General features: G+C 43.7%; 1 protein-coding gene across 1 annotated transcript; it reads left to right on the top strand.

Annotated features, from left to right (window-relative positions):
* The first annotated feature begins 22,076 nt into the window (after positions 1-22,076).
* Positions 22,077-52,127, top strand: ISM1 (isthmin 1). The gene is made up of 6 exons (XM_083730492.1): positions 22,077-22,786; positions 40,577-40,816; positions 43,199-43,472; positions 44,512-44,655; positions 47,327-47,416; positions 49,185-52,127. The coding sequence occupies exons 1-6, from the start codon at positions 22,664-22,666 to the stop codon at positions 49,700-49,702; spliced, it is 1,389 nt and encodes a 462-aa protein (XP_083586618.1). The 5' UTR covers positions 22,077-22,663; the 3' UTR covers positions 49,703-52,127.
* The last annotated feature ends 19,962 nt before the right edge of the window (positions 52,128-72,089 follow it).

Below are 72,089 nucleotides of genomic sequence, written 5' to 3' on the forward strand. Positions count from 1 at the left end.
TGTTCATGACTGGACTTAACTGTCAGGGGTTCTTTATCTTTTTACATTCACAAAAGCATTTTACATTGGTTAATCACTCCAATTAAAAGAGCCACAAGTAAAACACACACACTCTTCCTAAATGGCTAGAACTGTTCTTGAAGCACAATGGTTTAAAAAGTAAGAAGGTAGTTTATGGTGGGATGCACACTTTGGGAAGCAGAAACTTGTTTTAAAATAATTGCAATGCTTCAGTTACCTGGCTCAACTTACAAATTTAAGTCCAGTTGCTTTCTGGATGGTTTATGATGAATGTTACATAGATCTCAAATAGCATTTATTCCCTAAGATTACTTTACGGATTTTTGCAGAAGGATTGGCCAGGTCTTTTGCAAGTGTTAAGATGCCAAATACCTTCTGATTTCTGTCCAGTTACATCAATTCATACCAGCTGGGAATGAAACTGTCCTACTGTATTCAGGTGGTAGATAACAGTTTTAAGACAATTGCAGGCTAAGCTGCATGACCCAGAAATGCTTACTAGGAAAAAGGCTTATAGAAGTCACAAATGAAGACTGCTTATGCAATGCACTTTTTGTAACAAACAAATAAAAAAGCGATAAAATAGTATTGTAATCAGTCTTAAATAACGCCAGATAGAAATGCAGTTTGGTAGAACTGTGGCTTGTTAGTTTTGGGCCTTTACATCTTTACCCCTTCTCTAGGGTTTTGGTACCCAGAAGGGAGGGGCAAAGCTTAAACCGGGAGGGTTAAGAGGTTTTCTCCAACGTTCTTAAAATGAGGTAGAGTCTTCACTAGAACTTAAAGATTACAATGACTTTACTTATTACTATCATGTTTCAGCAAGGTGTTTCTTTGTTAATTCCTGGTTTATCAGGAAGTTTCAGGGTAAACAAGTATTTTCCTGTTTGATCAGGTATGTCAGAACCTACAGCATAGTGAGTCCTGTATTTGGTGAGAGACATAAACCCCATTTCAAGAGATTACAAACTTGCCTTCGGAAAGGTCTGAACCCAGTAATCCTTTGTGTCTGCCAATCATGGCCAATCCCTGTCACTTCCAGTTTTATTGCAACAAAGCTGAGTAAGGAGCCTGACGATCTGGTCTTAAAACCATGTCAGCAGGTAAAGGTAAAAGGTGAAGGAAAAGGTACTTTCCCAGCATTCCTCACTGCTCTCCCCAACTATCCTGACCAATATTGGCCCAAAGTATAGCCTGCCACAGGGAGCTCCTGGCAACAGGGCATTCCTGGTGGTTGCATCCCAAACAGCAGAGTAGTCTCCCTAGAAAAACTCATCAGGCATCTACTTTAATGTTATTTCCGTTCCAGCTCAGTGTTATTATTGGGGGTTTTTTAATTTCCCCAGCTTGTTATATTGAACTATTTTTTATTTCTACTGAGGATTCTATTGCTGCATTGTGTATGTATCTCATCACCTTTTTCCAAGCTGGAAAACTGTTGACATTTTAATTTGCATTTACTGTCATCATGCCTCTTTTGTAAGCTGCCCTTGGAACTTGTTGGAAGGGTAGAGTATAAATTCCTAAAATAAGAAAGACATACGATAGGTGAAAATGAGCACACGTGGCTGGAGGCTGTGGGGAAAATATATGGAATTAGAGAGAGAAGTTTTGAATTCTAGAACCTTCCTAAGATGGAGAGGCACATACTGAGACTCTTTTGAAGGGATGTATATAAATCAAATAAATAAATACATTTAGGGTTAGAATCTCCCTTCAGACCTTTTTGCTGAAAGAGCAAACTTCAGGAATGAAGGATGTTGGTGATATGCAAGATTATGGGGTCAGGACTGACAGATGTAGCCCCTTGTTTGTGTCCTCACATGTTCAGCTGAAGTTGCATAATGGATACAAACAGTGGAAAGAACCGTGTTCTTCAAAAGGGGGTGGGGGAGAAAACCTACAAAAACTTGGATGTGTTATTAGTCAGTGCTATGATGTCCACATCTTGGCTTCAGACACTGACAAGCATGCCCAGAAATTTCCACCAGTGGAAAAAAGCCAAATCAGGAAGGAAGTATGGCCAAGCGACTTTTGGTTGCGAAAATAAGAAACTGCTGTTTGACTTGAGTGGATTTACTAGGAAAACTGGTCCAACCAGAATGAACCTTCTTCCAGGGGTGTTGCTGTGGGTCCTTTAAAAGACTTTGGGCACATGCAAATTTGCAAGTGTGTAGACACAGATTTAGACTGGTTTTCAGAGAGAAAGACACTCTATAAGCAACATTCAGTTTTTTAAAGGAGGCCAGGCATTGCAAAACACATTGCCCCTACTTTCTCCTAATCCACTTCCCATTCTGAAGATCTTGGATAACCTTCCCTTCTGGCTCCCTACAAATTAATATTTTCATTGACACCAGATGTCTGGGGGTCCACAATGGAGACTTAGGGACCAGTGACTTCTACCATGTGAGTAATGGGAAGAACAGACTGGAGGAATGAGGGTAACTCCACTCCAAAAAGAACGTCTGTGTCCAACTGTTGGGCTGTTGCCCAATCTTACGTGAAGGAATAATAAGAGAAAGGGTGCTTTTGAACATGTACAGAGTGCATTTCCCCTCAGCCCAGCAATCCAAGCCAGTCCTTGGATACCTCCGCATATGGATATGTCTTTTGCTGGGATGTGATGGGGGAGATGAAGGAATGCTCCCTTTCCACATATTTTCGCAAGGCTGTCCTCACGACACGGTCCCTTTCACACAGGCAGATGACAACAGCCAAGCTCGTTTGGCCTCTTAATTAGTTTTGCACACACCGCCGCGACTGCCTGCCAGCGGAGCGCTTTCTTGTTGGAAGCCCTTTATGGGACTGTCTGTCTCCCAAAGCGCTTCTCCCCCAGCTGCAGTTCTTGTGTTCCCCAGGCAGGAAAGGACTCTGCATCGCCTTTCATTGTGGGATCCACATCAGTTAGCATCCAGTCAGGAGGTCTGTTGGGGATGAAAAGAATATTGGATTGTGCGAGTTTCATTTCTTTCAAGAGAGGGAAATGTCTTTCTTTTCAAAGTGCTTCTACTTAGCTTTCGTTTCCTGTGCACAGACTAGCTTTGTCTTGAGCAGGATAATTAAGTTGTTGACCTTCCGCAGAGGTCAGACAGAGCTTCCTCTAGGAAAAAGATTTTTTTTAAAAATCCAAAAACTGTCAAGAATGGGGTTTGGGACTGTGCTCTAGATAGGTGACATTGTCATAATTTGCAATGAATGCATCTTTTTCTTAAGGCAATGTGAATGAGTCTCCAACAAGCCAGCTCGCAAATTGTGATACAGAGTTTTCATTTAGGATAAAATCCCACCAGGTTTTGGTTTGTTCCCCCCCCCCCTTCCCCCTGACAAGTCTCCTCTCATTGTAACATGATTAGGGGGCTTGCTTGAGAAGTGAGATTTTAATCTTCCACAATTCAATTGGCTGTTTGCAGGGCATTATATATATCTATATAGTCAAAGAATTGGCCAGAGCTGAAATGCTACTGCAAAGGTTTCAAACACTTTTCCTAAGTGGGAACTTTTCGATTTCTTGAATAATTAATCCCAACGCGTTGAAAATCAAAGTTACAACTGCACCTGAGAGCCAATGTATTGCACTTGATCTTTCTCAAGGGTGTGGTTTTTTTTTATAAAAAAAAATCCACTTAAAATCTTCAGCCATGATTTATCTTTTGGCATTTACTCTTTCCAAACAATAGCTTAGGGTATATATATTTATTTATTTTGACATTTTTATAGGCCATCCATTAACCAAGTTCACAAAACCATATCAAAATGACACTTTTTTCCCACTCAGCTCATGGCTACACTTTGTCCCACTCTTGTGAGTGGAAAATAAATAGTTTTTGGATGTGACTACAAGAAAATCAAATGATCATAAGAGGAGAAGAAACTGCCAGATGTGATAGGTGTTGCTGATTGCTAAATATCCAGGGAATGGGTGCATTGCAGACCCTAAATCTTTACTGGCAAGACAAAATTCTTCTAAGAATCCATCACACTAGGGTTATCCCATATCTGGAGCTTCGTTCTTCAGCCAGCACCTTATCCTTCATGATCTGTCGGTTGTGACCATTTTTTCTGAGGAAAGAACCTACCTGATGGCTCTAACATTGACACAAACTGGCCTTCATGCAAGCCCTTTTGATTTCACATAGGTTAAGGGTCACCAAACTTATTAAGCCTGTGGGCATGTTTGAATTTGTGAGCAAGTGGTGTGGGTATTGCCTCCTCTTTGCCGCCACATGAAAGTCCGAACATGTGTACACGCACACTTTGAATTATCCAAGAGATCTGTGTAAAAGTCATATACAGTAGAACTGTTATGAGCCTTGAAAAAGTGTATAGAGATGAGAGAGGAAGTGGGAAAGAAGGGCAGTCTTCCAACTTCCTCCTTCAGCCCAATGTACTTTTCAAGGGTGAAATAGGCAATAATTTGTTGCCCTCCCAACCTTTTGGACTCTTTACCACAGCCAGCATGGTCAAGTGGATGAGAGATGTCTAGTCCAAATGTTGGGATGTTAGGGGAAGTCCCTGCAGAGACTTGGGTGCTGTTGTATAAAAAAAGAATCAAACGCCAGGCAATTCTATGGCACGTTAGTTGTAAGAGTTCTCTGGGTTTTCAGTCAAACTTGGTCAAGCAGATGAAGGAGTTCTGTTTCCAATAAAGCTTTAAAATATTTCTGAATGACCCTCCATGTGCTTTCCTATTAAATGGCATTAAGATTCAAAAATCCAGCCAAATAGAGACCTTTTCAACATTCCACTATTTTATATTCTCCCACTCTTAAACCCACCACTGAATTCAAAAGGGAGGGGGAAATCCCTTTATATGTTACCAAACATCCTCTTGAGCCATCTATAATCCCAACGCAGCCCACAAAACGATTTAAGCAGTTCAAGCTGAGTGTTTTGGTATGTTCCTGGCAGGATTGCATGTTGTCAAAAGCACTCTTAAACAGGAACTCATCAAAAGTCAATATGAAGAGGATGGTGGAAAGATTTGGGTACAAATTAGAGAAGGAAAAGGGAGAAGTTAGTGATGAATTTTCATACAAAAAAAATTAATGCACTACTCAGTACTGGTGATTTAATTCACCAACTAAAATTGGAGAATGGTGGGGAAAAACAATATGTGTATACAAGTTGGACCTGCAACAAAATGTTGCTGCATGGAGATCTCCTGCTCTGAATAGTCCATTCTGTTTCCCCTCCCTCCTAGTTTTCATTTCCTCACAAACCCAGTCAGCCAACATTATGTGCCTACCAAGCATGCCTGGTCCTCCTCTGGCTGTTTGGAGGAAAAGCTCCCCTCTGCCTTTTTCTTTTAATGTTTTCTTATTCTTCTGCACTACTTGAGGCTCCTGCTAGCCTGCTGATACCTCCCTGGTGCATGGATGGTGCAATTTAAAGCTATGGTTTTCCCAGTAGTGATGTATGGAAGTGAGAGCTGGACCATAAAGAAGGCTGATCGCCGAAGAATTGATGCTTTTGAATTATGGTGCTGGGGGAGACTCTTGAGAGTCCCATGGACTGCAAGAAGATCAAACCTATCCATTCTTAAGGAAATCAGCCCTGAGTGCTCACTGGAAGGACAGATCCTGAAGCTGAGGCTCCAATACTTTGGCCACCTCACGAGAAGAGAAGACTCCCTGGAAAAGACCCTGATGTTGGGAAAGATGGAGGTCACAAGGAGAAGGGGACGACAGAGGACGAGATGGTTGGATAGTATTCTTGAAGCTACCAGCATGAGTTTGACCAAACTGCGGGAGGCAGTTTAAGACAGGAGTGCCTGGCGTACTGTGGTCCATGGGGTCATGAAGAGTCGGACACAACTAAACGACAACAACAACAACAAAGGCACTCTGAGTTTGTTATAAGTATACATTATCTCCTGAATATCTGACAAAGTGTCTTGCAGCACTTCAAAGACTAACCAAGTCATTACAGCATAAGTTTTCAAAGACTGGACTTGTCCTATGTGTGTGGAAGCTAATTTGGTGACATGTCAGTAAGGCAGGGCCGGGGGGTGGGGAACCAGCAAAGAATAAGATGCACTTCATCTCATACCCAGAAACAAATATTTTTTCACCTCCTTTCCCACTGACATCAGATGTCTTTGAGAGACCTAGGGACTTAGCATTCATCAGGGATCCTGGAAGTGATTTTGAAAGCCTGGTGTCAAAAGCACTTCTTAGTTCAAATCAACATTTTTGCTTTGACTATTAAAGCTTTTACAGTAAAAGAGAAGCTCTCCTCATACTGTCACACTTGGGCATAGCTGTCAACTTTTCCCTTTTCTTGCGAGGAATCCTATTCAGAATAAGGGAATTTCCCTTTAAAAAAGGGAAACGTTGACAGCTATACACTTGGGCCTTGTGATCATCCACAGAGACCTTATCAGTAATACCATCAGCAGGTGAGATTCCTAGTTTTGTAGCTCACAGGAAAGCTGCCTCAGCTGCAACATTCCACCTTTTGAACAGCTCCCTCCTGAGGTTCAGTTGGTACCAACATTTTGCACCTTTTTGACCTTCCCTCCAGCCTTTGGGTTATTTTAAGACCTGTACAGTAAAATACAGAGAGATGGATCACCTTGAAATCTTTATGAAATTGTCAAGATTGACTTGTACAGTCCTGTTTTTATACCTTGGTTTATGTATTTTGAATGTCATTATCGGCTCCAAGGTCTCTTGATGAAGGACTGGATATAACTCTTATTAGTAAATTGAAATTAAAACATAAATGAATGATAGGAATATCACTTCATTTTGCATAGACATGTTTGATTATAAGCCCCAGCGGGTAGACAAGCACTACCAAAATTGCCATTTTTATTTTGTAATAAAGATTATGCTTTTGTGGTCTAGGACATTGTATTGCTCACCTTCTGGTTTCTAAGCACCTGTCGCCATGGTATTTCCCCATTGAGCTCTTCAGCCAGGAGGGCTAAACATGTGTTTGCCTCTAATGAAGCGCCAAAAGCCTTGCTGTGTGGATTTGGCCTTGCTGCAGGCTAGAGCCAGCAAGTCAAACAGAGCTATGCACCTCTGCCCAACACGTCAAGAAAACTCATCTCCCCCACTAACCTCCACAGCTTCTAAGATGCTGAACGCTGGGTAAAAAGAATGCCTAGCCCACAATGCAGTGACATAGCCTTGGGGTTTGGCTGCTCATGGAATGATTACATGTCACTCCTACAGATCCATAGGCTATTCAAGGCCTAGTTTCAATTCAGCAAGCAAGGCCAATGGCCAGGGATGGTGGAGGTTGGAGTTCAGCACCATCTCAGGAGCCAAAGGTTGGCCAAACCTTGTCTACAGTGACTGGTCTGCAGGGTTTGAGTTGGAGGATCTCAACTAGCCCCGCCTAGAGTTGAACCTAGGAACTTTTGCGTGCAAAGAAGATGCTGTACCAATTGAGCTACTGTAGGGGAAGGTTGGGCAATCAGTTACGTGAGCCCCCATTGGAAGTTGAACATGGTATCATGTAGGCACAGATCTACTACCTTAGTGAGAATAAACTCAAGACTTACCATCTCCATGCATGTCCTCAAAAAGCAGCAAAAGAGGACTGGAGTTTAACAGATGGGAGGAAATAGCCAGACTGGTCTAATAAAAGGTATCGTCTCACTTGCTGTGTGTTTTTCATTCTGTGGGACCAATGCAACTACGAAACCCTCTGATCTTTAGGCAGAAAGAATTCCACAAATCGTTAAGACTTCAAACAAGCAAAGGAAAATATTTACAAAACAACACTGGAACTTTGCACACTTCAAAACTTCCCAAACCACTTTCCTCGAATGCTCTTAACACCCATTGTTCTCTTTTTCCTTATAACACTTTCATCATTTTCCTTCATTTTAAGAAGCGGAATCTCTTCATTCCAAACATCTGGTGCACAAATGAAGCACTTTAAAACAATATTAGAGGCTTTATTGTTGCAAAAATCTCCCAGCCAGGACCTGCTCCTTGAGAGGAAAGCATTTTAGTCCATTTCCAAGAGGCTGGCAGACATACACTTTGCTTTGTTGCATGCTATATGTTGTGGTGAAGCAACTCACTGTAATAAATAATAATAATTTTAAAAAAACCATTTATGCAGCAACTTTGGTTACTTGTAATTTCTCCACAGAAAGTAGCACCTTGGGGGGTCCTATTTAAAGGGTTGTTTCACATACACAGCAATTAAACAATGCCAGTTCTCTCACTGCATTGAATCCAATATAAGGCTAAGCATCTGTTACTGCAAGGATTTACGATTGTGCAACAGAACTCTCCCCCTACCTCTCATCCCCCTACAGGCCCCCTAAATCTGTTCTGGGGTTCCCCCAACCCTCTGGAGCAGATTTGGGGAGGGCACAAGGAGAGGAAATGGGGCAAACCTCTACTGCACAATAATAAATCCTTGCAGTAACAGAACAAATACCCTGCATACTACCCATGGTCAGGGCCAGATTTATGTTTGATGAGGCCCTAAGCTACTGAAGGTAATGGGACCCTTTATATGTCCAGGTGTCCTTTGTCAATAACAAATTGTCACTGTTTTTTGTGTTGAATATATGCTATATGGTAATTTATGGACCTAATAGGTATCTAAAGCCATTTGCACATAACAAAATATGTATTTCATCAAAGTAATTGTTGAACTGAAATACAATTAAGAAGAAGTATATTAATAGTGAAATACAATTAAGAAGAAGTATATTAAGCATGCCTTGGTTTTGGAACGCTTTGGTTTTGGAACAGACTTCCAGAACGGATTAAGTTTGAGAAGCAGTGATATTTTAGATGGCAGGCTAGCAGGCGGGACCCATTACTTACATCATAGGATCCTACACAACACAAAACACTGTTGCTGTATGTAGGTTTTATTTTATTTGTTTTTAATCTTATATTTTTGGAACTGTACGTCCAGTTTTTTTCCTTTAACTTTTTTGGGGAGCCCCCAAGAGAGTGGGGCCCTAAGCTATAGCTTGTTTAGCTTATACGTAAATCTGGCACTGCCCATGGTCCAGTCCTGCTCCTTTTGGAATTATTTTTTTACCATAAATGTTTGAAAAGATGTTCCTTGCTCAACAGGCCCAGCCGAAAGCATTTTTCCAGTGAGTAAGTCCCACTGAGTGGACGCGCGTGGCGCTGTCGGTAAAACCTCAGTGCCTAGGACTTGCTGATCGTATGATCGGTGGTTCGAATCCCCGCGGCGGGGTGAGCTCCCGTCTTTCGGTCCCAGCTCCTGCCCACCTAGCAGTTCGAAAGCACCCTTAAAAAAGTGCAAGTAGATAAATAGGTGCCGCTTTATAGCGGGAAGGTAAACGGGGTTCTGTGTACTGCGCTGGTGCAGGCTCGCCAGAGCAGCGATGTCACACTGGCCATGTGACCCGGAAGTGTCTGCGGACGGCGCCGGCTCCCGGCCTCTAGAGTGAGATGAGCGCACAACCCTAGAGTCTGTCAAGACTGGCCCGAACGGGCAGGGGTACCTTTACCTTTACCTTAAGTCCCACTGAACTCAAGCCGGGTTTAAGATTTGACTTTTGGCCAATCTATCATTTCTGCTTATAACCCAGATATAACATTCAGCTCTCCTTTGTGGTTTTTCACTCCAGGGCAGGAGTGCGATTGGATAGCTGATCTGTGTGCCACCTTTAATGAACAACATTGCACAGCAAAAGAGGGCACTTCTTACGCTTTTGAATTGTGTTAATCATGTGACTGGAGCTCCATCTGATGGAAGGGGCTATGGCACCTCCCTGCCTCTGAAGTCCATGCATGAAGCATGAGCATCTTCGGGGGGAGCTATAAGATGTGCAGGGACCCCTACATGAGTTGGAGCGATCTTGATCACACAGCTGATCCACCTGGGTCTCTCTCTGTCCCACACCTTGTTAAGTTGTGGGTGAACATATCAGACCACACAGCGATTCTTCAAACAGCTCTTGTTTATTCACAGGCCAGAACTGAACTGAAGGGTTCAGTCAGCCTGCTTATATAGAGCTCCAGTACAACGTAACTGTAACAACTATCCAATCACTGAACGTCACTTTTGATCCTTTATTTGCATATGTGGACCTGAGTAAAAACTATCTACAGTATCCCCCTGCTGGCCCAGGGTGAGAACTTCAGTACATAACACACGTGATGTCACATACGATGTCATGTAATTGGGGGGAACAGCCTCACAGGCCGTATTAGCATGCCAAGCCAAATTTGTCCCACAAGCTGGAGGTTCCCTACTCCTGTAAATCACTGCAATCAAAGAGCAAAGTCTGAAGTTTAATGGATAACATTTGCCTCTGCTGATACCAACGTATGGGAGAAACAAGGACAAGACTGAACAATTTTTACTGACAGGATATCTGTTTCAAAGTTTTATAGAATTACTTTTGAACTGCTCTTTCTATGCAATATTTCATACAGGCAAGACTTAGCAAGAAGACATGGCATATTCAATAGTTTTTGACAATAGCTTTTAAGAAAATAAAAAATCCTTTGCAAAATGGAAGACCAAAGGCCTGTGTAAGGATGGGCAGATCTGCCAATTTTTGTTTCTCTCAGTTTATCACTTTTCCAATCAAGTTCAGGTCTTCACATTTCCACGTAAGTGTGTAATTTTTTAAAGTCGTCATGAGAATTCACTGCTTTTGTTTGGTTTTTTTGCAAACTTTTCCTAATATTTTTTTAATGCAATTTTGCCTAATATCCAGATTTTGCAAAGCAATTTTCCTCAATACAATAGATTCTTGTATGTTTTTTTAAAAAATAATAAATACAATTTTATACATATATGCAGTGCTTTTTTTTTCCTTTTTCTTTTTAAAAAAAGTTTAGGGGTATTTTCATTTTCCTATTCGTATTGAACGACTGCCCCTCACTGAAGCCAAACTTATGTTTAGGGGTTTGCGTGCTCCTGCATACCCCTAGAAAAAAGCACTGCATATATGCATTTTTGTCTGGGTGATTTGGCTTACTAGAAAACTGCACTGAAGAACCCAGAAAGGTGGTTATTCTGAAGGATGGCTCTTATTTGGTTTGATTGGATTGACTTGATGGGTTTTTTATTTAATGATGAGAGAGTCAACAATTATTTCCTGAGGGGGAAAACTTTGTTAGCTTTTACGGTCTTGGCTTGACATGGAACTGGTGACTGGTGGACTGAACTTTATTTTGACATCTGGGTGATATAAAGACACTGGCATTCCCTCATACTTTTCTTTAAAGAATGACATATCCTTGCGTCTCCAGAATTCTGCCCACCACCAAAAAAAATCCCACCCTCCAAAAAACCAAGAAGCTGAATAAGCACCCCAGTTTAATTTGTATGCAAAGAATAGCATATTTGTATACCTTTTATCAGCTTGCACAATTTATTTCTCTTATAAACATCCAAGTGTACCATGCAGTTCTAGAATCTAGAGTATTGTCCATACTATTTGAGGCCGTAGTTCACAGAGGCAGCCAGAGCACTGAGGAGAGGAGTCAAAAAGATACCTCAGACTGGTAATAATGAAATGAGGAAGCATAAAGTCAGAGTCAGATTACTTTCAAGTCCCTGTGTGTCTGCCTGTTATGTTTGTGTACACTTTTGTATGTCAGCAGCTATACAGCTTGACGTTAATCTGTCCTTCTGTTTCCTATCTGCTAGAGGGAGATGAGGAGACAGCAGGCATTAAGTTCCACACATGGAATTCAGACAGATAGTATTTTGTGGTGATAAGCGTCCGAAACAATAAGATGAACACAAAGGAGAAGGAATAAAGGACAAGTAAGGAATAAGAAAGAAGGAAGAAATAGAGGAGGAGGAGGAGAGGTTAAACCTTCTGTTTCACTGTATATGTGTTGTCCACCAAAATTTGAGACACAACTGCAAAGAAACAAAAACAAAATTGTCATCCCTTCGGAACATGGGGATTCATTTTGGGGATTTTCAGTGTCCAACAAAATGCACAGCTCCCTAGTTTCTTCAAAGAAGGCATTACAGTTAAAACTAATTTAAAATTGAGACAGACACATTTGCTTGGATGTTGCACAATTTTATACACCAGGTCCTATGTGCACCTCTGAGCAGCATGAACATTATGAAGTACTGGTGTTCTCATTTTCATTGCAGCCAGCTTCCTAGTCTGAACACTAGGAAAACAGAACAAAGGAATAATGAACAAGAAGTAATAATTCTACAGCTTTCAGCTGCTTACCAGAAACGCCTCACTACTTAACCTTTGCTGCCTGAGATCATTCCTGCTTAAAACCTCACCCCTGCTATACTTTTAGTATAATTGTGCTTTTGGAAAATTTTGTTTGCTGGTTTTCCATTTTATTTAATTTAGTCAATGGTGTGCATGTTTAGTTCTGTTGCAAAATCACCTGTATTTGAGCTATGGAATGTTGTAGGTTTATTTTTTAAAAAGAAAGAAAGAAATTGCATGAAGTTGGTTGAAAACTTAAGAGCTGGTACTGGTGCTCGGAGATTTTCCTTCCTTAACCAATAGTACTTTCAAGAAAGATCTGCAAGTGGGAAACAATTCCCACTCATTATTCTTTCTATGAAGTCCATTTTATCTATATTCCATCAATAAATGTTTTTTCCTGTCTATAGGAGATATCTGTAGTGTAAGAGGAAAGACTGATGTCACGAGGTGAGGAAGAAATATTCTTGATGGCTACTTGGAGCCTACCATTCAGAAGGAAAACGCAGTTGACCTGTAATACATTTTCAAGCTCTGTTTATTTTATTATACCAGGATTAAAACGTGCTTAACTTTATCTGAATTGCATCTTCCTTCTCGAAGTCTGCATGCCCGTAGGGACACTTACCCAAGAAGATCCGTCTGCAGACAGATTAGTTACCCCTTTGGCGCTGACCTTCTGGTCCAGATGTTCAAAATGGTCTTCCCCATGCGGTGTTATCAGAAAGTGATTCAGTCACATGGAGAATATGAACTGAGCTGCCCCCCCCCCCCCTTTATGGAGTTCCAGCTTTATCTTCAACCTCCTTGGGTAGCTTTTCATTAGTCTACGTTTTGTAGTTTTCTTTGCACTTCAGATATGTTCAGCTCAAAGCATCCCGTTCAAGTGTAACTTAAGTGCACGTACTGAGTTTATCCAAGCATTCACTTAGCTATCCATGTGTTTTGGATGTCTCAGTTCCACTCAGTTAAATGACTCATACACTTAAGTAATCATAGAGAGAGAAAATAAACAAAGAGTTTTATAGTCAACAATAATATTGCTTTCATCATCCTTCTTCTCTCGGGGCTAGGCTCCAAAGACATTTACTTCTGTCTTCTTTCAGCGAGGAGAGGGGAGCAAAATGCGAGCTTTCCTAGTGAGATACATTTATGAATCCATTGCAGAAGGATATTCAACTGAGTGGGGATTTCCCCGCTCTCTGTGAAGTCTTAGAGCCACTTCATGCATTATACAAAATGATAAACTGTGGTAACAATGTCTTTAGAGTGTACTGCTTCAGATTGCAGGTGGGAGAGTATGTCGCATTTAGTTAGAAACTCCTTGTGTATATTTAAAAAAGGTAAAGGACCCCTGGACAGTTAAGTTTAGAGGTGACTATGGGGTGTGGCACTCATCTTGCCTTCAAGTCAAGGGAGCCGGCAGTTATCCACAGACAGCTTTCCAGGTCATGTGGCCAGCATGACTAAACCGCTTCTGGCGCAAAGGAACACCATGATGGAAACCAGAGTGCACAGAAACACCATTTACCTTCCCGCCACAGTGGTACCTATTTATCTACTTGCAGTGGTGAACCTTCGAACTGCAAAGTTGGCAGAAGCTGGGACAGAGCAATGGGAGATCACCCCATTACATGGATTTGAACTGCTAACCTTCCGATCAGCAAGCACAAGAGGCTCAGTGGTTTAGACCACAGCGCCACCCACTCCCATATTAAACTAGCACAAAAGGGGAGGTGGCATTCACAAACATAGGCCTGGTCTAAACTCAGAGCAGGGGCTCACATCCACACTTCTGCTTGCTCCTCTGAGGAAATCTGCTGTTTACCACTGAATCGGATCAAACATCAATCGGGTTTTCTCCAGATTGACATTTGCTCTGATTTAGCGCTAAAGAGTGGGTTTTCGGGGCGGGGGGACAGCAGGGCAAAGGCAGAACCACTCAGACCCATACCTAGAAGCACACAAGTGGGAAACTGCCCAGACTTGTGCTTTCCAGGCACGGAACAAGAGGAAGTGTGGACGATAGGTGGTATATGACACGGGCAAAATTAGCAAAAATGTACAAGACATGTAATAAGTGTTGGAAATGTAGAGATAAAGAAGGTACTTTTTATCATATGTGGTGGGAATGTAAGAAAGTGAAAGACTTCTGGGAAAAGATATATAATGAATTGAAGAAGATTTTAAAATATACATTTATAAAGAAACCAGAAGTCTTTCTGTTACGAATATTAGGAAATGAGATAAAAAGAAAGGACTGTAAATTTTTTCAATATGCAGTAACAGCAGCAAGAGTGTTACTGGCCCAGAAATGGAAACAACAGGAAATACCGACTGTGGAAGAATGGAGAATGAAGCTGTTAGACTATGCGGAGCTGGACAAACTGACAGGGAAGATCAGATACTTAAGAGACCAAAAGTTCATTGAGGACTGGGGGAAATTTGTGGAATATCTGGAACATATAAGTGAGGGACAGATAACACTAAAGGGATTTAAAGAAGCACTGTGAAAAATTAAGAAGTATTGTCTAAAGGGAATAGAAAGAAAGATATAAACAATGTCAATATAAATTTGAGAAATGCGTAATTTAAATAATAACTATGGATGATTTACGGGAAAGCTGAAGGAAGTCCTGAAAAGGAGTAAGTTGTGAAAAAATTGATGTGAAACTAATATGTTTTTTGGTTTTTTGATGTAAACTAATAAAAATTTATTCAAAAAAAAAAAAAAGAGGAAGTGTGGACGAGCCCCAAAATGAGGTGGAAATGACCAAAGCACTTTCTGCCCCTTCTCTCTGTCACCCATCTCACACACAGTACCCAATATGTTTTTAATGTGTTAAAACATTTTTTTTCAAAAAATGGTGCTTTCCCATCTGTAATCTCAACTGGCACAGTCCACCTGACTACTTCATGCTTTCCTCACTTCATCTGGCTCCAGATTTAACCTAAGCCATATTATAGAACAATTGCAAATGAAGGTCATGCTGGCTTATATAATTTAATTAGTCTAATCCAAAGAGAATGTCTTCCCACCTTTTAACTTGAACCAGTTCCTGCTCACCCACCCCCAAGTAATATATGAACACAAACCAAAACTACTACTTCTCCTTCTTAGAATTTATATACTGCTGTATACCCAGAGGTCTCAGGCCACTTCACAGAACAAATTCAAAATATAAAACCACAAAATATGAGTGGCTGGGGAAACTCAGCCAGATGGGCAGGCTTTAAATAATAAGTTGTTGTTGTTGTTGTTGTTGTTGTTGTTGTTGTTGTTGTTATAACATATATGAGCATGATCTAGATCCTCTGCAAATATTTGTGGTGACACAAGCATAGCCTCTCTCTTAATTAAGGATCACATTTTTGCACAGAAAGAATATTCAAGAGGCATCTTTCACTGAAATGATTGAGTGGGTTGCTGATGCAGCAAGCTGCTGTATTTGCAGGTATTTTGTTGCTACAGGCTATGGCCTAGTTCAGACGTCATGGAAAACCATACTTCCCCACTCTGCGAAAGAGCTGCAGCTGGCCGTGGCTTGCCCCCCATCATGGTCTTCCCTCTTTTGCAGCTTTGAGCAAGGAAGCTTTGGCATTTGCTTTTAAACAAATGGCTGTTCCCTATAACATCCAAAATGGGGAAACTGTGGTTTGTTTAAAACAGGGGTAGACTATATGATGCCCTCCAAATGTCATTGGACTCCACCTCCCATCAGCCTCAGTCAGCATGGTCAATAGTGAGGAATGATGGGAGCTGGAGTTCAACAACACCAGGGGGTTGGTAGGGAACCAGGCTGGTTGTCCCTTGTTTAAGAAATGGATTCATAGGAAGCCATAATCTGACACCATGCTTTGATCATGGCTTGATCATGGTAAAGAAAGATCATGGCATGAAATGTGTAAAGATCCGCAAACCTCTTTAATCTAGAAAGCTCACAGCTTAGTGTGTCCAAAAGTAATACAGGCAGTGTAACCAGGGACATTAGTACACGTGGATTTATCTTAATTTAATCCAAGGTGCTGGACTACAACTCCCATCACCCCTGACCATTGCACATGCCTGCTGGAGCTGATGGGAGTTGGAGTCCCGCAGCATTTGGAGAGCAACAGACCCCTCATCACTTTACTCCCCTTGGTTTAAGAGTCAAACGAAAGGTGACGTTAAGCAAGTCTTTGGATCCTGTGCTTGGGATTCCTCAAACAAATAAGTGAAGTAACAGGAGCCACAGAGAGCCATTGCGGATCAGGGATGCTACACCAGGGGACGTTTACTCATCCCTGAACCTGGTATTCACTGCGAAACCGCTTCAATCCAAAACTCCACTTTAACCGGCACACAGATTGCAGCTGCAAAGAATCAGCTAAACTAAAACGGAGGGTCTCTTGGTTTTCGTTTTGTTTTGGTGTTGTTGTCCCCACCCCCCACCCCCACACGCCAGGAGCAAAGGGGCACAACTCCTTTAAACAACGGTCTCTGGTCCATCGATTTGTGTCAATGAACTCATCTGGTGTGTGGCTTTTGATTCCGTGTCAAAAGCCACCATGTGTGGGCTTCGCAATCGGCAACAGAGCAGGCTTTGACTGTTTATGCTGTGTCTTGTTGCCTAAGTGCTTTTCCATTTCTCCCCAGTCAACCTTGCAACGCCGCTGGCACTGCATCTACAAGAGAACTCTTTTTTTTAAAAAAAAAAAAACCATATATGCATATAATAACAATAATGCTTTTGAAACAATGTGAAGTCATTCTTTTTCCGATCATAAGAGAATCCCGTTTCAAACTGCCTGCTTGACGCTGCCAGCAGTAGGGCTCTACAGCTCCTTTACTGCTGTTGCACAACATCTTGACACATAAAAGTTAATGTTGCTTCCGGAAGTGCATGCCAAATACAGGCCTGCCTCAGATGGATTAAAGATTTTATTTTTTAAAAAAACAACAACCATGGCATCATGGTGAACTTACATTACCCAGAACCCAGCTGCAGCTCATATGTGTGAGGTTTCTTTCTTTTTATTTCACCATGCTGTCACTTAAGCTGGTGTGCATTAGGCTCTTTCCATCATCCCTACCCACCAATTTGTAGCCTTAAAATAAAACGTAACACATACCGAATTGTTTCCCCTCCCCGCCCCAGAACTCAAAAAAACCCCTACCTTTTACACTTTCAGAAAAGACCTTCCTCAAGGGTTCCTTTCTGGCTTGGTCTGTTTCATGGCTAAAGTACAGCTATTTTGCCACTCCACAAAATTATGGAGAGCTCAGTTGGCTACAGTGTGGCGCTCATAATGCCAAGGTTGAAGGTTCAATCCCTGTATGGGACAACTCTAGAATTCAACGGTTCTATGATCTCGGAGCCCTTTGGCACTAAATTCAGGAGTTGGCACTTTTGCTCCATTGCACAATGTTAAGAAGTTCCACGCTCTAACCCAGCCTTTCTCAACCTGTGGGTCTCCAGATGTTGTTGAACTACAACTCCCATCACCCCTAGCTAGAAAGGCCAGAGCTCAGGGATGATGGGAGTTGTAGTCCAACAACCTCTAAGGACCCACAGGTTGAGAACTGCTGCTAGTCCAAAGTAGAGGTGGGAGGCCTTTTTGAGGGCTGTATTCAACTGGGGAAAGGTGATCTGGGGCTGCATATTGGTGATGGATGGGACCCAAAGCAAAACATGGGCAAGGCTAAAGTGAAAAGTGGACAGTCTCTCTCTCTCTCTCATATATCCAGTGCGTTTTTTCTGGGGGACACACAGAGGTACGCATATCCCATACCATTTTGTGAATCTAAGTTTGGCCTCATTGAGTGGCAGTATTTAAATATGAGTAGGAAAATGAGAGTACCCCTAAACATTTTTTTTAGAAAAAAGCACTGTATATATTCATCCTCTCTCTTAAGTCTCTCTCACACACTAGCTAGCTAGCCTCCCTCTGAGACCTTCAACATGTCTCTCCTTTATTCATCCATCACCCATATTTGTATAATTCATAGTTTTGTGTCACACACACACACACACACACACACACAGAGAGAGAGAGAGAGAGAGAGATTCACACAAGCACAGATACATGGGGTTCTCTCCCCAGCCAGCCAGCTCAACTCCTGTCTGCCTCCTTCCCTCCCTCCTCAGAAGACACAGGCTGGTTACCAGTGGACTAAACTGAGCTCTCTGTGGCTGGCCCTCCGAAGTTGATCTGTCTGAGAATGGTTGAAAAAGCATGGAAGTATGTGATTGATTGGATGCCGGTGGCTTAACAAATCAGATTCCAATAGCTAATAGTGGAAAATGTTGTTTCGTAGCCAGTCCGTGTGTTTCATTCTACGTCTATCCACTGACTGACCTTTTTATCCTGGATGTTGTTTATATCAGTGAACTACAGAAGCTTCATCCGTAAACCTCAAATACATTTTTAAAAAGGCACAATGCTTTGAATTGGGCTTGCATACAATTGAGTTTTTCTAGGCCTGTGTCCTTTTCAGAACTTTCACAGATTAATTTTAAGCTGCCAGTGGAGCCATGTGTAATTTCTGTTATAAAACTTAACTCAGTCACTCAACTGTAACTGCATTTGCTGGTTCACATTAATATCTAAACATGTTAGATATTAACCACAAAGTAGATTATTTTTACTCCTCCAAATCAAAGCTTTCAAAGGAACGGTAACATACACTGTGATCTCAATGGCTTACAGGTCTTATGTACCACAGTGCAGTAAAGATTTACTGCTGGTGCCACGAGGATTCAAAAAGCCTGGCCTGCGTTTGATAGCTGCATTGTCAACGCCATTCACACCCATGCAGCCTAATCCTGTTCATATTTGCTCAGAATTAAACCCCACAGGCTTAAACGGTATTTATTTCCATTCTGAGTGGGCATCTGTAGGGTGGACCTGTGAGGCAGACATGTAAGCAACTCACACGGCTCTCTCTGACCCCAGATCTGGCCTGATGAACACACATCCTGGGTTGACCATAGTCGGCAATGAGCACAAGTGCAATATCGCACACAGCAGTTGCATCTCTAGTTAAAAGGAGCAGGGAGCTCCTTTTATTTTTCACTTTGAAATATATATTATTCTTTTCTACCCCACTCTTCCATTATTGGTCAGCAAGGCAGAAACTGCACATGCTATCAAGGGAAATGAGGGGAAGGGGCTCATCGACCTGTGAAAGTAGCCCACCTAGAAGAAGGAAAACTCTGGTCTTAAATCTTCGCTGCCTTACGGCTATACTCAGTCATGAGAAAGGCTTCGGGAGTAAAACCCGAGGAAAACCCACACCCACAGCCTTATGGGACAGATTTGGGAGAAGACAGCAAATTTGGAGTGGATTCCCAAAGGCACTTAGATAGCACCTTGTACTTCTGGCAGCTCATGCAGCCAAGCTGGTGCCAAGCATATTGCTCTGCTTTCCTTTAGACCACACCAGCAAGGATGGGCAGCCCAAGACCTCCATACACACTGCCCAGTCTTGCGCCCTGGGGAGCTACTTCAGTGTTGCTAACACAGCGAAAACAATGCAAGAGGCAGCAGCTACGAATTACCAGTCTCTGCAGCCACAGCAGGCGCTGTGATTCTCCAGCGGTTTGGTTTCATCCCCAGGGGCACAATCCACCGTCTCTTGAAGCAGGCAAATGCCAACAATAAACCCCACTCTCCACAATGGTCTCATTCCCAAGTAAATACCTTTAGCATCAGGGCAACAGAAGCAAACTCCATTTTGTTCCAGTAGCCATGATAGTGCTGCAATTCAAGTGAGTCTTTAAAATGCAAAACTGCAAAAGTTCTGAGTGTTTCTTTGTGTGTGTTCTAACATACATGAGGAATGTAGAAGCAACTGTAAAGCACGGGATGGTGATGTTGGGGAGGGAGCTATGTTAATTGTGTGATTCACAACAAAAGTAATACACGCTCCTGTACGACCAAAAAGCTAAGGCATCAAGCTACCCAGCTGCACCATGGCCGAGACCAACCATGTGGAACTACTGCAAGTCGGAGCAGATGGACAAGGCAAATTCCTATGTGCCTACCTTCTCTTCACACTTTCTGTGGAAACCACCAGAGGCCACATTTTGTGCAAAGAAGCCCTCCCTGAACCCGCTTAAAATGGGTACAAAGTCATTTGAGTGACTTTGGTTTTCACTTGTACATCTGTAGATAGCTCTTGAACTTTCTGTTGACATGTCATTTCCGGAAAATCATATTTTCTCAGGAAACAAAAGGCGAAATAAGAGCTTGGTCTTAACATTTAATGGTGTCAGACAAAGGGGATGTAAACATTACCATTCTGAATTGTTACTGTTTAAGGAGAAATGTCTTGGGGGGAAACTGGTTTCTGGTTTGTTTATGGGGAGGTTAGATGATGCGTCAAAATCAAGTGCCCTCCCACATTTTCCAGTGCATTTGCCCATCGTGTTCTTTATCGCAAAAAGCCTAATCTTTTGGGGAAGTAAGTGTGTTGCACAAGACCTTTCAGCAAACTGAATTTGCACAAGGAGAAAGAAAGAAAGAAAGAAAGAAAGAGGGCGGGCGGGCACCTGGATTAAATGAAGGGAGAGATATGGGGCGGCAATTTTGATGAAGCCGATGTCGTGTGGATGCTGTGAAAAACTTGTACACACAAGCAGTGCCAATTCCACAATAAACTCTGGTCTCCAAGCACCCATAAGGCATTTCCAGGCTGTCATTGTTTTCATGTGGGATTCAATCTGGGGCAGCAAACCCACTTCCACCAAATGTGAGCCTTTTGCAAGAAGGAGTGAAGAGAAAATGCAGGGCAAAGTGTGGGCTAAGGTTGCTTTGAGGCAACATTATCTAACATCCCCACCGCCCTCCAAACCTATCAGAATGAATGCTCAACAAAAGCCTGTGTTTTCTGATGTCCAAAGCTGATTTAGAGTGTCTAGTTCCGTATGACATGGTTTGCTTCGTCCGGGGTCTTCTGTCCACAGGCAACAACCTACTTCATGAAATACAGGAAACCTACTAGGGCATCGGTGTCCGCTGCTGTACTGGCCTGTAATTATCCAAGTTGGCAGTTAGGGGCAAGTAAACAGCAACAGAGAGTTAAGCAAGGAAGGGGGGGGGGGAGAGAGAAGCTGCTCTGACGAGATCAGAAGAAATAAAACTTTACGAGGAAGGGGGGTTGGGGAGGGACAGAGACAGCAGCCATGCAGAGGAGGGAAAGAGCGCGGTATAAAAGCATGAGACCCACGCAATGAGAAAGCCTGGCGGGACGGGGAAGAGACGGTGTCTCTTGCAAGCGGAGACACACCGGCCAGCAGACGGGGGGGATTCGCACACAAACTCTCCGCCGTTGCCGTCTTAGGACCGGGAACAAGTTCTCCAGCGAGTGGCCCCTCAAAGACTTGGACGTTTCCTGGTTTCCCTCCGAGAGGATTTTACCCCCAGGAAGGGAAGAGGTTCGGGAGCCACGCCGAAGACCCCGGGGAAGACCTTTAGCCTGCAAGACGCGCAGAAGCCCCGAGGGGGCGGCCAAAGCAGCCCCCACCCGCATCCCTCTGACAGCACCCAGCCCGGCTCATGGGCTGAAGAAAACAGGCGCCCGCCGACCGTCCCGGGAGCCCTCGGGTGGGCTGGAGACCCCCGTAGGCGCCCCTGCGAAGGCGCCCGGTGGTGGGGACGGGCGGGGAGCAGCTGGGGGGGCTGGAGAGAAGAGGAGAAGTCGCCTTTCCCGGCCTTGGGGGCAGCAGTAGCCCGAGTTAGAGACGAGAGAGGAGAGCCGTCTGAGCGGGGCGCTCCCTCCGGCCGCCAGCAGGGGCGGACGCCGCCCCCGCCTCGCATGCTGCCTTCGAAGGCAGGCCGGGCACCTCCAGCGCAAGGCGCGCTGCCTCTCCACCTCCTCCTCCTCCTCCTCGCCTTCGTCGTCCGCAGGCGCAGCGCCGACGGCTCTCGGCTGCGCTGCGCCACGAGGGCTGCCCCGCCGCCGCCGCTGCTCCGGTTGCTTCGGAAGCGCGCTCGGGGCCCGACGAGGCGGCGGTGGGCGGGCGAGAGGCCGGCGGCAGCTGCCTCCCGGTGCGCTCCTGCCGGCGGGCGCGACCCCATGCGGGCGCCGGGCTGCCGGAGGAGCATCGAGAGCAGCGCCCCCTGCAGCCGGACCCGCTCCCTGCCACGGCCCCGCTGCCGTCGGGCGGGCGCCCGCAGCCACCTCGCGCCGCCGCCTCGGAAGCCGCCTCCCGCCCCGAAGTGGCTCCGCCGGGGTGGTGGCGGTGCGGCAGCGGCGCGGGCTGCAGCAGCAGCAGCAGCTCCTCCTCCTCCTGCTCCCCGTCGTCGTCGTCGTCTGCCGGCCCGGTTGATCCCGAGAGCGGCGCAGGGAATCCGGCTGCTGCCCCACTAGACGCCGCCGGCGCGGCCGGGGCTCCTGCTGCTGCTGCTGCTCCTGCCGCCGCGGCTCCTCCTCTCGCTGCTGCCGCTGCTGTGCCGTCCCCGTCGCGGAGCCCTAAAGCCGCCCGCTGCAAGAGGATGGTGCGCCTGGCGGCCGAGCTACTCCTACTGCTGGGACTCCTCCTGCTCACCTTGCACATCACGGTGCTGCGGGGCAGCGAGCCCGACGCCGCCACGGGAAACCACAGCCAGCGCCAACCGGTGAGCGAGCACCCTTGCAGGAGCCTCCGCGGTTACCGGCGAAAGTTGCGGGTTTACATTCTGGGGTGGGAAGGGAGAGGATTTACCAAGGAACCGAGGGGTCCCTCTGCTAGCCACCCTCTTGATTCGCTCCCCTAGCCCCGTCTCTTCTTTTACTTCCACCCACTGGGATCGCTTTATATGTTGGTGCAACGATGGTGGAAGTTGCTCATAGAAGGCACCCCAGGGTCATCTAGTCCAACCCCCTGCAATCTTTCACCCAGTGTAGAACTCGAACCCACAACCCTGAGATTAAGTCTCATGTTCTATCAACCGGAGCTATCAGGCTGTTAGTTCAGTTAGTGTCTCTCTCACCTGGTTCCCAAGCTGTTATTGGACTACAACTATAATCCCAAGCAAGTAGGATCAGTGGTCAGGGATGATGGGAGTTGTAGTCCAACAACAACTGAGGACCAAATTTGAGAAACACTGCAGGGAGAAGAAGGGCTGTGGCTCAATGGCAGAGCATCTTCTTTGCATGCAGAAGGGCCCAGGTCCAGCCCCTCCCTGGCATTGGTTGGGATGCCCCCTCCCCGTCTGAAACCCAGGAGAGATGCTGCCAGTCATGTAGACAGTGCTAAGCTAGATGGATCCAGTGGTCGTGACTCAGTAAGGCAGCTTATTAGGCTCCCCCGGACTGGGACGGGCTCTTCGTTGTCTTGGGTGGAGAAAGGTCTTGCCCATCCCTTCTCATCTTCTTGGAGGAGCACACACTCTGGATGACCAAGTTCCCAAATTCGGTCCTCAGCATCTCCAGGTAGGACTGGGAATACCTTCCCTTGCCTGAAACCCCGGAGAGGCTCTGCCACTCCACATAAACATTACTGAGCCAGGTGGAACAAACCTCCGAAGAAATACAAACGTGTCCTGTGCTTCTCCTTTTAATTAGAGATCCTGGGGACTGAACTCAAGAACGTCCGCATGCAAAGCTTGTGATTTTTGATAAGTTATGTTCTTTCGGCTTAACTAAGGGTGTGATCATATTGCCGCTTTAGAGCACAAAGAAGTTGCCCCCCCCCCCCCGGCAGCTAAGTGTTCGCACTTTGACTAGAGATAATTAGGAATGGTTCAAGGACTTGGCAGTTTGGATAGCGTTGTGTGAGCAGGGATTTAAAACACAGCGCAACAGAAATGCAGCGAGTGCACACAGCAAACAGGAGTTCTGGAAAAAAATTGCCTTGCAGTGTATCCAGTGTGTGATTTCAGACTATTTCCACCATCGTTTTAGAAGACGGGGTTGGTCCTCCAGATTTTGCTGTACTCTTAACTCCCAGCACCTCTGACCACTGGCCATGCTGGCTGGTGCTGATGAGGTTCATCATCTGGAGCCATGGCAGGCAAACTAAGGCCCGGGGACCGGATGCGGTCCAATCGCCTTCTCAATCCGGCCCGCAGACGGTCTGGGAATCAGCGTGTTTTTACATGAGTAGAATGTGTCCTTTTATTTCAAATGCATCTCTGGGTTATTTGTGGGGCATAGGAATTCGTTCATTCCCCCCCCCCCCAAAAAAATATATAGTCCAGCCCACCACATGGTTTGAGGGACGGTGGACCGGCCCACGGCTGAAAAAGGTTGCTGACCCCTGATGTGGAGGTTCCCTATCTCTGCTTTAGAACTTGTACATTTGGCTCCTTTCATTTTTTCAGTGCCTGCATGAAGAGGAGTAGGATCATGTGTGAGGCCCCTGCTCCAGACTTCCACATGTTCTTCCAAAGGTCTGGATGGAACCTACATGCATAAGCTTTGGGGACTACCTCCTTTGCAAGGTCCCCAGTTTTTACAGCCTACCTGCTGGAGCAGAGACACCGGGTCTTGATCCTGATCTTTTCATGCTGGCCCCAAGATGTTGTGCATCCTGCAGCAGATCTCAACCCATTCATCTCCACCACTTTAAAATACTTGCTGCATCATTCAAACACCAATCGCCATTACACTGTTGCATGAGAGGTTGTTTCAGCCCCCTGCCCCGCAAGGTGTGCTCTGTGCTCCTCCACACCCACATCTCCAGTGAATGTTGCAAAAGGTCTCTCTGTCTTTCCCCAGTGTTGTATTTATACTCGCATGAACACCCTGCCAAGTCCTTTTCCCAGTCCAGGTATGATAGGCCGGTATATTTTTCACATGTCCTATGAGCATCTCTAAACCAGTGTGGACTTGGGAGTCCGAAGAATAGAATATATCCCTCTGCCCACAACAATAATAGTAATATTCTTGCAAATACTCCGGGTGACAGCAGGTGTGCTCCATCCCAAATTCTAGAACTACCCCCGCTCCTCTCTACTGAACTGGAAACATTGTGGGAAATGCTAAGGAAGAATGGAGTGGAAAAGTGGACCAGTGTGTGGACCATAAGATAATTATCATTTGCAAGGATTTGTAGTAATGCTTCTTAGCATTTTCTGATAGCGTTTAACAGTTCTACTGCACGGGGGTTCAGAGGGCTTCCAATAAAGTATCTTGTCCTCCTTACAACACCCCTGTGAGGTTGGCCGGTGTTGCCATGTTTCAGATGTCAGAGAGAGAAAGAGAATGAGAACCTATGGCCAGCTAGTAAATTCATGGCAGTAGTAAGATTCAAGATGGGGACTAACTGGTTTGTAGTTAGATTTTAGCCATGATGTTAAGGGCCACATTCCCTCTTGGGGAACTTTCCAGGGGCCACATGCCATTGGTGGACATGCCCAGGGGGCAAAGATGGGCAAAGCAGTACAGCAGACCACATCCCATCTCTTCAGAGGCTCCATCCACGTAAGCAAAAGGCATTTTCACAGTTCCAGCCAGGCGAAAGCACAGAGCAGGGCTGGTGAGAAATGTGGTCTGGAGAAGCTGGCATGGCCCAAGGAAAATTGATTTATATTTATCGGATTTGTATACCACCCTTTATCTGAAGATTTCAGGGCAGGAAGTAGGAGTCACCTGTGAGAGTGACAAGTGCTGCATAGATCCTATGGTGAGAATCTCTCTTCTCATTATAGTCTCTCCATACATCTGTGGATAGGGAATTTTGGAAATTGAACAGCCCAGATACTTTACTATTTTGATTTCTTGCCAGTTCTTAAAGTTTCGGGATAGTTTATGACATTTTAAAAACCAGCCTCAAAAACCATGTGGATGATTCAGTGTTTTCTAAACTACCGGTAATAATGTCTGCTTCATCTAGGAGCAAGCAAGTTTTAAGTTCTCCCCATCCAGGTTGATCTCGCCCCTCCTTTGAAACCAATAAATGCTGTCCTCATTTTGCTTTTTTCAAATTCCGGGTAGGTGTGACTGAGCTTGTGCAGATGGGATTCAGGAAGGCCACATTTATGTTGCAAAGTTTCAGCCTTCAGTACGGTATAATGTGCTGGGACAATGACAGCTGCGTCCTGAGTATTGGGAGAAAGTACCTTTCTCTCTCTCCACACCCCACCCCCAGCTTCTTCTTAATAGAAGGCTGCATAGTTTCCACAACTGGTGTTTCTGCGAGAGTGCTTATTAATCTAAACGTGCATGGCTGCAACTTGAAATTAGGGTATTAAAATGGGAGCTTCCCCTTGTTTGTAAGGACATAAAAGCCCTGCCTGCTTACAGGAGGTTGAGATAACTGAAGGGCATGAGGACTTAACCTCGGTGCAGCTTTAAAGCATGAAACCAAATTTAGGATGCCCTTCTGCATGAAGAGACGTGGGAAAGAAATATATGGGGAATGGTGACACTTAGGGAGGGTTCTGCTGGGCTGCCCAACAGCTGAATCCCTATTTTAAGCTGTTTCCTTATTGTTAGTCCAGCCTAAAGTTGCTCCAGGGAGGCCAAGCAGATACAAAATCCCCACCACCACGGCCAAAATGAAGAGGGAGAAAGAGGGTTTGTTAGGAGAGAGCTTGAACGATGTAAGAAGAAAGCCAGAACTGGGGAACCTGCTGACTCCAACTCCCATAAGCCCCAGCCAGGATGGCCGGTGGTGAGGGATTATGGGAGCTGTAGTCCAGCAACATCTGGAGGGCCGCTGGACTGTGTTCTGACTGACAAGAGCCATCATTTGACCCATTTCTTGTAGGCTGTCATTGTAGAACAACTTTCACTCTTGCCAACAATATCTTCAAGATGCCTAGCTATAACTTTCTTTATATGCATGATGCTTTCTTTCCTTGTGGGACCCTGAAGTGCCTTCTGTAGAACAGTAAATCTGAGAAAGATTTTGTTGTTGTTTTATGAGGCGTTTGGTACCACTGGAATAACCCTGAATTTGCCTCTCTTTACAGGCCAGTAACATAATGAGGGAAACAGCTGGGCAAATGAAAATCTAGGTGAAACTAATTCCCAGTGGAGTTATTTATATGCTACTGAATTGAGGGGGTGGGAGTGACTTACAGTATCTGGGTTAAAAAAAAAAGGGGGCAAAAGGCAGATTCTGTTTAACAGCAGCTTATGTGTTTGTATATGGACTGCTGATTTCATGAAATCTCACAATTCCTCATAAAACGATCTGTTAAATTAAGTTTCTGCTTTTGAGAAACACTGCAGAGCAAGAGCTTCAGTAGATCTTTTTCATAGATTCTGCCGTGTGTAGCAATACAAAGTTATATACTTCCTAACTCAATTGATTTTGCAGCTCTGGGATTTGGGAGAGCAGAATCCTGCAGACATTAAAGGCAAAGAGTATATCAGATGTCGTGCTAAGCATTTAAACAGATGGAAATATAAGTTGCAAATTTACTTATTCTCTAGCCAAAATTATAGTAACCTGCCTCCGCTGTACATTTCAAAGCACAAGTAAACTGATGCTTTAGGGCCTCTAAAATGTTTGCTAGCTCCCAGTTTTCTAATATTTCCAGGGAGGATTCTGAATTCTCTTAAATCTATCCTATGTTCTTATTCCTTTTAAAAAAAGGAAGGAAAATTGCATGGAAAAGGAGACTTATTGGATGTGCTGTAAACAAACAAAAGTAAACCAGGTGGCTGATGGTTTTAGCTGGCTGGCAAATATCTGCATCTAATATTGCAGACAGTTTGGTTTTCAAAGCATTTGGGATTACATACCTCTTGCAGCATTTCTGAGGGGCTGTGCGAATGGGTGGCAGGTGCTCAGAAATACTCCAGAGCTTCTTGTTTTCAGGGTGTGCTCACAGTATCATTGTTTGCAAATTCAGGAATGTCTTGACTTTTGCAGCCCATTGCTTTTCAGGTTATGATCGCTTATGGGGTTATGATTGCTCAAATGTAAGCTCCCCTGTGTTCAATGGAGCTCACTCCCATAGTAAATGAAGTTATAATCTCAATCAGCAAATCACCAGCCAACTGGTGTTTCAAGGCATGTTTGGCAACTTTCATATTAGCTCTGCTGGGCAACTGCTGCTGGATGAGAAAACTCCAGGGGAAACAGAGGGGCTGTCCTTTAAATTTGGCCTCCACAATCAAAATGCAAAAAGTGGAAGGAACCTGGGGGGGGGGGGCTTTGATAACTGAATCCCAGGAGGCTACTCCTAGAATATGACTCCTAGTAAATCTTTTTACTCTAATCCATCCCAGTGTTTATAATGGGAAGTTTATAATGTTTGATGTTTTATCATGTTTTTAATATTCTGTTGGGAGCTGCCCAGAGTGGCTGGGGAAACCCAGTCAGATGGGTAGGGTATAAATTTATTATTATTATTATTATTATTATTATTAAGGCTACTAGTTTCACAACAGAGAAAGATTAAGAGGATACTAGGAGCAGATATTTGTCCTTTTCTCTTCGCCTGAGGAATATAATTCTGACATGGTTTATGACTTTGCATGTAACACATCCATGGCTGGCTTCTTCTGAGCACTGGAAGAAAAATAAAGAGATGTTAAAAGTGTCAGAACTCTCATTTGTATAGTGACGATTTAACGTAGGAAATAGATTGTGATGATGATGTAAATACAAATTATGGAGAAAATACGGCTGTAAAGATGACCTAACCAAATGGACAGAATGCAAGATCTCTTTGTAGACAAAATACATGCAACCACTTTTGGAAAAAAAAATATTTATAAGACTATTTTATTCTGTCTCTGAGCCCTCTCTATGTAGCTTACATCATTAGTTAAAAACAATGGGTTGTATTCAACAGTTGTTCTCCTCTGAAGGCTTCAGTCACCAGAAGAAGAAGGAAAGCAATTTTCAGTGATTCCTCCTCTGTTGCCCCTGTGCTTCCCTAAATCTGCTCTGGAGGCTTGCCCCCCCCCCCCCCAATCCTCTGGAGCACATTTAGGAGGGGAATCATTGAAAATTGCTTTCCTAGTGATGGATGCCTTACTGTCAGCTGAGCGACACCATTGGATAGAATCCAATACAACTGACAAAATGTGAAGACTTCTCCCTCTTTAGCACAAACTCCCTCCATCTGTTCAGAAAAGCTGAGCAGCTATTTTTCGGGGGGACGGGGACGACTTAAAAGTATGTATTTTATCATACAGATTTTCAATGCAGCTGACAAAGTAGGCAGAACAGCAGTAACAACAACAATTAAAATACAGTCGCTACAAAAATCAAAGTCATAAACAATAATAGCCGTTTTAAAAAGCAGCAACATGGTAACTAATAATTCTAAGGCCTGGGCAGTTAAAATAGTCTTACCTAAAACTTATTAGGCAAGATACCAGGAAAGTATCCCAAAGCTGAGGTACCACCATAGGAAAAGGTCCTTCTCCCTAGTCATCACTACCCGCTAAAGCTCTGGCAGCAGGGGTACCTAGAGAAAGGGCCTCTGTTGATAAAGCCACAGCCCTGCTCTATGGCGCTTTCTGCTATTTTTCTCCTTTCATAGCCAGTGCTGAGCTGAAAACATGCAGATCAAATCCACTCTGAAGTTCCTGCGAAACAAACTATTTTGCCCCAACACCCAGAAGGAAGTACAGGGCACCATAAATGCAATTAAGAGCAGGGCTTTTTTTCAGCCGGAACTCAGTTTTGGCACCTCACAGGTAGGTGCTATGGCCGTTATAAGAGAACAAGGGAGGTGTCCATGGTGAGTTCCAGCACCTCTTTTTCTAGAAAAATAGCACAGATTACATGCTACCTTGGCTCCAAGAACTGGATGATGTTGTTGTTGTTGTTGTTGTTGTTGTTGTTGTTGTTGTTGTTGTTGTTCTGCCACTTTCCTCACAGTAGTGACCCAAAGTGACTTACAAACACAATATAAACATTCAAACCAATTATGGCAAACACAACAAATAAAACGATTATCTGATATTATCTAAGCCCCTCTTTGCCAGCCCTCCAAATTGTGAGCTGAGGGAGCTTTGCCACCATCACCAACCCCTACTGTCTGACATTGGGAAGGGTGAAACCTACGGGGACCAAAGGACGCCTCCCTCCCCCCCTTTGAAAGGGTTGGGGGAAAGGGGTCTATTAGGCGGCACCCTATCACCCTGCTTGAGGGTGCTCACTGTGGCAGCAAATCAAATCAAATCAAATAAAAAACGTTTATTCGGCTTTACGCCCATCATGAAACACAACAGCCTGTTCCCTTTCCTCACCACTTGCTCATTGTGGCCAGATTCAAACATCAGGTAGCCAAGTAAATAAGCAATGAGACTAGAGAGCAATGAAGTAGAAAAACACACAAAGTACACCCTTGGGCAATCATGAGAGGCATTTAAAAAAAAAACCTCTTAGCCAACACTAAATGGGCATTTCCCCAGTTCTTATTTGCCACTTTACTGCTAGAAGAACCAGACATAAATATCAAAAAGATGTCTTTTTGTACAAGTTATATATACCTGTTTTTAAAAAGCTGCCTTGGTTCTGGTTTGTGTGGTGGGCAGTCTTACTCCTAAACCAGCTCAGGCAGTGAATACCAACAAAATTTTGACCTACTTTGGGGGCCCATCTGAAACTTCTGCAAAGCATCTTTGCTATTTTGCCTCTAGTACCCACAGCTGCCAGTCTTGGTGACTCACCCAAAAGTCTCACCCGATGACCAATAACTGAGGAATTCCTGCCTTAAAAAAAAAAAGGATATCTGGCAACCCAGTCTACCCTGGCATAAATTGTTACTACATTTTGTTCTCTCACACCCTGTTTGGAATTCCAGGGACAAAAATGTCCTCGCTCGTTCTCCGGTGATGCATTCTGACACACAAATGACAGATGAGTGAGTGGGCGTTCTGCTCTGGAATTCCAAGTCTCCATTTTAATCCCAGGAATTGGGACATTATGGAGCCCTTATATACATATGTGCTGATTCAGTCACTTCAGTCTGTGGAAGTTGCACACCACACAGAGCTTGTTCCAAGTTTGTAAGGAGTCGTTCCTTTAGTGTGTGCTTTGGAACTCCCTGCCTGTTGACATTAGGGAGATACTATCCCTGTACATGGGACACGGGTGGCGCTGTAGGTTAAACCACAGAGCCTTGGACTTGCTGATCAGAAGGTCGGCGGTTCGAATCCCCGCAATGGGGTGAGCTCCCATTGCTCGGTCCCTGCTCCTGCCAACCTAGCAGTTCGAAAGCATGTCAAAGTGCAAGTAGATAAATAGGTATCTCTCTGGCGGGAAGGTAAACGGCACTTCCGTGCGCTGCTCTGGTTTCGCCAGAAGCGGCTTAGTCAATGATAGCACATCCTCTTTCAAGCCCTGTTCTTTAAGGAAATGCAGGCTGAATTTTTTTTAAAAAGGTATACACTGTCACTACTATGCCTTTGAAGCAAATGAAAGTGCAGTGGAACCTTGGTTGTCGAATGCTTCGGAAGTTGAACATTTCAGCTTTCAAACGCCAGCAACCTGGAAGTGAATGCTTCCGTTTTCGTACACCTCAGAAGTCGAATGGCTTCCAAGGCGTGTTTCTCCATTTTTTCAATGGATTTTGCTGACCAGCAGTTGCGCCTTGGTTGTTGAACGTTTTGGAAGTTGAACGGTCTTCTGGAATGGATTACATTTGACAACTGAGGTTCCACTATATTACACTGCAGGTTTTGACTGATACTTTCAGGTCTCTTAGGAATGCAAGTGTTTTTCTGCATCTACAAAGAATAAAACTGTACATATTTTTATCTAGTCCTTTGGAATGGGCGCATGTTCCTCAGCAGTTCTTCACCTTTCCAGCATGAATTCCTCCCCCTGCCTCCCTTCCCTTCTAACACTCAACTGTGATTTATTATGGCACCTTCATCAGAAGGAACCATGGTTTTCACTGACTTAGAGCTTGACGGAAGAGCCTGAAGTGTGTCTGCATGTCCTGGTTAAGAGGGACCTAGTTTGCGCCACCTCATTTAAGGCTGATGATGGAATAGAGGAGAATTTGTCGGTGGGGCAGGAAACAGAAGGAGCCATTCCTGAGGTTTGCTGCTGGTTTGCAATCCCAGTTTATAACTGTTGTTCAGTATGCCTGACTTCTTCCTAATGAGCAATATCTGCTTACCTAAAGCTTGGTTAGTACTAATAAGAATTTGCCCTTTATTTCCAAGGAGCAAAAGAGTTCTGGGGAGGAATGGTTTAAACATAATACTTGCTCAGGGGGAAACCATTGCGGCATGATATGACTTGTGAACCACAGTGGGGTTTCACCACTGGTGTATCTCTAGAAGGTCTGGAGAGAAATTTGATTCAGTTTTCATTTCTAGGTGAAGCTATCTAATTTGCACTTTGTGAAACAATATGCAAACCAAAACCCACCCGTCCTTGGAAATACGCACTTCTCTGAATTTTGCAATGCAGTTTCCAACCAAAGGAATGGGACTTCTTTGGTGAATCTAATGGATGCTAGAACTTCTGTTCCTGTTGCTGCAACCAGATTAGCCTTAGTCTACTTCCTTCTTAACTTCACCATTATCCTTCTCAGATGTATTGAGCCAAGACGATCAGCCCATTAGTCTCTGAGATCTCGGTTATTTTCTACTGTAGGAAACCATTCAGGCCAGGCCACTGAGACGTACTTCACCCAAGGCCACCTGGCTCACCAGGGCAGAAGCGTCAGAGGCATGCCAGTTTCCGTGAAACACAAAGGAACGATCTCACCCATGCTTCCTTGTGTTTTCCATTAAGACAATGGGTTGCAAACATTTGAAATTCATCAGCTGAGACGTGCTTTGGAGGTCTGTTCCTTGAGGTATTTAGAGCAGGCTCTAATGATGTAAAATATTTATTACGTGCCTGAAGCATCTAGGCATGTACAAGATCTTTCTTATAAAAGAGGTCCCGTCCTCTGATGCCAAAATCTAACCGTTGCGCACTCCTGTGCATTTTCTCAGTGCCTTATAGCAGATGTAGGTATTTGTGGTGAAGATCCACAAGCTGAATGTACAATCACTGTATCCATATCTACAGACAAAATCAGCTATAAGAAGCACTGTGAGCGGAATGGGGAATTGACTATTCATCCTTTTCTTCAGCAACTTCTGAAGCTACTCTTGGTTATGGCCGTATTATATAAACCTGTAGCTTTTGAGCTGCATGCAGGAGAACCTGGAGGTTCCTTGGAAGCTTGCCAAGGGATCCTTGAAGTCAGCTTGCTTGCCACTGCCCATCCATCCATCCAGTACAGGGTAGTGAGCTCCCTCTTAACTTGGGCAATGGCAGGTGCTCCCAGGATCTTCTCCAATAGATGAGTTCTGCAGACTATTTGGTGACGCAAAAGGAGTTCTACGAAGGTACAATGTCTTAAAACTTCTGATCTAAGTCGTGTCATGATGCCGTTCTCTTACAAGAACAAGCGGACTGCTTCTTCGGAACAAGGGCACAAAGATCTGCCAAGCAATGCAGGAATGTCATGATTAATCCTAAAAACGTCTCTCTAGCACAAACATGCCCAGTGATGCTTAAAAGAAGAAGAAGAAGTATTGGACCAAGAAGTCAGAAAATGACAGCCCAACTTCAATTTCAGGTATAAACATCTCAGAAACAGCAGATGACTAATAACACTTTTGGAAGTTTATTCTACCGTACTGGCAGTTTTGTGCAATACTGATGGGTAATTTTTCATTTATGCATAACTACATGCAGACTATCTTCTGGTAACATTTAAAGTTGTTGTTTTGTGGGTTTTGGCATTTTGTAAAATAGGGTCTAAGCACATTATATTTTAAAACAAAGAGCACTTTTGTTTTTTAAGACTGTTTGCCAGGGCCTCTTCCTGTTCTTCTTTCCCTGTATATACCCAGCTTTCATTTCACAAAGGCTAAGGCTGCAATGATACACTTCCAAGGGAGGGACAATTTGCGAGAGATTAAGGAAAGTATTTCATCCCTGCAGGTAGATAAGTTGTATCTTGGAGAATAGCAAGTCATGTTCTCAATTTGCATCCTTAGTAATTAGCCCTCCCTGGAATGAAGCCACAATAGGTTACTTTCAGTTTTTAGTATTAACAGCATTGAACAAAATTGCTAATATATGTAGCTGTTTAATTTTTAGAGTAGTAGCATGTGAAAATTAATGGCACATCCACCCAGTATGTAAGTTCCCCTGTGTAGATTTTGCTGAGAACAACATTTGAATAGAAACAGCTTCTTACGAACCTCAATAGTGGAATCCATGGGTGGAATAGTGTGGAGTATGTGTGCAGAGAACACGTGTTTTAATGGTTTTATTGTATATCGCCTTGATATATTTTATGAGCTGGTGGTTTAGAAATATTCTTAAAAATAAACCAACTCTTTCCTCTTTTTCATATTGAGTTGCCTGGAAGCAAATACTGGAGCTGACTCAAAACCCAGGGGGTATTATGGGTATTTCCTGTTTGTGGGTTTCACCTGCTGTAAACCTGCAGCTATTTTGCATGTGCTGAAGAATGTGTCAGCTAAGCCAGGCATGCCTTGCCCAAACTCATGTCTACGGATATCATTGCATGTTGCTTCACAAAATTCTCTTCCTCCCAACAAAATATGAACCAGCTAGATAAATGGACGTCCCATATTGTTTTACTTGGAGATGCTTTTAAGGCTATTTGGGCTGCATGAATGTGAAAGGCATGTGCAAATTTTGTTCAGACATTACATGTATTATTTGCTACTGGTATCGATGCTTAAATACTGTAACGATAAATGAAGATTTGGAGGTGATCTGCATTTGAGCCCTGTCTTCCTACCGAAGAAACAACCCCCACCCCACTTGTATTTGTATATTCCTGTCTTAGCGAGAGAGGTTTTGAGAGGGCTCCTGCAGTATGTGCTGCACATATTAATTACAATTCACTTCTGTTCTGGAGCCAATGAGCCGGATATCCTCTCTGAAGACTACATTTGGCTCTTGACTGGAAAAGTATTGCACTTTTACTAGTGCAAGCAGCACATTGTTTCAAGGGCATCACAATATCACAAGTCCTTTTTAGATTGGAACCCACTTATAAAACTGAATCATGAATTGTGCAGCCCACTCTCTTTCTCGCACTTGTTCACCACTCCTGCCACTAGACTGCCACCCCTGCAGGTTAGGGACATTAACTTTTAAAAATATTTATATTTTATTAAGGTGATTTCAGTTAAAAGAAATAAAGTGATACAGGGGGGAAAAGAAGGAAAAGTGAGGAGAGGGGAAAAAACACAGAGATACATATAAAAATGAAAAAAATACAAAAAAAGAGCAATATACGATATTCCCATACATTATTGTATAAATTGGTATAGTGCTATTGTCCTAGTGCTTATGTAAATGCTAATAGCCTAATAAGTTAGGGATATGAGCTTGTGGACAATCATCTTTATCCTGGGAGAAAATTAGCTTGTTCAGATTATGTGATTTTTAGAATAGCAAGGCTCCCATTTCTATTGAGCAAGTCAGTCTAGCCGTAGGAGATCTAGGGCTTAATTGGCTGGCTATGTGCCAGTTCCAATATCCATTGGATGATCCTCCTGTTGAGAAGACACAAACTACTACAAACTAAATGTGAAGGAATTCTATGAAATCTGGTTCGTCTGGGCAGAAGATTAGTACATATCTTATTCTTCATAAGGAACCTAAAAAAAAACACCCACAAAAAACCCCTCATTTTAAGCACCTGAATTTTTTGACCTCCCACCCACCTAGCCTGCCAGTGGTGCTCTGTTGGGATTTTTGGTTGGTTGGTTTTCTTCTCAAGCTTTTCTTCCCAAGGGTGGCACGAGACATCATACTATTGTGTGTTTCTCATTTGTCTCGGGCACTCTTAAGTGTGGTGCCTTCCGTACCATTTACTGCACTCAAATGCACTTGCCTACAGGGCAGCAAAGCCACGTCCACCTCACCTGGAAATGTCACACCTGTCTTCACTCTTACATCATGGCAATTTAATATCTCCATTGCTCTTCCATCTCCCCCACATCCCGCTTTGCATGACGTCCAGCTTAAGGAAGAGCTCTGGAGAAGATGAAAGCTTGCTCACTTAACTTGTGCCATTTTAGTTGGGCCTCATGGAGGCATTGCCTGACCGTGATTTTTAGATAATTATTTTTCCCAAGTAAACCAGCACAGCTGCCTACACCCCATGGTGCTAAAGGAGGTGAGTGGGACCCTCTTCCTGATTTTCTTGGCTTTCCTGTTCCTGCATGTGCCTCTTCCATGGCCCTTGAAGCATGTTATAGCCCCCATTTTTAACATTGCTGTAGCATCTGCAAATGCTAAAATAGCTCCGTAACAAGGATGGATTAAATTTCCCATAGTGAATGGAGATTTAGGTTCTGGCAGCATAATGTGTAACTGATCTTAGGCTTTATTTGAACCAAGTAGCCTTCAAAACATCCACTACTCAAGCCTGGAAACAAAATAGTTTTAATAGAGATGTGGATTTCCCCCGCCCCCGCCCTCCACATTTATTATTTTTTAGTTCAATTAGATAAGTCGCAATGAAGCATTCGTTTTGGGAGGAGGGAGAAATCTTTTCCTGCAGTGGGTAGATTTATGGGAACCTATCTATGGCGAAGAAGTATTGCCATTTTGCTACATTCCTAATGTTTGGGGCAATCAAGTTTAAATATATATATAATTTTCAGAGCGTAAAACATGTGAAGTTATAGCCTAGCTAAAATATAATTCAGTTAGTCAGTTAAACAATGATATATCATCAAGGAGCTTTGAACTATGGCCAGAGTGTACCAAGCATTTAAAAAACTGGTAACCACAGAGATATTTCTATAAGGAATGTTCACCTCATGGGGATTCTTTAAAGGTGCTTCATGTTGTTAGTTTCTTTCTTTCTCTTTTTTACAAAGTTATAGCTCTGCTTTATTGTACATGATGTCCTATAAAGAAGATCTATGTCTGCGATACCTCTTTGAAAGAGGACCACGGTGCTATCCGTTTAAAAGAGAACGCAGTCAAGCAATAAATTTAGGGGGCCATCTCTTTTCATATTGACTGTATCTGAGCCAGCAGTGGGTCTTTGATGTTGTAACAATAGCGCATAGACTGAGAGGAGTATTAGGGCTTGAACAATGTCGAAATGAAGCTGCATTCATTAGTTTCAAAGAGAGAGGCTTCTAATGTGTAGCAGAACTTTATTTCTGCATGCTTCCTTGCTTCTTGCAGGAAGAGATTGTGCGGCGTCTGTCATATAGTTTTTGTACAATTTCAGCCTGGAGTCTCTTGCGTTTATCATTTTTAATTATAAACCAGGTGCTGTGGAAACTTGCATTGTACACTAGGTGTTTTCCTAGTTACATAAAGGCATCAAGACATTTCTTTCACCCCACGGGCCTCTCAAACCCACCAGCTTAGGCTACATAGCACAGAAGAAAACACTAACTGGTTCAGATAGTTTAGTGTCAGCAACATTTGAGAACTAGGCATGTTATTAGTTTCACAGTCCAGCTAATTCTAGGCCTCAAATAGTCAGATGCTTATTAAAGACAATGTTGTTTTGTTCTCAGAAATTATTCTGAATAACCATCAGCATTCCTGGTAGTTCCCACGCTTTACATATTCCAGACTCGAAACAAAATTAAAAAATTCCTTGCAGTAGCACCTTAGAGATCAACTGAGTTTGTTATTGGTATGAACTTTCGTGTGCACGCACCCTTCTTCAGATACACTGAAACAAAAGTCACCAGACCCTTATATATAGTGAGAGGGTGGGGAGGGGTATTACTCAGAAGGGTGATGGGAATGGGTGATTGACTGATAGGTGTGGTAAACCTGTTGACGACTGTTAACGACTGCAATTGGTCTTACAGGAAAAAGCAAGGGGTGAGATGGCTAGCTTTATCATGTATAATGAGATAAGAATCCAGTGTCTCTATTCGGACCAGATCTCTCCATGGTTTTAAGTTTGGTAATAAGTTGCAATACAGCAGCTTCTCTTTCCAGTCTACTTCTGAAATTCTTTTGTAATAAGACAGCTACTTTGAGATCTTGTATAGAATGTCCTGGGAGATTGAAGTGTTCTCCTACTGGTTTCTCTGTCTTGTGATTCCTGAGGTCAGATTTATGTCCATTTATCCTTTGGCTTAGGGTATTCCAGACTGTATCATTCAAAATGCTAAACGTTGATTCTCATTCTACATAACAAGGGTGCTTGCAACATAAACTGGGTGTCTGGAGCATCAAACACTGAGATGGGAGCATGCTTTTTGTGGGCACACATGGAGGGAACATATACCAGGAAGGCCCAACGAATGTACTTTCAGCACCTTTGCCACGTAAAGTGAAAACCAACTTGCAGTTGACAATATACGATTGATATACAGCAACCAGAGAGGAATTTGGGGCTTTGAATGCTCACATCTCCTTTTGAGCATTACCAAGCCCACAAAGATTGTTTCTGAGTTGAACTCTTGTAAATGCCATTGACACTTTCACAGATGAAGGAAAGAGACCACAGGTGCAATTCCCTTGACACCCAGGGCATTTGCTTCTATAAACAAGATCCCCAAACCTCTTTTGTTTAAATAGATTGCCTCTCCCCAGATGACCCTGCTTTTTCAAATATAACACCCTTCTGTTACAGTCAGAAGTTAAAGCCCCAGGAGGACGCAGTGGGCAGGCGTTATATTTGAAAAGGCAAGGTTCATCCTGGGAGAGGCAATCTGCTTAAGCACAAGATGTTTTTTGGTCTCTGAATCTCTAGTGAAATCCTTGTTCCTTGTGAGCCATGTCAACAAAATGCTTTCAAGACACTAAGGGAAACACCATTTGACAGGTGATGGATACACAAATATATTTAGCAAGGAGATAGTGAATGATTTGGGGGAGTGGGCAGGAGGAGAGGCAAAGAACAGAGAGCAGCTGCCTGCTGGAAACTACAGACAGCTCTGAGAAGCTGCATACTTTTAAAACTGCAGGGTTTTTCTACCATGTTGCAAGAACTGAAGACCCACTTGAAGTCAACCTGGAAAGGAGATTATCTAGATATAGCAGTTAACAACTCCCTGCAGGCCTCAGTGTGGAGTAGTGGCTAGCGTTTCAGACTAGGACCTGTGACATCCAGGTTGAAAATCTTATTTAGGGCCTTTCCACACTTTCCGTTTTTATAGCATAATGGTTGCTGGGTTTTTCAGATTTTTTGACACATTGCTGCATGACGTCAGCATGCATATTCCAGCTAGTATTCCAGAATAATGTACTTGGAAATCTGCTGCTTCTTATACCGTGAGGAATTCAACTTGGTGAAAGATCCAGAATGGATCCCCATTATTTTTAGTGGTGTGGCATGGGGGACAAGCATTGTCCTGTTCTTTGTGTGAAGGGTGGTGGGGGTCAAAGGCAATAGTTTGGAAGACGTTTGTTTCGTGCTGCTTCCCTTGGACCACTGCGAGCTGTCGGTTTGAGAGCTGAGTTCGGAGGAGAGTTGTGGCAGATAGAGATGATGGCACTGAGTCAACATCTGATCCATGACAACAATCATTAGCTGCAGACAAAATTTTGCCACAAAACCCGGGTTTGCCAGAAGTGTACTTCCTCTTCCGATATCCTATACAGTGGTACCTCGGGTTACATACGCTTCAGGTTATAGACTTCGCTAACCCAGAAATAGTGCTTCAAGTTAAGAACTTTGCTTCAGGATGAGAACAGAAATTGTGCTTCAGTGGTGTGGCAGCAGCAGGAGGCCCCATTAGCTAAAGTGGTGCTTCAGGTTAAGAACAGTTTCAGGTTAAGAACGGACCTCCGGAACAAATTAAGTACTTAACCTGAGGTACTACTGTACTTCCACAAGGTCAATATTCTGGGGTACTAGGCATTAAAAATAAATTAAAAAGGGCTGGCCCCCTCTGCATGTTGATATTTAATGGCTAGAGGAACACTTTAGGAGTGTGAATGTAACCACTGAACTTTTCTCAGTTTGGGCAAAGCTCACTATTACCGTGGAAAGGAAAACCCTGCGCTCACTCTCTTAACATTTGTATCAGCTACAAAGTCAAGTCTTTAAAATGTCAAATCAAACAGTGACTATTCCACTATAAATGGTCAGTGTGACAAGCCCCTGAGTTGTGATGCTCATTGGGTAATCAATTATTGTCTTGCAGCCCAAGCTACCTGACAAAGCTGTTGTGATGATAAAATGAGGGGGAATCGCGTAGCTTAAAAGTGAATGTGCAAAACATTTGTGCATGGGGCTAAACTCACGACTGCTTTGCTCATCTCCTGCTCCTACAGGGAGCTAACCCATGGTTTGTCTTAGGGTTCCCCCAGGCAAATGGCAAGTGGTAATCCAGGAGCAAACCATTGTTAGAGTGGGGGAGAAGCAAAGTGAACACCATTTTTGCCAGTGTACCACCACACCTTTAAAGCATAGTTCTTAAGCGTAACTGTGACATGTAAACCAACCCACTGTGTTCTGCTAACTCTTGTTCGTCTCTCTTCTTTGCTGTGTGTAATCTTGGTGTTTGCTTCTTGCCCCCAGGATGCCCTCCACACAGATGGTCTTCCATCACCTGAAGCCAGCTTTACACTAAACCCTGAGGACAGACGGGATTATCCTGACCACCATGTAGCTCACAAATCGTTCACCAAGCAGCGATTCAGGCAAGAGAATGGGCATACAGCTTTGCAAAGAGATGGGCCCAGACCATTCCTTCTGGATCTCCCAAACTTTCCTGACCTCTCAAAAGCAGACATCAATGGACAAAACCCAAACATCCAGGTAAAAAACTCTTCTTTCCTATTTAGGCTCTTACTTGAATCACGGAATAAACAGTGTCTAACAAAGGTACAATTTCATTCACGAAACCTACAAGCCACAAGGAAAACAAGAAATGTAAGAAAGGAATTTTTCCTCCCCCAGGTTTCCATTTGCCATACAGCTAAGGTGATTGGTGAATGGATTGATTGATCTGTTCAAACAGATGGATTATTCTGTTCAAAAGGTATATTGTTGGTGTCAATATGATAAAACATATATCAACATAAAGCAAAATACCTACAGACCAGTTTCTTAGCAAACCCTGCAACAAAGGTCATGCATTGAAAGTTGAAGTAAATGTGGAGAAATGTGGCACAAGTTCTTTGGAACTTTATTCATCTGACTGAAGATGGTTTGCTGCAATTAAATAGTAAGCATGTGGTGCTGAAACACTCACATAGCTTCTTTGAAATAGTTTGGACCTGTTTTGGCTAGAATATTGTATAAGAGGACTGGTTCAAATGTTGAAATGAGCCCAGAAAACAAAACCTTATGGATAAACATTAGCTTGAATGGAAATAAACCACTGAACTGTGGAACAGGGACAAAACTCATAACTTGAAACAAACACTAGACATCAAGCAAGTTCCTCCAAAATCATCAGCCAGAACATTTGCAATATTTTAGAGCAGAATTGTTTGCCTAAAAATGGCACATTGCTTTGTATATGTCACTGGTTTAATGTCAGAATCTGCTATCAGTTGCACCCAATGTTAGTTCTATCCATTGAGTGGACCCACTGAAATTAAATAAAAAACGAGTAACTTGCATATATTAATTTCAGTGGGTATACTCTGAGGAGAACAATAACGAACATGGGATACAATCATATACAGAAGATTTTCAGTTAGACATGTATAACTTATTCTACCGTTCCCCCACATGTACACTTAAAAATAAACACTTCCTTGGGCTTTCTTACAATAAAGGTAGGTAAGTTGTTTTTTAAATGTTTGCAGTACAAGACAGCAGTCAGTCACTGACAATAGCCTTGCACAAAATTTCGAGGCTTGTTCTACCTAGTGCCAGTTGAAATGAATACAGTGCCTCTCTGTTTACTCATTATTTGGCTCAATCTTTCCCAGAAATGAAATATTTTTATTCAGCCCCTTTTCCATTCATGCAATTGTTTCAGTATTAGCAAGACAAGGAGACATTTGAAAAGGGTAACCCAAGCAGCTGTTACTTTTGTGCTACGGATGCTTTTTTAAACTCCGTTGCCAAATCAGCAGCCAAATGCACCACTGCACTCAAGTAAACGAATTCGCAGGAAGTCCTTGAAAATGAGGTGCTTTTTTTAAAAAAGCCAGTAACATATTTCCTTGGGGATCAGAGATTTTCTTCGTTCTTGGTGAAAAGCTCTTTTGTTGATCGCCCATTGATTTGACACATGCCAGCTCATGCGGTCATGCCAGCAGTGCAAGGCTATTCAGGGTGCAACAGCTTCACTTTCTTTTCCTTCGAAACAAAGTGAAGTCATGTGTCGAGCCAATAATTTGGCTGCCAATTTTTTTTTCTGTGTGATGTTCTCCCCCCCCCCTTGGTTTCCCAGCCTATTTAAATGTGTACCAACTGTGAGGAGCTCCTGGGCTTGGATTCCGATACCTCGCTGCTTCTGTTTTTGTGAACTCTCCTCTTCCTCCACTTTTTAAGTCACGGTTTCTCACATTTCCAGAGCACGTTCATTCTATGCGGCATAAAGAAGAAAAAAGTGTCCTGTGGCACCTCTGTCCTGCTTTGAACCTTTGCTCTCTGCCTCTTCTCCTCTTTAAAAGGAAACCCAAACAAAAAAGTCAATATTGGTGATGCTAGGAGTACAAACCTCCCTAGGCCTAATCTACTTGTGAGTCTTCTTCCACTAACTGAGGACCAGTCTGACAGAAGACAGCAGACATCCTTTCTGTTTGTTGCGCACACACACACACACACACACACACACACACAGAGTGATACCTCGGAAGTTGAACAGAATCCGTTCCAGAAACCAAGGCGCAGCTTCCAATTGGCTGCAGGAAGCTTCTGCAGCCAATTGGAAGCCATGGAAGTCACCTCGGACGTTCGGGTTCCAAAGAACGTTCGCAAACCGGAACACTCACTTCCAGGTTTGTGCCGTTCGGAAGCCAAAACATTTGACTCGCAAGGCCTTCGGGATCCAAGGTACGATTGTATATGGATTCCTTTCCCCCTCCCTTGAAAGTTCCAGATGGCACTTGCCTTTTGTCTTGACTTGACAAAATCTTTCCCTGGCATGTCAACATATTTTTCTTTCTTTCTTGGATTGGTGTTTGGGACATAGCTTTAGAGACCTGAATACTTATTTGCCTGCTGTCTCGAATTCTCCAGGTGACTATAGAAGTTGTTGATGGGCCAGACTCTGAACCAGAGAAGGATCTCCGAAAGGAAGGCAGCAAACCCAGCTGGCCTGTCCCATCACCAGACTGGAGGAACTGGTGGCAGAGATCAGCACCCACGGTCACCCGCATGAGTAGCGGGGACCAGGATTACAAGTATGACAGCACAACCGAAGACAGCAACTTCCTGAACCCTGTCGGTGGCGGGTGGGAAAGTCACGCACCTAGTCACCGGACATTTGACTCAAAGGCACAGCCAGAGTATGGTGAGTGAGCCTTCTGAATCCCTTGTTTGTAGCACCTCAGGTTGGTAGCAGTGCTCTGCAGGTGAGGAACCATCAGCAGTGGAAATATGAGGTGGGGCAGAGCCACAGGGGGCAGGAGTAGGTACTTTCAACACCAGCATTCCTGCTTCTTACCTGGACTTGGTTGGGGGAGGGTGGCATGAGGTAGGGAACATGCAGGGGCACCGGTGGGACCAGTCTTGTGCATCTGCACAACTTTGCCACCACCTGGCGCTGCACTAACAGGGAAGCAGGTGTTGGGAGGGCACCCACCACTACGGAGAGTGACTGGGCACCAAAGATAATAAGAGGGAAGGGAGGGTCAGGGGCACAGGTGAGAGAGAAAAGGAATTGTGTTTCAGTTATTTCAGATTAACTGATTCCCTGAGGTTTAGATAATATATACTAAACAAAAAAAATTCCTTCCAGTAGCACCTTAAAGACCAACTAAGTTAGTTCTTGGTCTGAGCTTTCGTGTGCATGCACACTTCTTCAGATACACGAAAGCTCATACCAAGAACTAACTTAGTTGGTCTTTAAGGTGCTACTGGAAGGAATTTTTTTTGTTTTGACTATGGCAGACCAACACGGCTACCTATCTGTAACTGGAATAATATATACTATGCACTGATACCGATCTTCTCTGGCTATTGTGTAGCCAAAGCACACCCACTTACACAGGAGAGGGAAGTATCAGCCGGCTCGAGGGAACCCCAGAATTTGCAGAAGCACACATAAACTTTGTGGGGAAGGGAGGGGGAAGCCAAATCAGCTCACTAAGGTCTGAGCATGTTCAGTGAGCATGGAATGGAAAACTGGGGAGGGAAGCAATAGGATAGAGTATCCCAAGAAAAGGCAATGCTGACTCGCATTGTGAACAGCAGCAAATGTTTTGTTGAAGACACCACCAGTCCTCAGATAGCAACATGTATTGTTTTCTTGCCATTTCTACTTTTATAATCAAACATTTACTTGTTTACCAGCTAGTTCTCTCCTGTTTTTTCTTGTTCCTCCCTTGCAGATTACATAGATGGGGAAGGAGACTGGAGCCCCTGGTCTATTTGTAGTATAACCTGTGGCAACGGCAATCAGAAGCGCACCAGAACCTGTGGCTATGCCTGCACAGCCACCGAATCAAGGACATGTGACAGGCCCAACTGTCCAGGTTAGGCTCCGCTTAATTGCTTTGACCTGAATGGCAAAACTGCTTGCAACCCTTCGCTGGTAAAAAGTATCATATTAAAATAATAGGAGGAGATGCTTCCCCATATCTGAAATTATCAGCTTTGTTGTGCCTTTAAGGCAGAGCCAGATGCTTTTCCTTTCTAAAGGGCCTTCAGGAGCACTGCTCATGCTGTGTGCCTCAGATTTCAACAGAGCCTACAGAGATGTAGGCAAGAGAGACCTGCATTTCTTGCGAGATGCACTAGATGGGGTACTATAGGAAATAAGAGTATCCTGCCTTATGAAGTTCTAATTGCATTCACCATTATTGTATTGCTTAAAAAGATAAGTGCTTAGAGAATAAGATGCTTTGGTGTTATTTGCAGTGACACCAGGTTTCAAAGTGTAGAGAAAGAGAGCAATCCGCAAAGTGAGATGATCAAGACAGCCATAGCAGTTCAAAGCCTAATGCCTTAGATGTGGTACCGTGGCTAAACTATGACTCTTGCACACACATCACTAGTGGAGTCAGGGAGGCCCTTCACTCAGATGTGAACATGCTGGTAACTATACATTAGCTTAGGCAATGGAGCCCTCCCCTGATATTTCTCATTCATCCCTCCATGACGGCCTGTATTTAGATGCAAAAGTTCAACTGGAAAACACATTGAGATCTTCAAGGAATTCTTACTTGTGGAGAGAGCATTAGCACTATTTTTTAAAAAAGCATATTCATTAATCATGCTACTATTATTATTTCATTGCTTTATTATTTCAAATAAAATGTCTCAGAGCAACATACAGATCCATAAAACTACAAACAGCATTAAAACTATCAGTTAAAAACCAGATGCAAAAAAAACCCCAAGATGCAATAAACACAAATTCAAACAATGCTATGAAAAGAAGAAATCATTCCCCTGACCTAAATGGTGAGCACCACAAAAAAGGCCAAATTCATACCAGAGAATGTTCCAGATTAATATCCCAATGCGTGGGCAACACGGAGTGTCTCAACCTGGCGCCTGACAGCTGGCACTGACGGCGCCATGTTTGTTTCCTTGGAAGGAGCATGACGACACGGTAGAAATTGCCCAAGGATTTGCCAAAGAGAATGAACCCTCACCCTCATTAGAACTCCACTGAGAATTTGGAAATGTCAAGGGCAAAAACTAAACTGCTGTGAATTTTGCCTTCATGGTGGGTTTTTGGGTTTCTTGCTCAACAAACTTTCCATAACTTGTAGGGAGGGTACGTGTCTGGCACAGCGGCAAGGGAAAGCTCATCTGAACAAATAACTGCATCTTCAACTTACAAAGATAATTTGCTGATACTTCTCCAAAATCGTCATGTGTAATGCTGACCTGCCAATTTGAGGATGTGCGTTGCGGAATGCGCATAGTTTTAGGCTACATAGAAAGTGCCATCTTTGCTTTATTTAAGGAATTTTTTTCCACTTAATTGTCTTTTATGGGATAGCAACCTTGATATTTTTGGTCCGCCCACCACCCCGCATCTCCCCTTTCTGTTGTCAACAAGGATAGAAGCATGAAAATGGCAACCCTAAGTCAACCACCTTAGTGCAGTTTAAATTGACTAGCCCTAGACTTTGCATCTGTGTGATGCATGTTTGAGGGGAGGAAAGGCAAGGCTCGGTCTCAAAGGTGCTGCTAATATCGGCTTGGCATAGAGGCTCCTAGCTCAACAGAGCAGCATCTTTCAGACAGAGGATTACCTTTGTTGTCCAAATACATTTTCCAAACAATGTAAACTTTGTTTACAAGTCGCTTCCACCTGACCCAGCTGGAGCTGAAGGAGGTGTGTGGAATCAGGTGGTTCTTTCTCTTCTCGTGTGGTTAGGTCATTTAAACATGGCCCCAGATAAGATGTTCCTGCATAGCTGAGAGAACATCTGCAGGCATTTGTTGTTGTTGTTGTTGGTCGTTCCTCTCATGTTGGGGTGGTTTCTTAAGGTCTGGATTTATTAATAGCCCAAATATTTGCACCACCATTTCTGTCAGTCACATTGTCTTCATCAGCCTGCAACACCAGTATGTAGCACATCCTGTTTTTTGTAAAAATAAAATAAAAATCTGCTTGCGTAGCAATCGAAAACTCCTCTGCTCAGCACTCGTTTGCTGGCACTGCAAGCAGAAAATAATGAAAAACTGTCTTGCGACTTAGGTTTCCAGTCGCTGGCAGTTATAAGCGATTGCTGTGATGTTCAGAGAAACATAACCATTCAGAAGGTACTTAATGGCACCAGTGAGTAGTATCAGGTATTCATCTCAAGTCAATATTAAAATATTTGAGAGAGGGGATGGTGTCAGAGAAGGGTGGGAGGACATTTGCTTTGACCTTTGTATTAAAGTGCAAGACTGCTGAGGCTCAGAAGTAATTTTCATTCTCTTAGGTTCTTTCTCATTCTCTCTGCATCGAAAGCAAGAGCTTTAACCAATTTTAATATTGTATTTTTATATTGCTGTTGTAACCTTCCCCTGGGACCTCATGGTGACAGATGGTTAAGAAATCCAATAAAGTAACAATGACGGCATGAGTGTTTATAGGAACATAAGAAATCAGTGGGGTACTAATGCAAGCCTAGTTTCTCTACTGCCATGTATTATGTGCTGTTACTGAAAAAATATATTTATATACCCTGCTTTCTTCAGGGATTGAAGACACCTTCAGGACAGCAGCAACAGAAGTGAGTTTGCTCGCAGGAAGTGAAGAATTCAATGCCACAAAGCTCTTCGAAGTCGGTAAGCAGATAAGAGCAGGGGATTCTCTTCCTTCAGAGCTAGATGATGCAGGCAAGCTTCAATCTGTGTTACAGTCTCCCCCTAGGACACTTCTGAGAAGGTGCTGTGAGGGAGCACTCAAATATTTCCCATCTTTGTAATGTGTGGGTTTTGATTGAGCCAGTTACACGTTGTTCAGCAGCCATTCCCAATGGGCTTTCTAAAGGGAAAATGTTGGACTGCGTCCAGTGGTGCCACAGCCTTCTTGAATCATTTCAAGTTCATTATTCATGGACAAAAGGCAAAAACTTGAATACTACAGCTGCACGTAATATGTTCGGGGTGACTGATTATGTTCAGGGTGACTCTGCAACCAACAGGTAGCACTCCAAAATCTGTCCATGCTGGTCAAGACATGGCTAATCCGGAGCATTGTTTATGGGATGCGAAAGCATTGCTTGGAGCAAGGCTGAGGATTTTCTTAAAACTTGCACAAAGATTTGACTCTGTTCTTTATTCCAGATGCAGACCCTCACTTCATCATTCATGAGTGTTCTGCTAGTGTCATATCCTGATTTGCACAGATATCTTGCTGTCTCCCCACATATTACAAGTCTGGAATGTGAGCCACTTATGGCTTCAGTTATAAAGGAGCTGTTTCAATATCATCCGTTAAGATTATAGTTCCAGTGTCTCTGTGCAGCTGCATTCAAGAGGCCCTCACAGAGGCAGGGGGGGTGCTCTGCCAAATTTTAACCCACATTTTATTTTTTAATCATAAGGGAACCTCATGAAAACTAGGTGCACTACAATGCACTCACTTCAGCTTTAGTGTAGCTAAAGAATGCACAGTATATTTTAAGAAGATTGATACTGATATATGGAAGGGCAAAAATACAGCCCCCTTTGGTCAATGGATAGATGATACAACAACTCTTGCAATATGTGAATGGATTGCTTTCAGACGAAGATTATACATGGAGAAATTTAAATGATATTTGGAACGTATTTATGAAAACCATAGTGACCCATGAGTTAACATATGCTTGAGAGAAACAATAAGTTTAATCCATCAACATATATCCTATATAGTTTGGTAACATTAATTATATGTTATGGTTATTTTGTTATTGCTTTTTTCCTCTGCTTTTTTTAAAAAATATCATTTTTCTTTTTCCCTTTTCTGTTCTTTTCTTTTCATATTTACTTTTACTCACTATAATCATCTTACTAATAATAATATCTTTTCTTCTGACAAGATGCACACTCCATAGGGAAAGGCTGACATATTGACATATCACATATTGACAGTGAAACTGGTACAATTCAAAGTGTTGGTTCTGACCTTTAAAGCCCTAAATGGCCCAGACACTGAAGTCCTCCTCCGAAGGTCTTCTGCTTGTTCCTTCACTACGAGAAGTGAAGTTACAGGGAACCAGGCAGAGGGCCTTCTCGGTAGTGGCACCCACCCTGTGGAACGCCCTCCCATCAGATGTCAAGGAAATAAACAACTATCTGACTTATAGAAGACATCTGAAGGCAGCCCTATTTAGGGAAGTTTTTAATGTTTGATGGCCAGGGTAAAAATAATTAAAAACTGTTGTTGTTGCATGTTTTCCAGGGCCTTAAAATGTTTTTAAAATAATATTGGAATTGATTTTGTGATAGAACACAAAGCAAACCCTTGACTACCAGAGTGTGATGTTAGCTAAATGCTGTCAAAATCCTGCATTTTTGTCATCTCTGAAACACAGTCAAGTTCTCCTTGTGTTCCTTTTCTACTGTCCAGATACTGACAGCTGCGAAAGGTGGATGAGCTGCAAGAGTGAATTCTTAAAGAAGTACATGCACAAAGTGGTCAACGACCTCCCTGCTTGCCCTTGCACGTATCCCACGGAGGTTGCCTACAGCACGGCCGATATCTACGACCGGCTTAAGCGGAAAAACTTCCGCTGGAAAGATGCGAGTGGGCCAAAGGAAAAACTGGAGATCTATAAGCCGACCGCTCGCTATTGCATCCGTTCCATGCTGTCTCTGGAAAGTACCACCCTGGCAGCGCAGCACTGTTGCTACGACGACATCATGCAGCTGATCACAAGGGGCAAAGGAGCAGGCACCCCAAACCTGATCAGCATAGAATTCTCTGCCGAACTTCATTACAAAGTGGACATTTTGCCTTGGATCATTTGCAAAGGGGACTGGAGCCGCTATAATGAAGCCAGGCCTCCTAATAATGGTCAGAAATGTACAGAGAACCCTTCAGAGGAGGACTATTACAGACAATTTCAGGAAGCGAGAGAGTACTGAGAAGGAGAGGCAGGGAAAGAGGCAAACTTCTTTCAGAGTCTGTGGAACACGGGCGGTTGGTCTGCAAGATCCCAAATCAAAGAAACTCTCAGCATACAGATCTAATGTCCCTTTCCTCCACCCACCCCAACTAACTGTATATAGTTGTATAGAATACACATTTTTTCATAAGTGTGTTATTTATATATGCATATAGGAATTGCATATGGACCCCTGTGCAAATAGACATTTATATAATGTTATGCATTCTGCATCAATGTAAGGTTTTGTGTTTTCAAAATCATGCTCAAGTAAGGACTGGGCTATCATTTTTTAATCTGTATGGGAAAAGCTCAGCTTTCAGTGGTTGAGGCAACAGAACTCAAAGAGTCCATTTCTCAACTGCAAACCCCAGTTATGGGGCTTTTGCTGGTGGGGTTTCCATCTAATGCATCTGAAAACTGCATCTGATGGTACTACTTTTGTGCAGAATAGCAGAGAGAAATATCAGCATCCACTGCCATTGTGCCTGTGCAGAAGTCAGGGACTTTGATTTGTGTCAAATACTACGTCTGTGTGATTGACTCTGGTGAGTAAAAGACTGGGATACCTAAAGTGTGGCTGACGCAATCAAATATCCCTTATTCTGCAAAGTGTACAAGTACCTCTGAAATATTTTTACTAAATCAAAGCCAAGGACTATAACCAGATCATTATTAAAGTTTCCATACATAAGTTATTTAATACAAATGCAGCATAATTTCCTTAGAGATATATTGATGAAAATATTTAGACATATTTAAGAAAAAGAAAGAGTTTTTTTTAAAGGGGAAGGGCAGTAACTATTGGAGAGGAGGAATGAAGCTGGTAGATACAATAATAGACAAAGCAAAGCCCATTTGGAGTTATACTTGCCTTGCAATTTAGCTTGGCAGAGGTCCAGTTACTAAGAGCTCTTAATAGCTCCAGGGATGTGAGCAGAAGTAAAGCACATTTTCATTACAGTTATTATTTTGTGCCACCACTCAAAGATAAGGCCTGGGGAGGGAGGAGCTGCACGGATAGTTAAAGTTCCTCAAAGTCTTCTTCACATACTGCCTTATTACAAGGATGTAAACACAGCAAACTCACGTATCGTATAGCCACATTTTTCTGGGACCCAGAACTGGCTGCATCTCCCTTTTGAATGCCCATTTTGTTGACTAACTTTGATTTATCCTGCACAATGTGTGAAGCAGCCCTAAGCAAAATAACCTTAAGCAACTTGGAGCAGGGCTTACCCACTGCGTATAAAGCAAAAATGTGGGTGGTATCTTAAAAACTGGGAGTTGCAATTAAAAACACACACATAACCGCATCAGATAATTGGAAAAATGTCAGAAATGCATTTCTGGGTTGAAGGCAAGTTTGCGCATGTGCATTAGGGTCTGATTCATATTATGACTGATGTGTTCCCGTGTTCAGTTTATTCAAAAACAACCACAGTTGCTGATTCTATGAGCTTTCACTCCTAGAGGGTCTGTATACATGATATACAGTCTTCATGTAGAAGCCACTTTAATTTCTTCTCTGTACAGTGGTACCTCTGGATACGAACAGGATCCATTCCGGATCCCCATTCGCATCCTGAAGCGAATGTAACCCACGCCTGCGCGGGTCGTGATTCGCCGCTTCCGCGCATGATGTCATTTTGACCGGCGGCGCATGCACAGGCGGCGAAACCCGGAAGTAACACGTTCCGTTACTTCCGGGTCGCCGTGGAGCGCAACCCGGAAGCGCTTAACCTGAAGCATATTTAACCCGAGATAGGACTGTAGTAGTGGCTTTGTTAGGAGGGCAGGGAACATTTTATCCATGCCACTGCAGAGCAAGTCCCAATCCAACCAGCTTGAGAACTCTCAAGCCTACTGAATCCTACAGTGAATTTAAGTGCACTTGTCTATGTTTACACAGGCAAACTCTACAACAGCAAAAGGAATATGGCCCAATCCACTCAACTGCCCTTGCACACGCATCATGCTTTGCTAACATGAATGAATCAGCCATGGGAGAACAATTAAAAGCAGACTCCATGTGATACCCTTGTTGTTTGTTCAAACTCATCTTCTGAAGGAACATACTGTAAAGAGATTTGTTCTTAAAATATGCCCTTGTTGTTATTTATTCTTGAGTCTATACCAAGTCATTTGGCCATATACCAAATAAATGCATAGTATTTTACGAAAGAAAGCCTATTCTTTAACAAAGTTTAAAAAAAAATCAGTGAAGGGATGGAGTGTTATAACTTTACTGCATTCTTTTGAAGCATATTTATTAAACTGCAGCTAACATGAATTTGGCAGAGTTAAAAGTGGCAAGCAAAGGGACTTTCTAAAAGGGACAATCGTGTTCCATAGAGAGCTGGTGCACAAATCCAGGTTTATCAATAAAGCCATGATGAAACATCTGTTAATTTGCATTCTCGTTATGTGGATGTTAAATACAAGAGGGAAGAAATGTGAAGGAATGCTTATGGCTCCATGAAGAAAGCCTGAGCAGGTGAGGGAGGGATGCCAGAAAGAGTGAGCAGGCAACCCACCGACAGTGTCTTCTAGTAAAAGCATCTTAAAACATTTTTTGTATATGCTAATACATTCCATAAGGCTAATATGTTCCTTACCAGGAGTTTGGGAACAAATTCACGGGTTTCTGTGACCAAGAATGAAAAATAAGGAAAATTTAAATGTAGCTTCCACAGCGAGGTCTAAGAAAACATTAACATCAGCCACTGCCACAAGACTTGTCAAGGTGATGGGAGGGAATTATTTTAGAATTTGTCTCTCACCTCATTCATTAAAATCCCATTGCTTCAGACCTGCCAAGGCTAGAAACACTTTGGCAGACCACAACAATATGTTTTCAGGCTCACTACAGCTTTTCCCAGCAGCAGCCCTGGAACAGATCAGAAGGAAAAATATTTCTCCCTCTGTGGTCTTCAGGAATAGCATTTTAAAATAATAATAATAATGTTATTGTTTTTGCTTGGGGGGGAAAATGAATTTTATAGCCTGCTAGTTTTAGTATCCCATTGACAACTGTGACAGAGCAGGGTCCAGTTTTACAGTCCATTGATGGCTACGGCTTGATTTTGTAAATAATGAAGTGTGCGTTTGTGTATAATGTAATTAGATCTTCCTTAACATAACATGGCATGTCCCTAATCAGAAAACCATAACGCTGAGCATTGAGCAACCCACAGAGACATCAGTTATGTGGTCTCTGTGTGTGTGGGAACTGCACAGTACATAACTTACAAGAGGTCTGCCTCTTCAGCGCAGGTTTGCCTTATGACTGCTCTGTTGTCAAAGAATGGCGGAAAAAGAGCACTGGAGAGGGCAGGGGAAGCTTGGGTATCTATAGCCCAAGAACATTCATACACTGTGGACATGTGTGAGCTGCACTGAGTCAAGGTTCAGCCACCTGTGTGCTTACAGCATTTAGGTTAGACCAGCAACTATTGAATTGAAACCATATAGAAAGCAACACATCAGCTAGCCAGGAACAAAGGAAGGGCAAGCGGGTGTTGCAGAGGATTATTCAGAAGTTCAAGCTGATGCCGAAAAATGGAGGTAGGATTCAAATATTACCTTGCCTTCCAACTGGTGTGAGTAATCTCTCAGAAATGCTTGCCACAAAAATGTTGTGCAAACTTGGGTGAGGGGGACCGAGTCGTGCACTGTCTGCAAGATTCAGTTCACACCCCAATTCAGTCCTTGGAAAAACAGCCCAATTTGGTCTGAAGTGCTTCAAAGCCTGCCCAGTTTGTTGCACATTTGAATCCTGATTTGGAGAAGTAAAGTTTCATGCCTCCCCCATTCACTGTTACTGGGAAATTTTAAAAATGGCTATATTTCCTCTTCTTAGTAAAATTGGGTGGAATCTGCAGGCATAGTAGCCCCTCCTGAGTGGACAGAGCTTACCCACTTACAGAGAAATAGAGTTTTGTGCTGGGCACCATCAAACAAAAAAGAAGGAAAAATCTATAACTTATTTTAAAAAAAATTGAGGCAGAAGTCGATGAAATTTGCAGGCTTCTTGGATCCTTTTGAGGGGATGAAACCTGCCAAATTTCAGTATTACGTGCACGGACTAGTAGCAGCTCTCCAGGTTTTCAGGCAGGAGTCTCAACTCCATCTGGAGACACCAAGGGATTAAGCCCAGAACATTCTGGATGGAAAGCAGAGGCCCTGCTACTGAGGTACAGGCCTTGCACCTGGTCACTCTCCCCTCTCACTTACAGTGTACAGCCTATAGCTGAGGAATACAGCTGCATTTCTGTTATGTGAAGTAAACAAGTGATTCATAGTATGGTGGAAAGCCCAGAAGATGAGCAAGTTACTTCCAGGCTATTTCCTGGCATGCCTCACCAATTTATTTTTATAAAATATTAGCATTGAAATGTCCATTTCCTTACATCTCAGCACGTACATTTTCGCCCTTGTCATAAGTCTGTGCCCTTGGGTCTGCTCAAAAGGGGTACAGCAATTATAATGTTCCATTATGAAGACGGATAACATTGCACCAAGCCAAAAATGGATAGTTGTGTGTGTGCAGGGGGTAGAGATTGCTTGCACACAGGCCACAATCCAACACTTGAGTTGGACATACTTAAACCTCTTCAAACCCATGACTTTAAGGGGCCCCTGGGCTGTGGGCCCTGGGACTGTGGCCATAAAGAGAAAAGAGATGAAGTTTGGAAGTCGATTTGAGGCACATACATCACGGCAAACCTAACACTGCCATCAGATGACACAGACCTGTTCAGCTGCATTTGGAATAACATAAAGGTGGAGGCAAGTAGGGCACAAGGGAAAAATGCCAGTAGCTGTAAAAACATAGCCATGGAAGACATTCCTCAGCATGTAAGGTGGGGGGGGACCTATTACAATCACCTCCCCCTACTCCTCCCTCTAATTGTACAGAAGATGATAAAAATGTGTGGCATTCTCCCTCCGAACATATATCTGGTTATAATTTTTCAGTGGAAAGTTGCTCAGGCAGTTTCCGTTAGACTGCACCCACACGGTACAAGGCAAATTAAGGGACTGACTGGGTAATTACTAGTGCATGTGCATGCCCACAGATCTGTAAATAAAGGCAGGAAATCCCCCAGTCTTTCACTCTTCAGCTCACTCCCAGACAGTACGATTGTTAGGAACACATGGAAAATCCACCGGGTAGGTGAGATGATGTTCTTTGTACTTCACAGAAGACTGGTATTTAGTCACAGTTTCAACAAAACTTGGATTCCACAGCAGCGCTTCAAATGACAAGCCAGGGATGAAGAGACCCAGCTTTGACTCTTAAACAGCCTTTTTAAAACAACAACAACATCACGCATACAACAGGTTCGTAGCTTTCTAGCCAGCCCCACAGAATGCTATTTTCTCCCTTAAAAGGGTTTACGCAATTCCTCTGAACACATTCAATGTGCCACAGTGCAGTGTCTACAACCAAGCCCTACTTGGAGTTAGGCCTAGAGCTAGCCCATCCATGAGGCAGACTGAGGCAGCCACCACAGGCGGCTGAATCCAAGGAGCACTGCTGCCTCTGCTGGAGAAGTGGCAGTGGTGGTTTGTGGGTTCCAGCGAGATCTCACAAGAGCTTCATGGGGCTGCGAAATCTCTCCCGAACCCAGAATCTGAAGTCCTGTGACCCTGGGAAATGAGGTTTTGGTGGGTCGGGTACCAGATGGACATGCAGGGCAGCCCTTTCCTGTTTCTCCTCAGGTGGCAAAACGGGATAGGATGCTTCTGAGCAAACCCATTGAGATCAATGGAGTGATGGGTCCAATCTGAGCAGGACTTAACCAATTACACCTCATTGCCTTCTGCCAGGCAAAAGCAGGACAGAACTATGGTCTGCTTTGAACTTTCAAGATGGCCAGGGCTGAAAAGGATTGACGTATTTCCTTGACATCTTCTCTATGTAGGCTGCAAGTACAGGTAGCTAAATTGGGCAGATCTTGACACAAACACCAACAGCTCTCCGGCCACAGTGATTGCTTATGCTTTATTATATACCATTGACAGGTTCAGATACCAGGTGTCCTTTATTTTAAGAAAAGACAAAGGCTCCTAAATCTTTTTTTAAAATAAAAAAATCAGTTACTTGAATACCCTTCGGCCTATGCCTCATTTCTAAGTGTGTGTTCCAGTAGTCAGTATGTAGTGAATTTGTATCCAATACTGCACCGTATTTTCCAGACCTGCTTCTTCATACATCCTGTATTTGGAAATGCATAGAAAAGATGGCCTTTGGGAGCTATTTAAACATTTTTGATATTTAGGAGGAGGCAAGGAAAAGTGACTTTTCTTGGGGAAATTGGACATTGTCCATCCCTTACGCTTTGGAGCCCTTGTGGGAGCATTATATTCCAAACCAAGCCAGCCAGTCACAATGAAGGGCTCCTTGAGGCACCATGTGACATTCCTTTTTTTAAAAAAAAAAAATAATTTTTATTAACTGGCCAATCACATCAAATTAAATCACATCACATAAATTCCGAATTACAAAGCCAAATTTTGAATTTTGTTGGGGGGACCCATACTTCAAGATCCAAAGGGGGATTCTAATCATCTTCTTGCTACTGCGTTAATGTCCAAATCAGTCCCAATCAGTCCAAACAGAGTTCATAATTCTATCCAGTCTTACCTCGCTGTTTCTACATCATATCTTGTTCATATAATTTCTCTTTTTTCTTTATGATCTCTTCTGATAGTCTCCTTAAGCCGATAAACACAAATATAATAATCCTGTGTGAATTTCCCATTCTTCCAATCCAAGTCCAGCTGGTTTCCATATATCATCTCCTTCATAGATAACATCGCTCTTTCCATCATAATTTTATGAAATTTTCGCTCTTAAGTCCCACTGAGGAGTTTAATCCACGATATATAAACAGCTTTGTTTCTCTCTTACCATGTGACATTCCTGGCTCTGCCTGGAAATGCAGATGCTTCACCACTGAGCTACAGCCCTTCCCTGAGGAGGAGGAGGAACCTGCCTAGAGGAAGCAAAGAGACTTTGGCGCACCAGCATATGGTAAATGGGCACCTCATTTTCATAGAATTATAGAGTAGGAAGGGACCCTGAGGACCAACTCACTGCAGTGCAGGAAGATGTAGCTGTCCCATTTGGGGACTGAATTTGCAAACCTTGGCATTATCAGCACCACACTCTAAACCCTGGGTAGGCAAATTAAGACCCGGGGACCGGATCCGGCCCAATCGCCTTCTAAATCCAGCCCGCGGATGGTCCAGGAATCAGTGTGTTTTTACATGAGTAGAATGTGTGCTTTTATTTAAAATGCATCTCTGGGTTATTTAGGTGTAGGAATCCGTTCATTCCCCCCCCCCAATATAGTCCAGCCCCCCACAAGGTCGGAGGGACAGTGGACCAGCTCAAAAGGTTTTCTGACCCCTGCTCTAACCGGCAGAGCAAGCTGAGTTCTTTACTCAAATCAATGAGCAGAGCTTCAGAGCATAAAGGAGAAGGTGGCAGCTGGCAGGGATAAAGCCTAGAGTTTGATTTCATAGGGTCAGTTATGAAATGCTTTATAGTCAATCAGCCTTTCAAGCCCTGAGGCTGTTAAGCTGCATTTGAATTTTTCAAGGTGATAAGCAAAATCATCCCCATAAAGGCTGCTCATTCCAGCTACGATTGCTGAGGATTTCTCATAGGGCACCTCCTGCCAACCTATGTATTAAGCATTCATCCTGATTTGATGGGGCAAAACCTATGCAGAAATTTGACTATGTGTGGTCTTTACTGAGCCTTTGTTTTGTGGGGAGATTATACAACAATAAGCATTCACCATAATTCGCTTGTGGAGTGTTTATAAATCTTCCCAATAATCATTATTTCACCTCACACTTTTCAGAGCACTTCCCTGTCACTTTCCTAACTACAAAAAGTTTTGTTTTGTTCTGTTCTGTAAGTGAATTTGTTGTGCTAGGGCAACAGAGAACTTTAATGGCACAAACCTAAATTTCCAACGAAGTACACTCTTGAATCCCTCAATCAAAGTAGTGACAGTCTGGAGATACATTGCCCTAGAGCTGTTTGCTAGCACAGAACAAAACACTCTGCTTTGCTGAAATATGTTTACAGCAAAGAAAGCTACACTGCAAAGGACTCTGTGACAAGGAAGAACTCTTTGCCAAGTTCACAAAAAGTCTTCGCTTTGCTCCACTATGCTTGAAAGGGATATGTCTGGGTAGAAAGGGCTATAGAAACATTGTGAACATTAATAGCAGGAAAGGAGCACACTTTTCTGCAGGATAAAGGTAAAGGTAAAGAGACCCCTGACCATTAGGTCCAGTCGTGGCCAACTCTGGGGTTGCAGTGCTCATCTCGCTTTATTGGCCAAGGGAGCCGGCGTACAGCTTCCGGGTCATGTGGCCAGCATGACTAAGCTGCTTCTGGCGAACCAGAGCAGTGCACGGAAATGCCGTTTACGTTGCCTCCGGAGCGGTACCTACTTATCTACTTGCACTTTGACGTGTTTTCGAACTGCTAGGTTGGCAGGAGCAGGGACCGAGTAACGGGAGCTCACCCCGTCGCGGGGATTCGAACCGCCAACCTTCTGATCGGCAAGCCCTAGGCTCTGTGGTTTAACCCACAGCGCCACCCCCGTCCCTTTCTGCAGGATACCGGGCAATAATCCATCATTAATTATACTCAGGTAAAGTACAACGCATGAGATCCGTTGATTTTAATGGGTTTACTCCAATAGGATGGTTTGTTTTTGGTTTTTTAAAGAACAGAACACTGTAAAACTCTGAAAAGGCAATTGGTTTCCACCTTCCCTTGCTTCCAATCTGCATTATGTGGTTGATCTCATGACTATTTTCATGAGGATGGTGACACTTGTTTTTGTTCCCTTGTTTTCCTGAAGCAGATTTGTTGTCCCTGGAAATAATTTACAACTACTGGTGCCAAAAAGAAAAAGGAAAGAATGGAAAATGTTTGCTTGTTTCTGTTTTGGAAAGTGCCATATCCTGAAACATTGGACTGGGCCTACCCTCCAGAATCATGGGAGACATCAATGGAGGTGGGAGAATGAGGAGGGTCATGAAAAGGAGACTGCCGGGCGCTAAATTCTTCCACGTGGCATTATTTTACGGTAAGTGTGTTCTGCATTGTGCGCCTTGTTTCTGTTTGTGGAAGATGTTTGCAAAGGGGGGAAATATCATCAAAAAGGGTGAACAGCAAAGAGTTTGGTTGGTTGTGTTTGTGCCTTACACTGTGGGCTCCCCCTTGTTGTAACTACCTACTGGAGAATGTCCTGCTACCTGCTGGAGAAGCCCAAAACAAAGCCCTGGCTCTACTCTTGAAACATGGAAGCAGGGCCACTGATAGCGAAACCCCTGAGCACTCAACAAGCCACATCTGGAAAGTCAGAACAGCTCAGGTCCTCTCCTTGTCTTCATTAGTTAGCATGGCTAGAGAGGCCCAGTTTCATCTGTGCAAGCTCTCCTTTGAAGCAGAGGCAAATGCATATCTAGATAAGAAAACACTCAACTGCTATGTTACCTGCTGTAATGATTCAGTCAACTCCTTTTTCTGCACTTCTGGCACCCTGGGCACCTTGAGCGAGTCATTCTGGGTCCACAGACTAGAGCAGTGTTTCTCAAACTTGGGTCTCCAGCTGCTCTTGGACTACAACTCTCATCATCCCTGACCACTGGTCCTGCTAGCTAGGGCATGTTGGGAGTTGTAGTCTAACAACAGTGGGAGACCCAAGTCTGAGAAACACTGCACTAGAGAAATATGTTGGAATGACTTTTTTCCTCAGAGTCTCTAAGATGGGCTGAGGAACCTGTGGCCCTCCAGATGTTAGTGTATTATGATATCTATTATCCTTGGCCATTGGCCATGCCTGCTTGAGGGCCAAAAGTTCATCACCTTTCCTCCAAGACAAACCCATGTAACAACCTCTAGGTCAGGGTTTCCCAAACTTGGGTCTCCAGTTGTTTTGCTCTACAACTCCCATAATCCCTAGCTAGCAGGACCAGTGGTCAGGGGTTATGGGAATTGTAGTCCCAAAACTGCTGAAGACTAAGTTTGGGAAATTCTGCTCTCTGCCTTTGAAACTGCCTGGGACATGTGACTTTAGGACAAGCCCTCACATTACCTCATAATCTTGATTCTAAAGGAATAACTCTAAATTATAAACTCTATTGTCACACATTCCAACCATTCTAGGAATGCAGACAAGTGGCTCAAGCCCTTCTTTAGCATCAGGGCCACCAAAGGACCTGCAGTTCTCCAAATGTAGTTGGACTCCCACTCCCATCAGCCTCACCCAGCATGGGCAATTATCAGGGATGGTGGGAGTCGCAGTTCAACAGCTTCTGGTGGGTCACCTCTGAGGTGGAAAGATTACTGAGAAGCAACTAGGGACTCAGCTGTACAGCTGCAAACAAAACATTTAAATGTGTTGTAAAGTGCAATATACAAATGTGACACTAGATGGCAACAGTGAGCTATGCCAAATTCAATGTGTTTTTCAAAACTTTTTTTAAAAGCATTTTTAGGTGTGCAGATTCCACCTATATATGTGGAAGGTACCAACTATTATAATGTAGCTGATACGAGACAAGGCAACAATTTTCTTGCTTGTTTTTGCTTTGTCTGAACTGGCCACCTCCATATTGGAAAATGCTGGTCCAAAGGGAAATGGAAGAGATAAGGAAAAACAGCAATATAGGGAAATTTGCAGTAGCAAATTGGAATTGGGCTTGACAGTTCCAAGAGGACTTGATTGAAATCCCACTGAGTCTAGCACAAAACCAAAATCTGCTGCTGTCTGAAGAGTGGGATTTACACCTTTGCTTTCTTAACATGTGCAACCTTCTAGCAGCAGATATATTATTTTGCACAAAATTGCTGCAGTTCTACATTCTGTAGTATCTCTGTGCCAGCCTGCAAATGCCATACTCATGACAGTGGTGTGTTTAGCTGTCCAAAAATTGCCCTTGGTTTTTCTAGGTTCAGTGAGCCCTTCTTACCCCAGATGAGCTCACTGTGCCACAATTGTTTGAATCGGTTGATCTATAACTCCCAGCAGCCCCAGCCGGTAGAGCAAATGGTCAAGGATGATGGGAACTATAGTACAGAAATATCTGGAGGGCCACATTGGGGAAAGCTGACCTAGTTCTCTCGGAGGTGGCTAACCTGTGTCTGGGTTGTCCTGCTTTATACCGGAGAGGTCAGTTGATGTCAAGTAGATTGATTCTTACATCTTCTCCCCGATATGCCAGTTTTCTGTGCGTAGGATCTGCTGTGTGGCTTCCTTTTCCAGTGCCAGATTTAGGGCAGTTAGGCAGTTCCCCTACACAGGATGCCAAGCCAAATCGGTGCAAAATTGAGAAAATCCATAACTGAGAAGATCCATTGCTTCTCTTTTTATGCTGAACGGTTCCTTACAAGGCCAAATTCCTACCTTAAGTCACAGAAAGCAATCCAATTTCCCTCTTGTAGTTTGGCAAAAATAAACTCTCGTGGCACCTACTGTGTTTTTAAGCACAAATAGAAACTGCAGTAAAAATTTGTCCGAAGCTTAGAAGGGTCACAAAGTGCATTTGTGACCCCCCCAAACTCCCAAATACTTATTTTGATTATAACTTTGAGACAATGAAAAGTGGTTGCTGCTGTCAGGGAGCTGAAGCCAGTCAAACTCATGTGTGTCTTTCTACCAGCTTCATACCTGATAAGTGTAGTAACAGCACTCTGTCTGCTTTGATAAAATCGGAGGGGCTTTAAGTTGCTGAAGTATCTGAGCATTTATGACAATCATCTGGCTCTTGATTTGTTTGCCTGAAGATGGCAGATTTCACAAGAGACATGAAAGGTTTCAGAGTGGCTGGAAAGTCACTTTTGATGAAATCATTTCTGGCCCCAGGGGCTGCATTCTTGAGAATTTGGGCATTTTGAGGATCAGTGTCCTCTGATGATTTTTTGGCAAGTTTACACCAGTGCGGAGAAACCCATCTGGAACAAAGGAGTCGAGTAAACATACACGAACGTGAGGAGAACAAAGCTGGCACAGAAGCCACATGGAATTTCATTTAAGGAAGCAAAATAACTTCTCCATTCATGGTCCTGGCGAGAGCACCAGCAAAAACAATAAAGCCCAAGGAACATTACTAAAAAAAACCTTCAGACAATGTAATATTCATGTCAGAATTCATGTGCACTCAGCTCTTATTGTGGGTCTTCCTCAGAATGCAGTCCTCTGTACAGTTCTACCTCAGGTTACATACGCTTCAGGTTACATACGCTTCAGGTTACAGACTCTGCTAACCCAGAAATAGTGCTTCAGGTTAAGAACGTTGCTTCAGGATGAGAACAGAAATCGTGCTCCGGTGGCGCGGCAGCAGCAAGAGGCCCCATTAGCTAAAGTGGTGCTTCAGGTTAAGAACAGTTTCAGGTTAAGAACGGACCTCCGGAACGAATTAAGTACTTAACCCGAGGTACCACTGTACTCCTGTACGATGCAGAAAGACCAGCACTAAAAAGCAGTGCAAATCTGAAACAAATACTCAGCTGATGGGCATGACAACTGGAAGTCCAGCTTCCTTCCTCACCAGCCTCACCCCCACCCCACCCCTAGTAAGGGATCTCAATACCGATAGTTAAAATCAAGAAGATAAAAGCCCTATTCTCAATACTAAGGCGTTTAGGCGAGTTGCCATATTGTTAACACTGTTTTAGAGACAGAACTTAGCTTGGTTTAGTTGCCCTTGGAAGATCACTGGAGAAGCACAGTTTTGCAATTGTTACAGTTATTGGTGGAGAACATGCTTTCCATGTGCTTCTATGGCTGAGCTGAGTCTGGAAGTCAGGGAACCCAGAATCAAAACCCAGCAAAACTCTCCATTTTGTTTTACAATTTGGGGAAGAGACACCTCTTGTCTCTTCCTGCTGGCACTCTCCTCCACCCCACCCCACCGCCGCCAGACACGCATGTGCCAGCAAGGATTTTGCCTCGTGCATGGCCGCCTTCTTAAGATACACATCAGTTTCTTATTAAAGGGCATTGCATCATTTAAATGTCAGAGGCAATATCATGCCACTTTTTTTTTCTTCTTCAACTGAGTCCTGGCAGCCCTCAAGGGAAACAAATGCATCAGAGTAAGGCCTCAGAACAGAGTTGTCAGTGGAGCTCAGCCCACTGGAAAACCAAGCTGAGAACCACAGAACACAAGGGGCACTTGTTTGCCCAGAGCCTAGGACATCAGTTTCACTGTTTCTGGACCTTGGGAGCCACTGTGTTCACGTTGCCACATTTCCCCCAGTGCCGCAGTGAAGACAGCATTCAGCATGGTTCAAAATAGTAAAAGCTGAGGTATTCCAGTTTCTTCATGTAAAAACACTCAGCTGCCTCTCAGCCATTAAATGAATGAACAGCAAAGACTGTCCGCATAAACATCCAGCCAAAAGAAACCTCGGAGGCCGTGCGGAGGCTACTGCTTCATACAATCTGGGTCATGTTTCCCAAATGCAAATATTACCCTTGGCACAGGCCAGCCTTTACTTCATGAGTTATGTGGCATTTTCTTGTTGCTATATTTGAGTTGGTGCAAGAAAAAGAAAAAGAGGCATAAATAGTTTTGGATTTTCTCTGAGCTATCAGAAAAAGCCAGGACACAGCTTGTGCTGCAGAGAACTCCATGTTCTTTAAAGGTCCTAGCATTTCCATTACAGCTGCCCAGTCTTCAAAGAAAATCACACATCAGCTAAAAAAAAAAAAAACATTCAAGAATGAACATCCCATTGGAGAATGATTTTCTTAATTCCTTTACATGGGCATCAGCCCTTTGGATCCAGACTAGAATGTTTCATCAAGGGTTTTTTTTTTAAAGTCTCTATCAAAAAGAAAAAAGATTCATAGAACTCATCCTTTAGTCACACAGTTATTGCCCTGCAATAACATCCACATGTCCAATGGCAGGGATGGAGAGCCTGTGGCCCTCCAGATGTTGTTGAACTGATGGGAGTTTCTGTCCATCATTATCTGGAGAGGCGCAGATTCCCCATCCCTGCCATTTGGAAATACCAACATATCTGCGTCACGATCTCTCAGCCACACGGCACCTTCAAAACATTTTTGCACAGTTTTTCATAGCAGTTAGGGACAGCTCCTTTAACTTAGAACTTTACAATTCAAGAAGGATATTGAGAAGCTGGAACGTGTGCAGACGAGGGCAACCAAGACGATTAAGGGTCTGGAAACCAAGCCTTATGAGGAATGGTTGAAGGAACTGGGTATGCTTAGCCTGAAAAAGAGGAGACTGAGAGGAGATATGATAGCCGCCTTCAAATATCTCAATGGTTGTCACATGGGAGATGAAGCAAGCTTGTTTCCTCCTGCTCAGTCACATTTGGCTCTAAGATCAAAACTGTTAACATAAACGTTGGTCCCGCCAGCAACTTGATCTCAAACAGTGGATCCTTTGGTAGAGATTCTTGTTGTGCCTCTTGTCCAATGTTTTGGCACAGGTATGTGACATTGTTCAATAAATGCCATGCCGATGCTGTGGTGACCATTCTAGAATCGTCCACATGAGCACCAGCCTATCTGTCTCCTTTTCAGGGCAATGCAACCATTGCAAGCGACCAGCGCCACAATGGCTGAAGGTAGGATGGGAAGTGCTTGAGGGCAGGAGGAGGGAGGTTTAATATTTCTTCCCACTAGGAAATAGTGGCAGGGGTGGTGGTTTCTTCTATCAGATATATGATGCTGTTTAGTGTTTTATGAGCCATCCTTCTGCAAACGGCTTCTACAAATGTGCTCCAAGGGGAACTAGAGCCTTGGATGAGCGCCATCTCATGTGGCTTGCCGAAGATTAAAATCTAAATGGACAAAATAAATACAGTCTCCAGCTCTCCTTCTTGCGTATGAATGAACAGCCTCATTCAGGGTTGGTTTTTTTAATGCAATGCCCCCCCCCAAAAAAAAATCCATGCCAGAGAAGTTAAATGGAGAGAACGACTGCTTCCATTCTTATTTTCCTAAATGCACTGCATATTTAGAGTGGAAGTCTGATGTCTATACAAAACCTTTAGGGTGAAATAATTGCTTTAAGATGAGGACAGATCTTGTTGACAAGCATCTTTATAAGAGCACTTGGTTGAGGGAAGGCACAGCACTTTGGCAGAATGAATGTATGGGGAGATGGCGTTTTCAAAGCACCTTAGGGGAACAGGCTTTGTAAGACCAATAAGGGATAAACAGAGAGAGTAAGATCTATGGGTGTAGAGCAGGTGCAGGGAAGCTTTGGCTCTCTGCTTGTTGCTGAACTGCAGCTCCCATCATCCCAGACCCATTGGCTATACTCTCAGGGACTGATGGGAGTTGTAGTTCAGCAACATGCGGTTGTTCACCAAAGGTTCCCCAGTCATGCTGTAGACTGAGCATGGATGAGCAGCCAGTGGCTTTCTAGATGATGTTGGACTCCAACATAGCCAATGGCCCAATAGTATGAGAGTTGTAGTCCAACATCTGGAAGACTACAGCCTCCCCGATTCTGCTCTAGGGTAACTGACATGGAACAGCCAGGCATCTGTTAAATCAGCAGCATGAGAAGGGACATCTGAATGCTGAGAGGAGTCAGGCTCATCGGATCAACAAGTGTGGAGGAAAGAGCCCAGTAAGGAGATGACCAGCAGCTAGATTCTGGGAACAGAAGATGGTAGAATGGTTGTGATGGGACAATCAAACCTGAATTCAAGGATCTGGTTACAAAGTAATACATAGGTGATAAAAATTTGGGCTTCATTTCCTTCACTGTATTGGAAGTCCATTTTTTTGGCATTTTGGGCAATATCTAGCTACTTCCGAAGAATACCTATTATGCACAACTGAAAGGCATTCTGTAAGCAGGACATGTTGGTTTGACTCATATGTTGTAGTCCATCACACAAGCAAAGCATAAGCGATTTTCTACTACCATAATTGTCCACCAAAATCTAGCATATGGTTTATTACACACAGCACTTCTGTCCAGTATGGCAATGGGGGATGACAAATATTTGAAAACTCCAGATGTGGAACTAGGGTGGCTGCTTTTGCATTGCCAAGAAAGAGGAAAAGCATCAAGGGAAAAGAGGGCATGGATTTGTATAAATTTTGGGCATGCGAATTCACGAAGAGTCGGACACGACTAAATGACTAAACAACAAAGTTAATACGTGCATATTTAGAAATAGAGAGTGGGGTTTAAATAGAAACAGGGTACCTAGTGGGCAAGACTATCAGCAAGAGGCCTGTGTGTCTCCTCAGCTTGCTCTCTGGGTGCTCATTGTTGATGGGCAACTTCTAGGCCTTCCCACTCTTATGTTTGCTTATCTTTAAACCAAACTTCAGTTGGGCAAGTACGGAGGACATATGAAAAGCATGTAAAGCGGGACATGTGGCCAACCTGTGTGGAACAAAGCCATCATCCATACAACCCTCACCCCATTTCCGTGAGCTAATAGAGATCCACTTCTTACATCCCCAGTCTTCCAGCTGTTATCCATTTGGAACTGTTTACATTTTTACAGCACTGAACTTGTACTAAGAGGCTGGCTTCTGGCCATCATGAACGGTTGCCAAATGATCTAAACTGTTTCTTTAAAGTCAGTAAACAGAGGTATTAGCATGCTATATAAAAGAGCAGGCACAGACTGGGATGCATCAGACTTCAAAATGGTTTTGGTGAACAGATTGAAGATGGGAGAATTCGCATGGCCTTCTTTTGTCCAATCAGCTGACGCCCCCCCCCCCCCGGCTGCCGCTTTACAGTGGAGCAAACGTGCATCCTGATCTCCTGTTCAAGACACAGGATGGATAAGCATGCCTTGTAAAAAACCCAAATGCCACCTTCAAAATGCTTCAAAAGGTTTCAGGGCAGCAGCAGAAGCAGCCACCTGCATTGATTCATCTTATTTTTGTATATAAAGAGCATCAAAGTGTGATTTAATGAGTAAAAGCACATGGAGCCACAGATCAGGATTCTTTAATCCAGCCAGAAGGATCTGCCAAGTATGTACACTGTCCCTCCCCAGTCAGAAATTATTAAGAACTTTAGGGGATGGCAGTCATCTGCCCTCTGCAGATGACTGCCATCACCTCAAGAAATATATTTCATTAACTGTTCTTTGATCCTGCAAGCCATTGGCCATGTGGCATAATGAGGAGAGACACATGGTGCTCAAATCCAAGCTCTGCCACAATTCCACTGTCTTCTTTTCTCCATCTGGCCACAGTTATCCATGCTCTGGTAACATCCTGTCTGGCTTAATGCAACGTGTTATACATAGAGCCGCCTTTGAAAAGGGGTTCAGAGGCTTTAGATAGCCCGCAATGCAGCAGCCAAAGTCTCTGCTCTCTCTCCTTGTGTATCTCACCTGTTTTGACAGAACTTCACTGGCCGTCTACTTGCTTCTGGGTCCAATTCAAAGTGCTGGTACAATACTTACCTTTAAAGCACCAGATCACTTGAAGGATTGCCTCCTCCCATATCAGTCTGTCTGCACACTAAAATCATTGACTGATGCCCTTCTCCAAACATGGTCTCTTTCGGAAAGGTGACGCTTGTATCTCCAGCGAACTGGGCTGTTTTGGTAGTGGCACCTCAGCTACTGAATACCTCTCCCAGTAAGGTATGTCTTGGCACCAGCTGTTCTCTAGGTGCCAGGCAAAACAATGAAAAATGACAATCCATTTTAAATACCTTAAATATGTTAAACTCCTAAAGCCCGCTTGCTACATTTGTTTCTTGCTATTTGACTTGCTTTTAATTTCATTTTTTGTAGCAAAACCATTGTCTAAAATCGGTTTTCAATAAATAAATGAAAATAGGCAACATGGAAGTATTAAAAGGTAAAGGTAAAGGTACCCCTGCCCGTACGGGCCAGCCTTGCCAGACTCTGGGGTTGTGCGCCCATCTCACTCAAGAGGCCAGGGGCCAGCACTGTCCGAAGACACTTCCGGGTCACGTGGCCAGCGTGACATCGCTGCTCTGGCGAGCCAGAGCTGCACACGGAAATGCCGTTTACCTTCCCGCTAGAAAGCGGTCCCTATTTATCTACTTGCACCCGGAGGTGCTTTCGAACTACTAGGTTGGCAGGTGCTGGGACCGAGCAACGGGAGCGCACCCCGCCGCGGGGATTCGAACCGCTGACCTTTCGATCGGCAAGCCCTAGGCACTGAGGCTTTTACCCACAGCGCCACCCGCGTTAGAGACCTGCAAAACAAGGTTGTTGGAAGATGGTCTCAGCGCTGACCAAGACCGTATGGCAGATTATTTGGAAAGGAAAAACTTTGCCACAAAGGAGTGTGTGATGGACCCAACTGCTGTGCCTCTGGCTAACGCGAAGAGTGGCAGCCACAGAGTTCATTGTTACGATATGAGAACAACGCAGCTGCAAACTACCAACTTGGTGAAAACATCACATGATGTGACTAGCTGTGGGAAAGAATCTTCCCGGAAGTTCACAGGCTTCGAGAGTCTTTGCTGTGTGTGTAATATGAGACCTTCCTGTTGCGTATGTAAGGGAAGTCTTTGTCACTTGCTTGCTGAACACTGAACTGTTCGGTCATGTTTTCTGTAGTGCTGCAAAGTGAGAAATAAAGAGATGTAAATAGACTTTCTGACTACCGGTATCTCCTTTCCCTGCTAGGGATGCAAGGAGGGAGGGGGTGTGCATTTTCCATGCTGGGAAATGTCGCCTATCAAGATCTTCCTTGACTGCAGGGATGCCAGCCAGGGCAGATCACCGGTAAACAAGCTCCGGGAACCGACGAGGGGGGCCAGCCTCTCCTGAGGGGGCTTGTTTTACAACATTCATAACACAGCACACATACCATTCAAACAAGACATAACTAACAAAGAGCTGAGTGGGACCTGTGATGGACACCTCTGAGCTCAAGGCCTTCTCCTATACCTGCCCAGTTTTTTAAGATATTCATCTGAGGTCTTTCTCTGGGTGCCTCAGCCTTTCAGATATCAGGCATGTGGCAAGCAGAGAAAAGGCCCTTTCTGTGTTGCTGCCACATCTGGAATGCCCTCCCCAGGATGGAACCTATATTTGTGTCATTTAAATGCCCACTTAAGGCTTTTGTGGTCTCCAGGACTATGGATGGGTTGCTGCGACCTGCTTTTTAAAATATTTTTTACCATTTCTGTGTTGACTGTACCATTAATCTCTGCTGCTGTGTCTAACAGGAACAGCCTCTTCATTTAGGTTCTGTTTACATTTTGTTTGTTTATAATATTTTGCTCTTAGGGTTATTTTATCGTGTTATGTTTACAGTGGATCTTTATTACTTTATTTGTGATGAGCAGTTTTGTAATCAGATAAATCACGCATATGCTTCACAACCAACCAACCAACCAACCAACCAACCAACCAACCAACCAACAATAAACAAGTCCCATATCCTTGACATTCATTATTGGACTTGGCCTAGTCATTAGCCTCATTTGGACAAGCAAATCTCAGTTTAATAAGCAGATATATAGATTACCATAGCTCAAGGGTAGAGCATCTGCTTTGCCTGCAGAGTGCCAGGTTAAATCCTGGCATCTTCAGGAAGATTAAAGTGTCCCATGTCTGAAACCCTGGAGAGCTGCTGCCAGCCAGTGTCTGACTCTGTAAAAGGCAGTTGCCTGTGTTGCTCCCATATGCAGCCACTTTGTCCTGCAAGCAAGAAAACAAGTCAGGAAGCCACAGCTAATCATAGGTTTCCATTATGTTGAACTGGGAAGCTATGGTTAATGGCTTTCAAACAAGCCAGTGTATAAAGACATAGTTTAAAATCTGGCTTCTGTGTCAGGAAGCCATTAGCCATAGTTCCTGATTTGGATATAGCAGGATGTGATGGCTAATTGTGGCTTCCCATCTCACATTTACCCACTCATGTGAAGGAACAAAGCAGGCATGTGTGGATATGTGAAGCTAATTTATATCTGTTTATTAAGCTGAGATTAGATCATCGTGAAAGGCCAGCAAAAAGGATAGATATTTCTTATTTTTAATGCCAGATAAAGGCGTATGTGGTGTTCTACCTCAGGTGCGCAGGGATGTCTGAGTGTGACATTTGCTTCTCTGTCTCAGGTATCGTAATGTCTTAGGCTGTAAATATTAACAAAGTTCTGGCTTCAGTTGTCCTTTCTTATTCCAGCAAACTCCCTGGGCACTGGCAACTCAATGCCATGTGAAGCAATTTACCCAGAATAGAGTTTGGTCACATTTTCCCACATCCAGACCAAAAATAGACCCGTCCCAACCGGGAAAAGTCACAAAACTTGTTTATTTTGCCTCACGACCAGAATGTAAAACCGTATCGTCAATTCCATTCCCCACACCTCCACTTTTTCTTTTTTCAGTTTTAGGCTTGATCAACGTTCCCGCACCCCGGAGCACAGAAGTGAGCAATGGGCATTGCCAAATCAAATTTCTATTTCAGACCATTTAGAAGGGTAGTCAATTAATTAAATGTTTGAATCATTGTGTTAAAAAAAAAAAAGAGTCAGATTACAATAATGAATAAAGGTAAAGGTACCCCTGCCCGTACGGGCTAGTCGTGTCCGACTCTGGGGTTGTGCGCCCATCTCACTTAAGAGGCCGGGGGCCAGCGCTGTCCGAAGACACTTCCGGGTCACGTGGCCAGCGTGACAAAGCTGCATCTGGCGAGCCAGCACAGCACACGGAAACGCCGTTTACCTTCCCGCCAGTAAGCGGTCCCTATTTATCTACTTGCACCCGGGGGTGCTTTCGAACTGCTAGGTTGGCAGGCGCTGGGACCGAGCAACGGGAGAGCACCCCGCCACGGGGATTCGAACCGCCGACCTTTCGATCGGCAAGCCCTAGGCACTGAGGCTTTTACCCACAGCACCACCCGCGTCCCTACAATAATGAATAGCTCTACTTTAATGAATGGTAGATAATACAGAAAAGAGAACATAATAAATTGAAAGAAATGACAACAACCAAGTGTGTTGTTTGTTCAGAATGTAACACTGCTCTCTATGCCTGGAATTTGCTTGGATGGGCCACATGGAGAAGCCTCATCTTTCCAATGTTTATTTTCACTACCAAATATCACCACCACTCCTCTCTCTAAAATAAACGCCCCTTATAGCAAGAAGTGGCTCACAGTTGGAAATGGGACTTGTATTCCTGAAGGGCTAGTGCCTTGCAGAGGTGCAATGTTTATTTTCCATAGGGAGAAAGCTTTCGCCCACCCCCACAGACGCCCATCTGGGCAAGGCACTGTGTAAGCAAAAGGAGCAAGAAAGCAATTGCGCCCTTGGCAAAAGTTACATGTCAGAACCTGGTGACTCAAAAGCTTTGGTTTCTTGCACAGATCTGCTTAACATTCTGGTCGTCTGTGAGGTATTATGAAGACATGGTACAGAAGGAAGTTCTACAGAAATCAATGGGGCTTACTCCCATGTAAGTGGGTATAGGCTTGCTGCCTAACACCATGCTGTGGTGATCACACAGGGTCCCCAGACGTTTGACAGTCTATTGATCCCTGTGCCACCACTGTGATTGCTTCCTCGCTGCCACCAACCCGTTTCTTTCGGGTACACACGGAGTCCAGACAGTTGTTAATATTAAACCAAATAAACAAGTTTATTTTATAAGCATTAACAAGTTTATGGTTTCAGATAATTTTTCTTGTCAGTTTCTTAATCTTAGTTTCTTTACCGGCCTATACCTTCCTAATAACTTCTAACTGATTATCCCAACTGTCTATCTGACTCCTCTTAACAGATTCTCTCACTCTCTCACATCAAACTATCCCAACCCACAGACTTATTTATACTCCCTCTCTCTTCTCTAACACCTGACTGACTCCTTAACAACACTAAATCTAACTCTAACTCCTCCCCTTGGGTTCCCACTTGCCAATCACTTCACACTCATTTAACCCTTTCCTTATGACCCTTATGATGTCACATGATGTCACACCCAGGATGCCACACATGCACTCATGCATTCACTTGCAGTCCCAGAGATCTTCCAAATCCCTACCCTTACTTCCTGCCCTACATCTTTGAGAGTTGGAAATCAAGGATTTATACAACGGTGGCTGTGCACTAGTGAAATGCACAGGCACATATCCTCCAACATTTCTCCAATGAAAATAGGGACATCCTAGGCACCAAATTGTCCTCGGTCCTGTCTACCTACTGCAAGTCCTCTATGCCTTCTTATCCAGAGGGTCCCCCAACCCGCAGGAACCACCTTTTAGGTGAGACAGAGGCTGCAGTGACTAAGAGGGATCAGTGGACATTGGGTGCTCTGTCTCGTACAAGCAGAAGTGCTTCACATCAAGGAAAATCCAGCATTGGATAAAACCCTA

Source organism: Podarcis gaigeae (assembly GCF_964106915.1).
Source record: "Podarcis gaigeae genome assembly, chromosome: 3".
In the NCBI taxonomy this organism is placed as follows: Eukaryota; Metazoa; Chordata; class Lepidosauria; order Squamata; family Lacertidae; genus Podarcis; species Podarcis gaigeae.

Excerpts from the sequence above, each read along its gene's own strand:
- ISM1 (XM_083730492.1), top strand. The coding sequence starts at position 22,664 with ATGGTGCGCCTGGCGGCCGAGCTACTCCTACTGCTGGGACTCCTCCTG. Across the intron at positions 22,787-40,576 it reads ACCACAGCCAGCGCCAACCG|GATGCCCTCCACACAGATGG; the intron begins GTGAGCGAGCAC and ends TCTTGCCCCCAG. Across the intron at positions 47,417-49,184 it reads CACAAAGCTCTTCGAAGTCG|ATACTGACAGCTGCGAAAGG; the intron begins GTAAGCAGATAA and ends TCTACTGTCCAG.